The sequence below is a fragment of the Budorcas taxicolor genome, chromosome 7 (assembly GCF_023091745.1).
Source record: "Budorcas taxicolor isolate Tak-1 chromosome 7, Takin1.1, whole genome shotgun sequence".
Lineage (NCBI taxonomy): Eukaryota > Metazoa > Chordata > Mammalia > Artiodactyla > Bovidae > Budorcas > Budorcas taxicolor.
In genome coordinates, this window is record NC_068916.1 from 101,720,674 (window position 1) to 101,792,762 (window position 72,089).

The 72,089-nt window shown below is 38.2% G+C and overlaps 1 protein-coding gene across 1 annotated transcript; it reads right to left on the reverse strand.

The window, feature by feature from the left end:
* Window positions 1-33,050: 33,050 nt before the first annotated feature.
* NUDT12 (nudix hydrolase 12) lies at window positions 33,051-42,799 on the reverse strand. Its single transcript, XM_052644142.1, has 6 exons — window positions 42,594-42,799; window positions 41,461-42,050; window positions 38,220-38,387; window positions 36,439-36,552; window positions 34,106-34,305; window positions 33,051-33,161 (listed from the first exon to the last, which is right to left on the reverse strand). The coding sequence occupies exons 1-6, from the start codon at window positions 42,797-42,799 to the stop codon at window positions 33,051-33,053; spliced, it is 1,389 nt and encodes a 462-aa protein (XP_052500102.1).
* Window positions 42,800-72,089: the final 29,290 nt, after the last annotated feature.

Here is a 72,089-nt window from a genome sequence, read left to right on the forward strand (position 1 = left end):
GGGGGCTCAGCTAGAGGTGTTAGGTGAGTAGGAAATTTGAACCAAAAAATAAGCACCCAATCAAAAATCACAAAGCACTTGGGAAAAGCCAACACTATGAAATATAGATAACAAACTTGGCAAATATGAAATGAGTATGGAGAAAATAGTTGATAGAGAAACTAGGTTAAAACTTTATATAATACATTTAATGTTCTCAGAGGTAAAATTTTAAAAAATAGATCAACAAAAAAGAACCATCTAAATATCCTTTGAACTAAGAAATAAAAACATTTTTAAATGCTGAATGTTGCTGAAGCAAAAATGTTGCTGAAATAAAAAACATTAAAAAAAAAGGCTGAAGAGAAAGAACGATTTGGATGCAGAGTGACGTGTTAAGCTGAAAGACAGGGTTAAGGAATTCTCTCAGAATGCAGTAGAAATTAACAAAGAGATGCAAAGTATGAAAGGTCGGTTAAGACATCTGGAGGACAGATCTAAAAGTTTAAATGACTCTCTAAAAGGGGTCACAGCAGGAGAAAATAGAGAGGAGAGAACTTGTATCTGAGAATTTATGAGACTTGAAGAAAGGCATGAGTCATCAGCATGTGATAGCTTACGGATGCCAAACATGGAAATATGTGCCATGCTGACATGAGTACTAGAACATTTTAGAATACCGAGGATGAAGAGAAAACCCTAAGAGGTAAAATAGACAGAAGTTGGATTAGTGACATAAACTGCGAGCATAAGATTGGATTCAGACTGCTCATCAACACTACTGGTTACTGGAAGATGGTGAACCAGTTTCTTAAATAATCTGAACCTAGAATTGTCTACCAAACTATGTTAAACTGTCATTCAGGAATAAGAAGGAAGTGAATACATTTTCAGATTTATAAAGACTCAGTCTACCTCCCAAAGAAACTCTCTCAAAAAAACTATTAGAGAATAACTATAGTAAGAAGAAGAAACAAATCCCTTTGGAAGTCATTGGTGTAAAAAGCAGTGATAAACATTGATGAACTACATTAAGTGTTGATTATGAAAAGTATTGAGTTTCAAACATCTAAATCAGCTTCTAGACTATATCAATCCAGAAATTGACAAGGGGAAATAGGAGCGGAATAAAATGAACATTATGCAGCAGAAATATTTTATTGGAAGTTCAATAAAAGTATTCCCCAGGGAGGTATTTCAAGGGTCCATGAACAGTAGAGTGATGATAATACAACCCTATACAGTAGTATACATGCAAATAAAAATTTAAGAAGTAAGTCATGCGGAATAAGAAGTACAAAGCTTTAGTTATAAGTAAGTCAGAGGGATGTAATATACAGTATAGGGAATATGGTCATAATACTGCAATGACTTTATATGGGGACAAATGGTTACTTGACTTATGGTAATCCTTTCATAATGTATGCAAATATCAAATAATTATTTAGTACACCTGAAACCAACATAATATGTAGGACATCAATGACATTTCAATAAAAAGCAAAAAAAAAAAAAAAAATCATTGGGGAAAACTGGGCTCTCTCTATTCTTTCTTATAACTGCGTGTGAATCTAGAATTACAGCAGTAAAATTTTGATTAAAAAAACTGTTCTAGCTCTTGAGTCCTTATTGCCACATGGGAAGAAGCAACTGGAGGGATTAGACATGATCAAGAGACAAGAACAAAACCTATCAGGACAAAAAAGAACATTTACATTGCGTTCTTCACTGTTCACGTGACTGTACGAGCGCTGTGGTGGGATGACACAGTATTGTGTTTAATTTAAATAAATTCCTTAAAAGTTTGCCCCACATTTATAGCTACATTCAATCTCTAACCTGTGCCAGCCTCTAACTCACTCTGGATAAGGTATACCACTGTCTTTCTGAACCGTCCCTCGGTCATGCCAACAGCTTTTCCTTGGGACATAACCCAGGACATTCACACAGTCTCTACTGTCTCTCTCATAGGGACACCATTCTCTGGATCACAACTCTTTGGGGTTCCTGGGCTTAATATTACAAGTCTTGTGTGTGTGTTGGGAGGAGTTCTTCAGAAACCACGTGGGTATATACTACAATTCAACTCTATTTTGACACTACCTACTGGGTATGGATTTAAGGATTCAATCTTACAAGAGTGCTTCCCCCAGCCCCCACCCCACCCCCACTTTAGCTGCCAGTCACAAGTCCAGGTTATGTGTACTTCTGACCCACCAACTAGATTCCAAAAACCTCACACTCAGTCGTGTCTGACTCTGCGACCCCATGGACTGCAGCACACTAGGCCTCCCTGTCCATCACCATCTCCCAGACTTTACTCAAACTTACGTCCGTTGAGTCAGTGATGCCATCCAACCATGTCATCCTCTGTCATCCCCTTCTCCTCCCACCTTCAATCTTTCCTAGCATCAGGGTCTTTTCCAATGAGTCAGCTCTTCCCATCAGATGGCCAAAGTATTGGAGCTTCAGCCTTAGCATCAGACCTTCCAATGAATATTCAGGACTGATCTCTTTTAGGATGGACTGGTTGGATCTCCTTGCAGTCCAAGGGACTCTCAAGAGTCTTCTTCAGTACCACAGTTCAAAAGCATCAATTCTTTGGTTCTCAGCTTTCTTTATAGTCCATCTCTCACACCCATACATGACCACTGGAAAAACCATAGCCTTGACTAGATGGACCTTTGTTGGCAAAGTAATGTCTCTGCTTTTTAATATGCTGTCTAGGTTGGTTATAGCTTTCCTTCCAAGGAGCAAGCATCTTTTCATTTCATGGCTGCAGTTACCATCCACAGTGCTTTTGGAACCCAAGAAAATAAAGTCTGTCACTGTTTCCATTGTTTCCCCATCTATTGGCCACGAAGTGATGGGATTGAATGCCATGATCTTCGTTTTCTGAATGTTGAGTTTTAAGCCAACTTTTTCACTCTCCTCTTTCACTTTCATCATTTAGTTCTTCTTCGCTTTCTGCCATAAGGATGGTGTCATCTGCATATCTGAGGTTATTGATATTTCTCCCGGCAACCTTGATTCCAGCTTGTACTTCATCCAGCCCAGCATTTCTCATGATGTACTCTGCATATAAGTTCAATAAGCAGGGTGACAATATACAGCCTTGATGTACCCGTTTCCCAATTTGGAACCAGTCAGTTGTTCCATGTCTGATTCTGACTGTTGCTTCCTGACCTGCATACAGGCTTCTCAGGAGTCAGGTAAGGTTTTCTGGTATTCCCATCTCTTCAGTCTTCTGGGCTACAGTCCTCAGTAAGTTCCCCAAATAACACTGAAACTCACAGCCACAATTTTGTGCATTTTAAAAATTGCAATTGACCTACTAATTGTGGTGTATATTAATACCCCCCTCCATTTTTTAATCCTTATTTCCCTGAAGGGGAAGTTAGATTTCTCACTGATGACTTACTTTCCATCCTCAGTTTGCCATAGGTTGTGGGACTGAGATATAGGGGTTCAGAAGATTCCTCCCCAAGGTGTGCACTTTGGCATGCTGATTTGTTTCAGCTAAAGGCAGGGGAACTCTCTGAGATCAAGAGAATACTGCCCCTCCCATAACTGCCTATAAAAGCTTAAACTGGGGATTTTTCCCAGAGAAAGAGTTATTGCCAGAGATAAGTCTTATCTAAGTGGCCCCCTTTTTTATGGCAGTGCAAATATCTATACCAAACCTCCATTCTTACCATCCCATGAACGACCCTCCTGTCTTTGAAACTACCAAAAACCTATTCCATTTTTTATCTCAGGATGGCATATATACTTCATTTTACATTCCTGGCTTTTTCTTTTTAAAGTATTTATTTTAATTGGAGGATAATTACTTTACAATATTGTGATGGCCTCTACCACACATCAGCACAAATCGGCCATAAGCATACACATGTCCCCAACCTCCTGAAGCCCCCTTACACCTCCCCCCCCCCCCCCGCCCCGCCCATCCTTCCAGGCTGTCACAGAGCACCAGTTTTGGATTCTCTGTGTTGTACACCTAGAGCCTATCATACAGAGTGAAGTAAGTCAGAAAGAGAAAGATGATGTCATATGTTAAAACATATATATGGAATCTAGAAAGATAGTACCAATGATCCTGTGCGCAGGGCAGCAGAGGAGACACAGACGTAAGGAAGAGATGTTGGGACACAGTGGGGCAAGGAGAGGGTAGGATGATTCGAGAGAACAGCATCAAAACAAAAATATTACTATATGTAAGACAGAGAGTCAGTGGGAGTTTGATGCATTTCTGTCTTCAAATCTTTCACATAGGTGTAATCTCTGACCCTCTCATGGATGTGGGGTTCCCACTCCTATAAAATTAAGTTTGACTTTCTCTTGTTAATTTGTCTCATGTCAGTTTAATTCTTAAGCCTGCCAAAAGAACACAGATAGGCTGAGGAAGGTCTTTTTCTCCTTGACAGAAGTATGATACTGACTCAATAGCATCTTTTCAATAGCGAGAGGAATAGTGCTCTCTTACTAAAGTACACGTCTACTTCCTCATTTCAGAGATGTTAAAACAACAAGAAAATGGTTTCTTGTAATAAAACCGATTACTCTTACCTTTTTGCACTATAGGTATTTTTGTAAGCCAACTCAAATTCTTAGAAATAGGATCCATTGCAAAACTATAGTAAAGAACCCTATAGTGAGTTATTTCAGTTTCTGAAGAGAACAGTCGTCTTAGTAGGCAGTTGTGTCTTCAAGGAGGTAATTTACCAAGTTGGGATTCCTTAGTGGGTCGTAAAGAGCTGATTATTCTAACAATATCTTTTCTGTAAAAGCATATAGTGACCACGTTGCCGTGGTCAAACAACAGGGTTTATATTCTGAAAATAAGAAGGAGAGGACAAGGTTAAGCTTCAGGAAGCTGCGGTCTTTGCTCTGGTTCTGGAGAACAAGGCATTGGTCTACTCACCGGATCCTTCGGTGATGTTACTGGCAAACGAACTTCCTCCCGCAGAGCTGGACCTTTTGCCGTCTCGGAACTGCTGTCTCCTCCTGGCCCACTGCTCCGCTGCTTCCTCCTGGGAGCCATCGCTGGCCCTTTTACCTTTTGGAGCCAGGTCCTGGGATAACGTTCGAAGACTGCTGATTCCCAAATTCCCATCTAGATTAAACCACATTAAGTTTGAAAGTGAGACAGCACTTCAAAGTAGAATTTCAAATGTTCTGGTCTTTGAAACAGAACTACTGAAAACTAGAACTAGAATGATTTCATTCAATTCCTTCCTGATGCACTTTCTCAACTTGCACTACTAAAAAAGAGAAAGTGAGAGAGAAAGAGGAGGAGGAAGAAATAGGAGAGTAAGAAGGAGAAAAAAGAGCTGTATAGACTGAAGAGAGATTTATGTAGGAAACAGGGGAATCGTCATGCATTTCCTCAGAAGGATTCAATTCAACAGACATTCCTTGGGCACCAGCAGTATGCCTGACACATTGTATTACTCTGTGTTAGTTTATTAGCTGTTTTGGAGGAGCACGATGTAAATCAATTGTTAATTATGTCTATTGAAATTACTATTCAAGATATTATTATTATTATATGAATTAGTTCAGGTACGGTCTTTGAAAACAAGTTTACTATTGAACTCTCAGTTCAGTTCAGAAGTATACAGATTTTATACTTTTCTTGCTGTATGTGTTGGTTCAAAATGAGAAGAAGGATAAAAGTGAAATTACGTGAAGGCTTTGATATTTTTACGTTTGAATAAATAACAACTTGAAATACTTTATTTACTTCCAAATTCCTGCTTTCTGTCAGCACAAGCTATGAGACTATATGTTAATTAGAAGTAAGAAAATTACAGTTAAACTAATTGCAATACAAGCAAACTTTAAGAAAATAGTTGTCAAAGTGAAAACCAAAACCCATATAGCAGAATACATAATACATTGAAAGTGATTTGAAAGGCTAGAATCGGTTAGGATTTTTCTTTCACTTTTTGATATTATGCAAAAAGAAACCAAATTTTAAACTTTATTCCCAGCAGCAAATGAGTTTTTTGAACTTAATCTTTTTAAATTTAAAATCTAATTTATCAGTATCAAAGTTTGTTCTCAGAACTATTTAAATAATAAATGTGGTATTTCCATAATACATATTCTTCTTTATATTTATATATAGTTACTACTAATCCATTTACACAACAATTTTAACTTGTCAAGGCCAAAGACATGGGAAGAGAGGACAGTCATTATTCAATTCCTCTTCTTTTCCATAATTTTCCTGTTGAGTCCTACCTCTTCCCGAGGGCTTAAGAAGTTGACTCCAAAATGGCATTCATTCTATAATATTTACTGTTCCTTTCTAAACGAATTTCTACTGTACTAGTTACTAGGACTGCAGCTATGAACAAGATGACTCTTGCCCTCTGGGGTTTTACAGAGTGGTGAAACTTAAAAATGCTACAGAGCTGGCCTGTCGCTCTTTCCTTCAACACTCACTCTAGTTCCACAATTTGTTGAGATTGGGAGGCCAGGCTGACTCTGAAGGCATCCCTGAAAAGGAGACTTTTCTCATGTCAAATGTACATTTAAAGCAATTCTTTTCTGAAATTGCTGGGGGGAAAAAAAGTCCTACAAATCTAGGAAAGTATGTGTAAGGGGAATATGACTATGACATGGAGAGATGAGTTTTCCTCTAGAATCTTAAACATTCAAACGAGGACACATCTGTGCCCTCCAGTGTGTTCTGGAGTGTGATTTGACAGCCACCGTGATGCTTGCAGAGAGTAAAGCATCTCCCATTGTTACTGCTTGGTGTTTGTGGAACCTCAGGTTTGCAAACACATAGAAGGTAATTTTGTCTAGCCACCCACTCTATGCTTAAAACAGTTCTGCAAGATGTCTGCCAAGGAATTATTCGGTCTGAGCTTGAACAGTTTTCAGTCTCAAATTTACGACCTGCTTACTACCTGAATCCGCATAATCCTTGAATACTTGAAGCTGATAGAGGGTTTTCACCAGGTGAATTTAACCTCTGTCTCAGTAATCTCTGCTCACATATAAGCCTCTCCCTCATTCTATGACTACCTGATAGATGGTTTATCGAGCCTTTCTAGTAATCAGACGGGGATGAGGACCCTGAAGAATCTTGAAGGACTCAAAACATATACCATCCCTTTGTTAGGGACAACATGTTAGTCCATCAACAAGCGCGCTGGTGTTTTATGAAACGTGACTGCGAAAGTAGAGAGCTAGCACCGTGAAAGCCAGAGAGGGCCTGGGAAGTGAGTTCAGGCCAAGGAGAGGGAAATGCAGCTCTGGGTGAAGCCCTGTTGGCAGAAAGCTGGGCCTTGCAGCTGGCCCCGGGCCTCTGGCCCTGCTCACATGCCGGGAGACACCGAAGTGGCCCTGAGTGTGGACATTCCCCAATGTCGTCAGAAGTCAGTTTGTTGGAAAGTAGCCCAAGAGCTACAATTCTGTTACCAGAAAAGGGATGGCTGTTTTATGCATCTTTGGACCCCTAGTACTTGGTGTAGATCTTAGGACCACAGACTTCGTCCCGGCTACGCTCCTTGGCACCTTCTGCCTGGGCGCAGGCTTTCAGAACCACTCCTTCCTTAGGGGCACGGGGAAATAAATGATCTCACGTGTTACCTGTGAGTTTTGTATCATATTACGTAGAAAGGACTGTTTAATTACAAATATTTCTACACCAGGCAAAGTATCATTTAATCCTTCTCATTACCTGTCATTCTCTCAGAATCACCTAGATTTGGTTCCCTCATTAAAATGCTTTATGATACAGAATTCCCGGTTCTTTGGCAGAGGTCTTAAAGATATATGTCAGGCAACTTGTAGCTTAAGAAAGGAGGCCCTGGGAAACCTCTTTACCTAAGAATATGCGGACTGGGACCCAGAATTTTATTCTTAAGAGGTTCGGACTGGTATGCTTTCCCTTACAGCACTGGCTTTGTAACTCTTGTAGCATGCCCATCCCTACTACCCTGGGTTAATCCAGTTCAGAGGTAGTAGATTGCTCAGCCTTTACTGTGTCTTACATGTCATATAATCTAGAGATTCATATAGATTAAAAAAATCCCAGGTCTCCAGCTCTCTTGAAAAATGAGAAGGCCTGGCCACTCAGGGCCTGAATTCTCATTGCTTCAGGACAGCGGTCCCTCTGGTCCACCCACACTCCATGATTTCTGACATGCAGTCTGCTTTACTCATTTATACTACCTGCCCAGCCCCTCTAGGCTGTGACCTCTAACCTAGTTAATTCTGAAGCATGCACATGGTGGGAGGAACTCCATCAATACAGTCAGCACCCACATCAGGGATTCTTAATCCGAGGTACATGGATAGATGTTGAGAAGCTGGAGGACCCCTCTGCAAATAAAGGCATACATTCATGCCTATATTAAAAAAAAAAATTTCTAGTACAAAGATGTCCCAACTCTTCAAGGCAATCTATACTCTGAAAAAATGACAAAATCCTAGCCTAAAGTAGCAATAGTATAATAACAATGGTATTGAATTAAGTGTTAAAAACGAATAGCTCTAGGAGAGTCAAATCCATCTAAAGACTTACAGATTCAAACAGCTAATATAAACATTTTCACTTCTGAACTGTTTTTCTGTTTATTTGTTTGTTTGTTTGTTTTGTATGTGAACAGAGTTTTCCACCAAGAATAACTTTCCTGAATTCATCCTTTCATTCAACAAACATTCACTGAATACCTACTTTTCAGGCAGGCACTGTTCAGGTGCTCTGGATACAACAAAGATCAAAATAGAAAAAAAAAAAATCCATGCCCTCATGACTGCATTCTAGTGAGAGAAATCAGAAGAAATAAAGTAATTAAATGCACAACACAGTCACAGGGGAAGCTGCTGTGTGTGAAAGCAAGACACGGGAAAGGAATGCAGTATGCCCAGGCTGGAGTGGACAGGGCTCAGCTTGCAGTCTTGAACTGAGTGGCCTGAGGGGGCCTCACAGAGAAGGTGCTAGGTGAACAAAGATTTGAAGAATGAGTGTGAACCATGTGCACATTTGGAGGAAGGGGAGTCCAGGTAGTGGGGGTCGGACTGAGGAGGACCGATGTGGGCTGGAGCCTCCCCATGCAAAGGACTGATGTGGGCACTTTCCTGTCAGATTCCAGCAGCTCGAGAAAGTCAGTGTGGCTGGAACAGAGTGATCTGGGGGAGAGAAGTAAAGAGAGGAAGGAGAGAGTTGTAGGAACAGCCTTTTAACACAGCACAGCGATACCAGGTACTGGTAGCTGGTACTGTGTACCAAATGGGATGATTTCAAAGTCTAAGGAAGCACAGGATCAGCTCTGGGAGGACTCTGACTTGAATTATTGATTTTCTTAAGGAAATAGGCTGTTCTGGGAAAGGCAGTTGAGGGAGGAGCATGTCCATGGGGGAGGAGTCAGCCTGGGAGGAATATTCATCCAGGTGAGCACACACGTGCTCTGGGAGACACCAGTGCTATTACTGCAAATTGGCTTCCTGCAGACTGAAATAATTGTGGACTGAAACAAATGCACGGGTTAATGCCATTGATTCTGGTGTCTAGGGGTGGGCAGGCAACTGGGCAGCCATTGCTGTGACATGGATATTTACCTTAGTGGGTTCATATTAAGCAGATGACTCTATGTGTTGTTTTAGGGCATTTAATTCTCTGCGATGTAAATTTCACATTTCGTGCCAACACTTCTGTTCCTTTGTGTTTTATTTCTACCTCTAAATTTTATTCTATTAAAAACTTAGGGCTAGAACAGCAACGAAGAAAAGGCAGCTTCTTGACTAAGTTTCGTCCTTCCAAATATCATCTGTGGCTGCATTAGGAATGTTACTGGCAGTTTGGAAGGCAGTTTTTACTTTTTCATGGGCTTCCCTTGTGGCTCAGTTGGTAAAGAATCCGCCTGCAATGCGGGAGATCTGGGTTCAATCCTTACTTTTTCAAGATGCATTTAATGTAGAATAATTATACAATGTAGAATAATTATACAATGTAGAATAATGCTGCTGCTGCTAAGTCGCTTCAGTCGTGTCCAACTCTGTGCGACCCCAGAGATGGCAGCCCACCAGGCTCCCCTGTCCCTGGGATTCTCCAGGCAGGAACACTGGAGTGGGTTGCCATTGCCTTCTCCAATGCATGAAAGTGAAAAGCGAAAGTGAAGTCGTTCAGTTGTGTCCGACTCTTCGCGACCTCATGGACTGCAGCCCACCAGGCTCCTCTGTCCGTGGGATTTTCCAGGCAAGAGAATAATGCTAACCTTAAGTATAAAATATTTGGGCTTATTGAAGAAAAACAAGAAGGGCCTCCAACGATATGATGAGGATCCAAGATTAAAAGCAGACAGGCAGTATTATGTATTTAGGAAAGAGCTTCTATCTTAGCCATCTCCAAGAGAGATTCTGGGTTCTATCAGTGGTTTAAAAATGGCCAACGAATCCACAGGGGAGGTCAGAGGTCTGCTTGTGGTCAGAGGTCCCTAGGATGGCTCAATGAGGATTAGCCATGACTGTTTCTGTTTTTTGTCTTTTGCTTTAATTACTATTCCACTTGGCCTCCTGAAACATGTATGCTGTGCTTCTGCAATGACACGGCAAGGTTTAAAAACACATTTTATCACAAACATTTTCTTCCAATTCTACTGAACATGCTTAGCTTGCAAGAAAGAAGAAATGGCAGATTATTTAAGAGTGGCAAAAGGCTAACGTTTCCCACAAAATTGATTTGGCAATACATCAACCTTTTAAAGAGAAATCGATTTTTTTAAACTTTATATTAAACTGCAGTCTTGGTAATTTTGCTATGCACTATTTATGGGTGGGGTAGGTGATAATGGAAAAAGCAGGCTGATATATGCTTGCCTGTATTCATCTAACTCTAAAATACTCAATATATCTTCAGCCATAAAGAAAAAAATCCCAAGCAATAAAAAAAAGACTTCCCAAAGGTCAAACAAGTAAAAACAATGAAAGTTAAAGATTCTATATAGCCCACTGTACCTTTCAGATCTTTCTGCTTCTGAGGGGAGAACGGGATGTCTATTTGGTGATTGTAAGTTTCCTTTGGGTCATTTTTATTTTCTTCAGGGTCTGGCTTTGTTGATGCAGTCCGTTGGCATCCTGCTGGCTCCTGTTTAGAAGTGGTTAGTCCAAAGCTTTGTTCATCCTGGTTACCATATTGGTCCACATCATCGGTCAGGGTTTTCTCAATAAGGAACAGGTTATCTGTAGCACACATTGCACAGCTGAACTCAGCACTGTCTGGAAAATTTGTCTGAAAACAGACTTCATCATGATTCTTCTTTGCTAGGTCTTCAAAATCTCTGTAGCATGTGTTCTTTACTGCAGGCATAATTATGTGGAATTTGTCTTTTTCAACATTTCCCAGAGAGCAGGGAGGCTCTTTAGAAATTTTCATTCCCATGGAATAATTAGAGTAAACAGTGTCTTCTTTATCACCTTGAATAATTAACCTTTGGTCTAACTCATCAGCTATTAATGTCATCACTGGTGCTTTTGTTTTGCTGGGGACCGCTGTGTCTGGATGGCTTGCCTGAGACCTTGTCTGACCCCACTCTGTGGTGATGCAGCTACTACTGTTGAGTGGCTGGCCAGCAGAGAGGTTGCCGGAGGATGCGATGTTGAGAGGTGGATGCGGTGTCCCCTTCACTTCCAGTGGTTGCTGTGCTTTTGTATAAGAGTCACTATGTAAAGTGTTTTCAAAGTCTCTCTCAGTCACATCAATAAGCCCTTGCCCATAGTCTTTCAAAACTTCAGCACAGTGATTAAAGGAAAAGGGATCCCCAGGGGTTTCTTTAGGTTCTGAGTGTCCAGTGGCCCAGGGTGAAGGGCTGAAAGAAGTGGAAGACTTCAGAACATTTTGAATAGAAGGGAAAGATGAAGAATCTGAGTTCTCATAGCAATCTGCAGGTGGAATTTTGCTGCCTTTGCAGTAAATGTTGGATGCCTTTTCTCCCACAAACTGCACGCTCAGAGAAGACGAACCAAAGTCAGAGCCTTTGCCATCTTGAACTGGAAAGATGTCAGTAATGGAACTTGGCAAATAATTTATTCCTTCTGGGCTGCGCTGTGTATCTGGGTCCGATGTGATCTTTTCTGGTTTATCTGAGATGATTTTTCTGTCTCTGTTCACATCTGTAGGGTCCTCAAAAGGTGTTTTACTCAAGTTGGTATCGCTTAAGCTCCTGGTCTTTAAGGTACCACGTGAAGTAGGAAGAATGTTTGTGAGAAGAGTCTCAGCCTCAGAGACACATTTCTTTTGGGGGGTACTCTTACTAATTGCACAGTTCTTTTGCTGAAAGATGGCAGATTCTACTGCACAGTCATCTGAGACTGAGGGTACTGTGTCAGGCTTACTCTTCTCACTGTCAGGGCTTGAGCACAGAGAAACCACAACTGTATCAAAATTCTCCTCCTTCTGGAGAGCAAACACAGTTGGGGGAGAGCTGCGCAAGCAACATGAACTGTGACACTTGTCTTCCAGCTGCCACTTCTCAGGGCACCCAGTATCGGACTGTGCAGAAGACTTGGGCCCTTCTTCAGCTGAGTGGCTGGAGGCAAGGTTTCTGTTTTTTGCTATTTTCCCACTTTTTGGCAGACGAGTTATATTTATTAATACATTCTCTTTCTTACTCACGTATTTGATTTTAATTCCTTTTCCTACGATGCTAACTTTCAGTGAGGGGCTCTCAGTTCTGGCAATTTTTCCTTCAGATTTAGATGACGCTTTGGGTTGTCCTTCTTCGACTGATAGATTCTTGCACTTTGAAGAGCAGCTTCTAGAAGTGTAGCATCTCTGAAAGTGTCTGACAGAGTAACACGGGTGCCATCTTGAACACGTCTTTTTCGTTGGGAGCTGTATTCCTGTTTGACAGAAACAGCTGTTCTTGATTGCTACTTGTACATGGACAACCCCACACTTCATGTCTGTCGTGGTTTTGCCTTTTGATGGTTGAAGGGCCTCTGATGTGTTTGTGAAATTCCGCAGTGCAATTTTTTCTGATAATGGTTCTTCGCAGTCATTGAACGTGTCCGCTGATAAGACTTTGTCTGATTGATCAGAAAGGGATGAAGGAGGCTCATCCTTTTCCTTTTCCTTAATTATTTTGCTTTCAGAGGGGGATTGTTTCTTATCTTCAGGGAGAAAAGGAGACTTCTGCCTTCTGCTGGTAGAAGCAGATGTATGCTCATCTCCACTTTCCTGAGATTTTCCTAATGCCCCAGCCTGATGAAGTAAAGCTCCTGCGGTGTCTCCTTTGACTTCTTTTTCAAGATCTTTTATGTTTTTTTGGCATGCTTGGTCAGCAGCCTGAGGTTCACCTAAAGAAGAAGCAGAAAAAGAAAAGCTTTCTGTGTCCATTTTAGAAAGCAGCTGTTCCAAATTCCAGGATGAAATTCAATGCATATCCTTTGTAAGTATTTTGAGTAGCATTTTCCATTCATTCCTAGTATGTCACGGTATTTTCCACAGACATACATTTCTAATAAATATGTCATTTTAAATCAATTATCTTAGAATGCAAAATATCACTTGGTAGTTTTAGGAAGTAGGAATCTAAGTTAAGTTTTACTCTGAAGCAGAGACTTCCAAGGTGGGTGAAATAAAAATTTCAGAGCAAATTTATGCAAATGAATTTAAAAGACTTCTTGATAATGAGCCAGTTGCCATGGTCAGGTATTTGGCCCCAAAACTGACACCTTGTAACCTTTACTGCTCTGCTTTATAATTTTAGAATATTTTGCTTGACAGATTTGCAAACATGAGCATGAAGTATTGTATCTTGTGTAACAAACAGCAGGCAAAATACAAAGATTTCAACTTATGTTTTAAATGTCTGAAAGAGAGTATTTCAAAGGGGAAAGAAAAGAATGGGTAACAGATAAATAATGATGTCATGGAAATCTATGAACCAGGTGTCCACAAGGATATCTTTATTAAGCTAATTAAGATAAAAATAGGAAAAGTAGTATTTATAATTGTTTTAAACAGTATTTTATATATACTTTAATATTTTAATAAAATTACATAAATACTTATACATGAAGAATAAATAAATAAATTCTCTTCAATCAGATAAAGGAAAATATCCTACCAACATTTTGTTAGTGGTGGCATAGAAGTTTGGGATGCAGAAAAATAATTGCTGGTTCATAATCAAATAAAGACTCATATATTTAGGAATTATTACTTTCCAATTTCAGGAGAGGTGTACAGACTTCTAATTGGACATATAGGTTCTCGAACATACCGAAAGTCCTCGGAGAGTCAAACCATTCCCATTTGTCTATCTGTCTCTCTTTTAGTCTGAGGGAATGGCTTTTCTTATAGCAAGTACTCAGTGGGCCTGATTATAGTCTGAGAGCTGTCACGTGGAAGTTGTATGAGAAATGACACGGAGACACGGCTCTCTGACGCCCATTTACAGCAGGTTACAGACTGGTAGCCTGCCTTCCAGAATTGTAGATTACAATTTTATCTCAAAATAACACTCTCTTGCGAAGAACAGTATATAGCCATTTTCAGTTTGATAATTTTACAGCTTATAGCCGCTTTCAATGGTCTATGCTTCAATTTCTGCAAGTAGGAGATATGTTTGAGACAGTTACATAGATATGCATTGATAACAGAGTCTAAGAATAGGGGCTTTAATAGCCTTTGTTTGAATATGTAAATATTTTTATTTGAATTGTTATCACTTGTAATTCATATAATTGATAATGCAGAAATGTATATATAGTAACAATTGACCAAATTTCTAAATCATTTTATAATATATATGTGCATTTATCTTCCTATTTTCATAGCTATTCCTGTGATAAAGATAAAAATACATAAACCAGGTAGTTCACTTTTTATGTACTTATAAAGCCAATGTATTAGACTTACATACTGTGAGATTCAAGAGTTTCCATTTTTTATAGGCTTTTCTTCTTTTCTTCCTCATTTTAGGGAGCTGAGGGTCTTCAGCTTTCACTGGCCTTTGAAAGTATCAAATTTGAAATTATTTTCCACTTAGAATTTAGGTTTTAGTAAAATTACCAACTAGCTCAATTCATTTGTGAACTTGATAGCATAATGTCATGTTTTTCTCTGAATCATTTTGTTTTCATAATTATATTCTCCTTTCCTGTTTATTTCCATCCCAACTACTTAGTGCGTTATTATATACTATGTGAACACTTAAACATAAATTCTTTTCGTATGCGTAGACATTTAGGATGCAAGTTATAAAGTCATATTCTGTTTAATTTGATCATTTTTATATTTCAGTTATTTTGCCAACAATGCTCCGTCTAGTCAAAGCTATGGTTTTTCCAGTAGTCATGTATGGATGTGAGAGTTGGACTGTAAAGAAAGCTGAGTGCTGAAGAATTGATGCTTTTGAACTGTGGTGTTGGAGAAGACTCGTCAGCTTCCCTTGGACTGCAAGGAGATCCAACCAATCCATCTTAAAGGAGATCAGTCCTGAATATTCATTGGAAGGATTGATGTCGAAGCTGAAGCTCTAATACTTTGGCTACCTGACGCAAAGAACTAACTCATTGGAAAAAACCCTGATGCTGGGAAAGATTGAAGGCGGGAGGAGAAGCGGATGACAGAGGATGAGATGGTTTGATAGCATCACCAACTCAATGGACATGAGTCTGAGTAAACTCTTGGGAGTTGGTGATGGACAGGGAGGCCTGGCAAGCAGCAGTCCATGGGGTTGCAGAGTTGGACACAACTGAGCCACTGAACTGAACTGAACTGATATTCCAATTTTTTCCTAACCTAATAGAAATACCTAATCCTTTTGGCCTAATTCAATATCAGCAAATTTCTAGCTCTGCTATATTAAGTGGGGGTAGAGTGAAAGTGAAAGTGAAGTCGCTCAGTCGTGTCCAACTCTTTGTGACCCCATGGACTGTAGCCTACCAAGCTCCTCTGTCCATGGAATTTTCCAGGCAATAGTACTGGAGTGGATTGTGGGGGTAGAGTAGAGAGGTGCTTTGCTTTCATTACATTATCATATATACTATATATAAAATTTTGTTTTAGTATACAACATGTATTCTTTATAGAAGAATCTACTATTTGTGAAAGATTAAATTCTTTGCCTTTATTATGAGATAAAAGATTATTTTCCCTGCTGATGTCTTAACTAATAGAAAGTATTGGGGAGATATCTAGGGAGAAGGCAGCCTACTAACTAACCAGGGAAAAACCTGCCTGTGCTTAGAACTAAACCCGATTCAATTGCTTCACTTTCAGAGGATTTAACTGTCTGCACAGATACAAAGAAAAATAGCTTCCCATGAAGCAGTTTGTTTTGAGTGTATTTGGGCCGCCTGTGCCTTTGGACATCTCAGCAGAGAAGCTCATCTTTTATCTGTTTTGCCAAATAAAATATGGCTGCTTTGTGGCCAGTTTTGGCAAAAAACTTATTTAAATTCTTCTTAACCCATTTCTGTCCTCAAAATCCCATCATAGTAATGTGTTGATTTCAAATCCCTTTTCTTCCATAAATTCTCAGTCTCATAACTTTATGAAAATTCCTTTTCCTTAGGCTACCTTTCTTATATAGAGCAATTGACACTCATTTCGTATCTGCTAATTAGCCTTTATATTCCCTCCCCAATAGACACAATTAAGTTTCTATGGCTGAGTAAGCAAGTAATAATCCTTTCTTCTTAGCAGGCCAATATGGGGTAGGGTTGGGGAGAGGATTACAAACACATAATTAAAATCTTTTTTTTCTTAACCCCTGTCTGACACATATTGGATTTTCTAATTAAAAAAAAAAAAGCTTCAAAAGCACTTGACTAGGTTATTGATTATTTCTGTATGATGCCATTTAGTTTGAACAGTAAAATGTAGCCTGTTGCACTTTGTTCAGGGGAAGATTTGGGGTGTGTCTTGCCTCTGCTGTTTACTTGGCAGGCCACGTAATCTCTGTGAGGCTGGTCTCCAAAGGAGAAAATGACAATACATTTCACCTTGCAGAGTTATCGTGGAGAAACACAACTGAAAATACATTATGAATGTTTCCAGTAGATGGCATTTATTATCCTTAACCTTGTATTAGAGTATATACACAGGACTATTAGAATGCACACATACTTAAAGTTGAGCAAGGCCTGACGTTGGGCTTTCCTAGTGGCTCAGATGGCAAAGAATCTGCCTGCAGTGCAGGAGACCTGGGTTCAATCCCTAGGTCGGGAAGATCCCCTGGAGGAGGAAATGGCAACCCACTCCAGTATTCTTGCCTGGGAAATCCCAAGGACAAAAGAGCCTGATGGGCTACAGTCAGTGGGGTCACAGCTAAGCACACATACACACACACAATGCTTGACATTGGGAGACAGTCCATTGGATCGAGCTGATCAAACCATAAACTCTCTTAGAGCTAGAAATATTTAGAAGTTTTCAAGATTATCTTATTAAGTTCTAATTTTATAGGAGAAAGACATACCCAGAGAGCCCTTGCTTTCTGCATCACTCAGGACTAGAACCCAGGCTATTAGGAATTAGGCAATTGTTTGAGCAACACTTGGTATAGATGCCCTGGAATTATTTCTGAGCATACAGAGCAAATTTTATCATCAGTTTGCATTTTAGTTCTGAAAGAGCTCAATTTTATTTCAGGGAATTGAAAAACCTGTTGAGTGTGTCAGCCTAGCATAGTGTAGTGAGTACCTAAGAAAAGTACAAGAAGAAATGAACTAGATGGACAGTTTCTAATTAGTCCCTGTATATAATTATGTTTTTAATAACATGCCCCCTTGGGCCTCTCTGGTGGTCTAGTGGCTAAGACTTCAGTGCTCTCAGTGCAGGGGGCATGGGTTCAATCCCTGGTCAGCAAACTAGATCCCACATGCCAAGACGAAGACCGGGCGCAGCCGAATAAATAAATATTAAAAAAAAAATAATGTCACCTCTTGTTTTGCCAACTGTATTCTTCCCCTTTACTCTGCATTAATTTGTTGATAGTTAATAAAGTTATTATTAATATTACTCACATACATATGTATGTATATAAATATATTCAAGATTTAAAGTAAATATATACATTATTAATTATATATAAATATATTTAAAAAAATCTGGACAACTGCAATGGCTTTCTAATTGATTTTTGTCCTTCTATATTTATGTTCTTTGAATTTACATAGCAGCCAGATTTTTAAAATATACAAGTTAAATCATGTCATTTCCCCTGTTTAATACACTCTAATAGTCTCTCATTTCACTTTCAAAAATTCTAGGCACTTTACTGTCTTTTTTTACACAAATGCATTAGCTATAATTTTATCCACAAATAAAGTATATCACCATTAGACTTTAGGATTTACATTATAGTATCCATTCCACTGCAGATTTCCTGGACTTATATTTTTCATAAATGTTTATTTATTTTATGTAGAATTGGCAATAAAGCTCAGGAAAATTACCATGATTACTATTATATATCAGTCAAAACCTATCATATTTTAGACCTTTACATTGGATTTTATAGATTTTTTTTTAAACGGGGCTTTGACTCATTATAATTCAGAGAATAATGAGGAAAAATGTAAACAGGAAATATGAACAATATCTTTCTACTGCAGAATTACAAAGTGACACCATTACTTTCAGAATATTGTTGGATGGCAAAGATTTTTTAAAAGGTATTGTTAGAAAATTTTACTGGTATCACTGTTTTGAAAAATTACTTAAAAATTCTCTATTGTATTGTTGAAGCTGAAGTGTTTTCCTTGTAACATTCACAGGGTATGTTCTGCTGGCAATAAGAAGAGAAAGATTCATTAAAAGGTACAAAATGATAGCTATTAAAATTGCAGCCATGAAATTAAAAGATGCTTACTCCTTGGAAGAAAAGTTATGACCAACCTAGATAGCATATTGAAAAGCAGAGACATTACTTTGCCAACAAAGGTCCATCTAGTCAAGGCTATAGTTTTTCCAGTGGTCATGTATGGATGTGAGAGTTGGACTGTGAAGGCTGAGCACCAAAGAATTGATGCCTTTGAACTGTGGTGTTGGAGAAGACTCTTGAGAGTCCCTTGGACTGCAAGGAGATTGAACTAGTCCATTCTAAAGGAGATCAACCCTGGGTGTTCTTTGGAAGGAATGATGCTAAAGCTGAAACTCCAGTACTTCAGCCATCTCATGTGAAGAGGTGACTCATTGGAAAAGTCTCTGATGCTGGGAGGGATTGGGGGCAGGAGGAAAAGCGGACGACCGATGATGAGATGGCTGGATGGCATCACCGACTCAATGGACGTGAGTTTGAGTGAACTCTGGGAGATGGTGATGGACAGGGAGGCCTGGCGTGCTGTGATTCATAGGGGCACAAAGAGTTGGACATGACTGAGTGACTGAACTGAACTGAAAATTCTATAAAATCATCTCAGAAAGTTAAATGCTTAACTTCCAGTGTAGCATGCTATCAAGGACTTTTTAAAATAACTATTGGCTCTAGTTTCTGGTAGAATTTGCAAGAAATATTAGTGCATTTCTTATAACTTCATTTTCTTGATTTTCACAAATGTTTTAAGGAAATTTATATAGGTAAACCAAATTATGAAAAATTCAAGTTAAAATATTTAAAGAAAATTCTAAAATTTCCGTTTACTTTTGAAAATATATTTAAAGTATGCAATGTTATCTGCTACTCTCATTCCTGATTTTTGAATGGCCTAGAATTTAAACTGTATTCTTTTGTCCTTAAAAGTCTAAAAATTATGTATGAGCATAAGAAGGGTTATACTGGAAAACATCTGTTTCAGCCCATGTATCAGTTGAGACTTGCCCTCATTTCTATGGACCTGAAAGAATGAAATTTTACTCACTTGGTTGCTGGGCAGTAATTCTTAATAACTACTATAAGTTTCCTGCTGCTACTGCTGCTGCTGCTAAGTCACTTCAGTCATGTCCAACTCTGTGCGACCCCATAGACAGCAGCCCACCAGGCTCCGCCATCCCTGGGTTTCTCCAGGCAAGACACTGGAGTGGGTTGCCATTTCCTTCTCCAATGCGTGAAAGTGAAAAGTCAAAGTGAAGTCGCTCAGTGGTGCCCGACTCTTAGCGACCTCATGGACTGCAGCCCACCAGGCTCCTCCGTCCATGGGATTTTCCAGGCGAGAGCACTGGAGTGGGGGGCCGTTGCCTTCTCCGATAAGTTTCCTAGTATCGTGAAACTAAACAGGTTTATTGTTGTTCACTCGCTCAGTCATGTCTGACTCTGAGACCCCACGGACAGTAACCTGCCTGGTTCTTCTCCATGGGATCCTCCAGGCAAGAATACTGGAGTGGTTTGCCATGTCTTCCTCCAGGGGATCGTCCCATCCAGGGATCAAACCCGTGTCTCTTACGTCTCCTGCATTGCAGACAGATTCTTTACCACTGAGCCACCTGGGAAGCCCCTATTTATACTTATATTTATATACATTCATATGAATAAAATATTAGAATCTATTAGGTGAATGGTTTTAAATAAAAACTTTCAAATCTCACATCCAATGAAACAAACTTTTCCTTGCCCTAAGTACCATATTTTGAGTAGGTTGTTAAAGTTTATAGGGAGTATGATGGCTATCTATAAAACAGACTCTTGGTGATCACTGGAGCATAAATCAGTTAAGGTCTTCAGTTCAGAAGAATAGATACAAACAATTTCAATACTAAAATAATTATTTTTAAAAATAAGCTTTGTTGAAATGTCATCACCCTACTTGACCCATAGTTGCTCAAACGTAACTTTAGTGGATGAGGGTAACCCTTGGAGGGCAGCAAGCTCACTCTATAGAAGTTAAATCAGAATTTCGGCAGAAACGAAATGCAGATAGGAAAGAGCATTGTCGAGTGTGAGACTTATTGTTATTATTATTATTAATGTTTTAAAAGTTGGGTAAAGAAAAATTTGTATTAGTAAACCGAAAGAAAATTTAATAAGGTTTGCTATATTAAGTAATACCAGTACAGGAAGGGAAGAATGAACTAAAAATGAAAATCCCTACATTTTCAAAAGTGTCTAGCCTTTGAGGACAGATCGGTGTGAAATCATCTACTCAACATCCTCATTTTTCATCAGAGGAAATAGAGAAGTGCAATGGATTGCTCAAGGAGGCGCAGTGTGGAGATGCTCTTTCTCTTCTTTTTCACCATGGCAATACTCTGAAAAGTGAAGAGCTGTTTTTTTTACCTTAAGATTTTTGAAAGATTTTTATTGATCTATGGTGTTAAATGTGGAGGCTCCTCCTGACATGGTCTAGGAACTCTTTCCTCTCTCACTTCCTTATAGAATGATTCTGGTAAAAGGAGATGGATCATAATTAGGAAAACCCAGTGTGCTTCCTGCAGAGGCAGACTGAAGAATCCCTTTGTGCTATGGGCTCAAGGTTCTGAGTGGGCCTTAATACGAAAATGTAAACATATTCTAAACTTCAGGGAATTTGTGGTTTAACACAAGAATTCTCAAACTTAAGAGGGTTTAAGAAATACAGAGTAACTTGCAAAAAATGTCAATTTGGGGGCCTCTTAAGTGATTTGGATTCTGAGGTGGGGCCTAGAAATATGCATTTTTAATGAGCACTTACCCACCCTCTCAACCTCACAAACATACCAAGCGGTTCTGATTCAGAAACCCCACTGAACCTGATGCAATCAGATGGAACGGAGTCTCATTCAGAAAATCTTTAACAGCCTTAAGATTTTAGACTAGAACAGTCCTGAGGAAACCTGCAATGAATAGAGTTGCATTTCATTCCACCTCATTTTCCTCCTTTCCCAAGTAGTACACACTAAGGCTTAATTTTGAATGTTTTAAATTTTGGTTTAAGCACAGATGCTTTTTCTTTGTTTCTATATCTGCAAGCTTCTAGGAAGAGCTCACTTTTTAGTTTTTCTCAGCCCAGCATAAAGAGGCTCTGCCTCACACTGCATCCTAGATCTATCCTAGGTGTTACAGCCCCAAGATGGTTCTTTCATCCTGTGCTAAAGGTACCTCGTGATAAAAATCTAGCAAGTCAGCTTAGTAGGCCAGGGCTACAGAGTAAGATGTCAAGTTGTGTTTTTAATTGTTTGTCTCCCCGGTGCCCACATGTGGTTTTTCAGAGTCGAAGGTTTCTATCCCTTGGGCTTGACTTTGCCTGTAAGAGCTGACGTGATGGGCAAGGACGGGGGGATTATGGGAAGTGTTCACACGGAGGGCACCCGGCAGGGCAATGAGGTGCCAAGGCCTTGACCTTCCTGTTTGCAACGTGTACTGGAAGCTCATCCTCCTCAGAGGCTCAGGACTGCTGGGGAATGTTTCTTCCTGAAGCGCCACGAGTGAGACTGTCTCCCTGGGGTTCAGTCAATCAGACACCAGGCCGCTCCGTAGCTAACCTGACTGGAGCCACCAGAGCTTCAGAGGAAATTTACTTTGGGATCCAATAAAAGTCGATAAAACACCCCAGTGTAGACAGCCTTAGATTACCCCAGTCTCCCCAGGTTCCACTTAGAGAAGTGAGACAGAATGTAGGATCCACAAGAGCGGCGACTCTTATCTTCCTTAGTGTGCTCCTATTCCACACGTGTGGGAAAAATCTCACAGTTAATCAATCATATTGGATGCAGGAATGAGTACCACTTGCTTTCCTGTTTCCTGCCAGTGATTTGTGTACCGCCTTTAGGAGTTTTACCGTTGCTGTAAAATAGCCGTGCTGTTTGTTTGCTTAGTGATTTTTGATTCACTAAATTTTGAACTTTAGCTTCATGTTAGATAACAAGACATGTGACATTCTGGGTTGTAGCTAATACGTATTAAAACAGAACAAATAACTGATGAAAAGAAAATGGTTTCATCTTGCATCCCCGGAAGCCATTTTGCGTGTCACCAGCGGTGTGCGTTTCTTACTTTAGAAGGTGCAGGCACATCTGTGTGCCCTCATCATGGCGACACTAGACTAGACATCCTTGGAGGTGTAGTTTGCTCTGCCTCAGATCTTCTTTGGCTTTGGAATGACTGTAAGAGTATGCTTACCTAATCCCACATGCAGAATGATGCATGGATTAAATACCACTGCACAAGGAGGAATCGCCCTATTCAATTAGAATTAGAGCCCTACCTACTCTAAAATATTTTTCAGTTGCTAGATCTAAGAAATCTGTAACTGTGGTTTTCCCCTACTCTGGCCTTGGCCAGCATAGAATCTATCTTAAGGGACCCATTTCATGTATTCAGTCTTATGTGACACTTAATATTTCTCTTTGGCCGATTATACTGTCTGCAAACTAGAGAAGAGATGACAGTTTCAACACTTACATATTTCAAATAATAAAAAGTTTACTAAACAGTTGTGTTTCCATTAAGATGAAGAAAAAGGAAAAATAAAGCACATATGTGAAAGTCAGCAAAAGAACAGGCACCTAATATAAACTGAATAAATCTCAGGGACTACTTTTTTCTGTGGACGACCTTCCCTTACCTATTAATTAAATGAGGAATGCGTTTGAGTTTTCTAAAGAGGAATGCTGTCTCCTTTTTCACTTACTGAAGTAGAGCTACACTACTTCAATAACTATGTTCTAGAAGAGCTATGCTTCTCTGAAGGCTTAATAATCACTGAATTACCAACTCCTGATGGGTTTAAGAGACACCCTCTTAATTTTGAAGCATTCAGGCTCACCTCTCTGTTTGGAGTAGTGTTTGAATACTCTGTATCTTGATCTCCATACAGAAAGCTCAGTGTGTAGTTCCCCCCAAACGTAAAATTCCTGTGATTCACTGAGGTCATGTCTTACTCCCCCGGGACAAATCTCATCTAGTCTATGATACTAGAGAGTTTTTGATTGCTCAAAGTAGAAAATGTATAATATCACTCCTTTCCAGCCTAGACTCAATGAAAACACATAAAATCACACTGTTAAATTCTGAAGAGTAATAGTAATTTCAAGTAAACATGTAAGTTAAAAATGGCTGCAGGTTAACTGTACTTCTTCAAGTCACTCAGAAGACGTTAATGAGCAATGTTCTTTCAAATGTTTCATTGGAAATGTTATCATCAGCTACTTATTAATAGCCAACTTTTTATTCTAATAATATTTAGGGTACTTTGGGCAATGTTAAACCTCATTGCTAGCTTAGGATTTATAATTCAGGATAACCTGAATTACCTTGAAATTACTTGTGTCACCTCTGAAAAAATAATTTGATAAGAATATTACTTTACAAGATGTAAGAACTTCATAGAGGCATTATTCAAAATGTTTAAAGGATATGCCTTCTCCACTAATCTTAGAATCAACATTTTGAAACATTTCTATGATCACTTTATTTATTCACTAAAGTAAATACTTTTCTGTAGCTTAATCCAAACTAATGCATGTTTTTGAAAGCAGTAAAATGGCATTTATTTTAAAATGTCTATGCTTGATAGTTCTGCTTTCATTCCTTTTACATAGTTTGATCTACTAAGCTGTAGTTTTGCCCTCTGTTATTAGAAAGTGTATAAACTGCAGTCTGGCCAATGACGAAGGAATGAGAAATTATGTTTAGAATTAGTCTGCCATGTTAATTTGATCACTTTATGATTGAGTTTGTATTTGGGCAGGTAATCAGTGCTAACATTCTATCCCATCTCTCAAATTCACTGAGGTCTCCAGATAAGAGTAACATATCAGTGCATTTTGTGTACTGAGTTTTTATCTTCACAATTCAGATCACATTCAGAATTGTTATTCTGCTTTTCGCAAAAACAATCAGGAACAGTCTTGTGAAAGAGGCATTATAGGTGATGAGACAATTGAGAATTTGATCCATCCCAGTTAAAATTCTGAGTGTCATTTCAGAAACTTATTTGAAAACTTGGTCATTGGATGGTTTTCCCCCTGAAGACAAGATGCTGAGATTATTTTATGAACATTCTATAATTATCACATGGTTACTACAGATTTCTTTGAAAAGTTAAATGACTTCACATAAAATTTAAGAAAAAAATGAATTGCTAGCAACTGAGGGAATAGAATATCTTTCTAAAAAAGTAGACAATAGAGATTTATTTTTCAGTTTACTTTCCAAATAAATAATTTTAGGATACTCAGTCAACATTATGGTAATTTGACACTAGAATAAAAGAACTAATGTTAAAATTCTGGGAGAAGAGAAAGAGATGAAAACCTATCTAATACTTAAATTCTGAGTGAAAGTAAGGAGGTAAGAAGGACTGGGACTGACTGAATCCTTGTTCCAGAGAGGAATTTTTTGATTGTAAATATACATTGCCATCAGAATCTTGGGACATACTATTTAATGAAAATTGAAACTGAGGTTGCAAAAACATTATTTTGCCAAGTTTGATTTGGTATTATTTACACAAAAGGTATCAGTCAGAATATTTTGCCTATGAAATTGGTCTAAATCTCAGAGTAGATGCAATTGTTATTATAGAAAAAAATGTTTAATTCTTAATTTCTCCTTTCTAGAGATCAGATTACAATGTTTTAGGTAATTAATATTTTTCAAAGCAATTGAATGTAAACATTTACACAATAGAAAAAACTGAGTATAAAATTAATCAGGAAAAATTCTTATAACCAAACTGGATGAGGAAATCAAGTTTGGTGATTAGTAAATTTAATGCTGCAAACGAAACAAAGCAGAATATAGGAATTCAAAACAAGGACTGCTGCTTTGAAATTAAACTGACCCTCACTGAACCCAGAAAGAATTTCAACTATGTTGGGCAGCCTAGCTTCTCAATTAAATTTTCCTTGCTTTCCAAATGTACAATTTATTTCAAATAACCAAATTAGGATATAGATGGTGGCTATTCACATGTACATATGATATCTTTCTTTGCATAAATACAAGAAGCCTAAACAAATTGACTATTCAGAATTTTTTTTGGGGGGGTGGCTGGGATATATCCATCCTATTTTGTAACAAAGCAGGTTAAGAACAGCTGTTGGATTTTTTTGTGGCTGGAAAGAAATACATTGTTAAATTATCTTCATATATAACACTCAAACAATTTTCCTTTTGCTAAACAACTAATTTAGGACAGCAAGAATTAAAATAGGGTATAGTTCATTCAAAATGGCATAAAAAAGAAGAAAAAGAAAAAACTAAAAGGAACATATAATCAGCTCACCTGGGTAAAGCCTTCATAAGTTCCTCAGCTCTAAAGGAGACATGGATAAAATGCAAATGTGTGTTTTGAAAGGCAAGAAAATGAAGTAAAGATTTGAGTACCTTGTCTTGTTCTACTTGGGATTTATCTGGGTTGTCTAAATCCAAAATCTGATTAGCATGTTAATCTTATGCAGTGTCAGGAATGATCTACCATCCTTTAATCATTCTATTATTATCTGTCTTAACCATTCCTAATAGTCTGTTTATTTTCAGATATGCTTTTCATAAACAATGCTGCACTGCACGCCTTTGTGGCTTAGGATCTTGGATGGGACATATAAGAAACACAGCTGTGATGTTCATGTGGTCCAGATGGAGTGGAAGAAACCCAAACAAAAAAGGAAACTTAAATGCTCTAGCTGGGCTCTTGGATGGTGATTTATTTATCTTCATGTGGTAGATTCAGAAGCGAAGCAGTATGGTGTATGGTATGGTGGAGGTTGTAGACGTTGATTAATATTATTTAAATTTGAGTCCTGTTTTCATAACCTGTGTTGACCTCAGGGAAGTATCTGATTTCTCCTGGACTCACTGCACTCATCTGTAAAACTAGGATAAATAATAGATAGACCTTGATTTAGAATTTCTGAAATCTTATATCAATGAAAAAACAGTTTAGAATTTTTAAATAAATGAAATATTTCTATTTAAGCTAGTGTTATATGACATTGATCATAATTATTCAGGTGATCCTTAATGAATGTTATTAATGTCAAATAAAAATTTAGAAGATGTGTCTTGTGGCTTTCGTAAGAACATGAATTATGGTATATGAGGGGTTGGAAGAAAGGGAAGTGATGAAAATTTAAATTGCAGAGATTAATTGTTATGCTAAGAAAATAGGACTTTATTCTTTGTCCAGCAGGGTATCTTTTCAAGAACTTCAAGTGAGGGAAAGACTAGAAAAGATTGCCCCTTATCAATATCTCCTTTGACTGTAATGTGAAGAATGGATTGGGAATAAAACCTGAAGTAGTGGGAGAAGTAAAAAGGATAGGGTTTGGAGAGTGTTTGCTGTAGGAAAGGGCAGGGTGAGGGATAAAGTAGGCAAATTAAGGATAACAATACCTAAATTTCCATGTTGAGTCATTGCAAGACATAGAAGCAGGGACATGCTTGAGAGAAAAGATAATTTTATTATTATTTTTTAATTTATTTTTAATTTTTTTAGAAAATATAATTTTAAAACATGTAATATTTAGGAGGCTCTGAGACATCCAAGTAGGTATGTCTGACAGACAGCTGGAGACAGAAATCTGGATACTAAGTGGTGAAGACCTTGCAGAAATATGCAGAGTAACATGAGTAGAAGGCCCAACCTGAAAAATAACTAAACTTTGAAGGACTGAAGGACGAAATCAAGACTGGATGAACTTTTGTGAAGGCAGCATTATTAAGAAAATTTTGTAAGATAGCTCTGGGAAGTGGAAAAATTTTGTAAGATAGCTCTGGTAGAGTGAAATACTTGAATTCAAACGTGGGCTCTCCTATTGATTAACTATGAATGAGAAATTTAATGCCTCTAAGGCAAATGTAAAATGGGGATAATGATATTAATATTCATTTGATAGGGTTAAGGATAAAATGAAATAATTGTTAATATTCTATATGTAAAGCCTATGTAAACATTATTAGTATTAGGAGAGAAGCTAATTAGAGTTGTTTTCTTAGAAGCTTTTTAAAAAAAGGGATCCATAGTAATTCTTAGAAATATATTAGAACAGGAAAAAATAACCTTTACAAAGTCCAGAAAACTAGATTTAAATTGAACTTATAATTTATTAATATTGGAGTTAGATATACTGAACAAAGAGACTTATGTGCCCTTTTAATGGTGTTAAGTGAAGTGAAAGTTGCTCAGTCGTGTCCGACAGTCCATGGACTTCTCTAGGCCAGAATACTGGAGTGGGTAGCCTTTCCCTTCTCCAGGGGATCTTCCTAACCCAGGGATCGAACCCAGGTCTCCCACATTGCAGGTGGGTTCTTTACCAGCCGAGCCAAGAGGGAAGCCCCCAAACAAAACAAAGCATTTATGTGATGAATATATCATCCTAATAGAATGACAAATAGGTGTATTACTCATACGGATGTATAAAACGGCTGGAAAAAGAAAGGAAAATGTCAGTATGACAAACCTGGTAATTTGTACAACATAAGAGTATTTTTCAAAAATAATAATAATTAGATACCTCTACACAGGTCTGTATTTTCTCTTGTTATCCCAGAACACACAGTGTTTCGACTGGCTTCCCACTCCTGGCGAGATTCCCACTGAAGCCCTCACTATGACAATGCAGAGCAGAGCATGGTCTGGACCGACACGGCTCCTGAGATTCGAGTTTGCACATTGTTGGGGCATCTTTTCTTTGGAGTTCCAAATCCTCCATACTATCTGGCACTGGCGTATTTAAGCTTGTTTTATAAACACAAGTAAACCAGGCAAAAAAGTCAAGTAACTTTTAGCAGCAAAGCTGTTGGCATTTTAAATCGTTTTTACCCCGTTGATGGAGATGACTTCAGCTCACTGCTCTCTGAAAGCAGTAATAAATATTTATAAGGTACTCTACCGGGGTGTTCAAAACATCATACTGCTCCAAATAGAGTGTAATTTCAGGCTAGAGTAAAATGGGCAGGATAAAAAGTAACCAAACATAAGCTTCAGACTGGATCACTTGTCTAGTTCTCTGTTCTAAGATAGATATGAGTACTATTTTCCATTTCTACTGCTGGGTCTAACTTCCACATTACTAAAAATGAAACTACTTCCCGAATTAAGTGGTTAGGAGAATGTTCTTAATCCATCAGGGATAAGACAAGGAGTTCCCATGAGCCCAGGAGTGAAAAGTCAGGACATTTTTTCATTCTTTCTGCTGTAATTTGTCTCTTATCAGACTTCCTTAGAAAAATGTTCAGTTCAGTTCAGTTGCTGAGTCGTGTCCGACTCTCTGCGACCCCACGGCCTGCAGCACGCCAGGCCTCCCTGTCCATCACCAACTCCCAGAGTTTACTCAGGCTCATATCCGTTGAGTTGGTGATGCCATCTAACCATCTTATCCTCTGTCGTCTCCTTCTCCTCCTGCCCTCAATCTTTCCCAGCATCAGGGTAAAAAATTTATCCATTAGCAAAAACGTAAGATCTGTTTAAAAACTCCATAGCCACTCCACTATTCTGTAGAGCATCATTATAATGGGGATTTTGAAAAGGAGAAATATTTGTTGTCCAATGTATGATGTTATCTGCTTAGCAGTAAGAGACATGCATTCTTGAAGGAATAAAGACAAGTTACAACTGCTACTTCCACCAATGAGTACAATTATATTAATATGTGGGTATCCTTTAGTGAAAACAGTATTTGCCTGGTACGCCAATCAACATTACCAAGATTTTTACTTTATAGTTGAAAAAACTTTTCCCATATCAAAGAATTCAGGCTGCTGATGACCTGTTTTTCTCATGCCATCTCATTATTCACGTAACTTTCCTTGTGACCATTTCTACGTTGGGCAAATAAATGGAATTACTTGAAAACTCTGTTGCATATAATATAAATTGCACACCACCTTTCAGAAGCTGTTTTGAATTCTACCCAAGTGTCTGGGGAAGAAAAAGGACAAGGTGTAGCGTAGGAAAAAAAATCCTTTTCAGTACTGTTTATTTTCACAAGTAACTCCTTTACAGTTCTCTCCTGCCTGAAGAGATTGTCTTTAAAGATGCAGGCTCTTAGCAACATTATTATTCTGGTCTCCTCAAAGCATATGGTGCCTCTGGGCCTCTCTTCACCCCTGGGGTGTCCAAGCTCCCAAGCTCTTGGTCCCCTTACTGCGCACCCCTCTCATCTGCACTGACTTCAGACTCTTCAGCCCTCCCTTTCCAACCGCTTTGCAAGTACTTCTGGTTTGCCTCAAGATGCAGATCTTTCACATCTGAAGACAGATGCTCCTAATTTTGCCCTTTGGATTACTTTGTCCCAGATAGTTTTTCTGCTAAGAGAAAACTGGCTGTTTTAAGCCCAACACATACATTTTACTTATCACCCCCAGCTTGTGAGCATCAGTTCAGTTCAGTTGAGTTGAGTTGCTCAGCTGTGTCTGACTCTTTGCGACTCCATGGACTGCAGCACGCAAGTTTACTCAAACTCATGTCTATTGAGTCAGTGATGCCATCCAATCATCTCATCCTCTTGTGAGCATGAGCCTGCACAAATATACTGACATGTGTACACACGTACATATTCAGAACCTAGTAGCTGGTTGTCATCCCTAATTAAATTGCATTGTGGGAATTTTATTGTGAATAATTAATAGATTTGTTTCATAGTACAGTCTAACCTAGTATTTTGCTATACACGCATTAGCAACACAGTTCTAGGACTAGCTGTCTACTGTTTATAAGATTTTAATTGAATTTATTTGGCTTATTAAAACTTACACTTTCTCTTTCCATCTCATGGTCTCACCCTCTGTTGCTTCATTCTCTATCTTAATCCATATCCCTAACCTTATTTTTGAAACAGTTACTTAATCATTTTTCCAATCAAATAAAAAATTAAAAATGCAAAGACTGGTAATGTTAGACAAGTAATAAAAATAGACATTAGACTAGATATGTAACTTTAAATCTGAAGATAAAATTTACTGGATGTGTACATGTGTATATGTTAAGTTTCTGTGTGTATATATATATAACATATTACATATGTATACAAATATATGTGACCCCAAGTTGTAAGATTAAAAAGATTAAATACATTTAAATTATAAAAATTAAGCCTTCCAAATATGGCAACTTTGTAAAAGGCTTTTGTATTTTTTGTTTCTACGCTACTAATTTTAAACAGAGGAAGATGACTAAAAGTTGGCTTTTTCCATTTTTCAGAAAACATTTATCAAAACATATTTTAAAAAACCACACATGACACACAAAACAGAAAATAAACAAATATTTTAATGTATTGTTACCTTCCTTTTCATTAGGACACAATCACGGTACTTGAGTCTCTAATATTTCTTTGCTAGTCCTTTTATTTACGTGTAACTATCCACCTCTCAGAGGTTAGCAATTTAAGAAAAATTATTAAAACAATAATTTACTTAGATATTGATTCTCCCTGAGTATAGGATTAAATATCAAAAACTAAACATAAATTTTATTGATATTTCATATTTTACTTGGCTACCCTAACATTATGAAAATCTAGAATTTTATGATGTAATCTTAGAATCTATAAGTATTAAAAGTACATTTGGGATAAAATGGAACTTGGACTCATTATATTTTATAATAATCAAGGCATGCCATTCTCTATATACTTATGTAGTTCAAATCTTATTATGTATCTAAATGTCTTATATAAGTTTGAATTTTGTCTAAAGTCCTAATATCAATATCTTCATCAATTACTAAGAAAATCATTGTTCATTAGTAAAATGAAGTTTTGTTTAGAAAAGCTAACTTATTTAAATGAACTTTAGTGCCTAAAATTTTAATTAACAGTATTTGGTAAATAAATTTAGTCTTATCATTCTCTATTTTATTACATATTTATTTTCAGTAATAGTTTTTACTTCCTATTAGAGAGAGAATACTGCACTGTGCAGTACAGACTGTTGTATCAATAATTAAGTTACTTAATTGTAATTATAATTAATTATACTAACAATAATTAATTGTATTAACAATTATAACTAGTAATTGTGTAACTGTCATCAATTAATTAATCAATTCACTTTTTTTTTAATCAATTCACTTTTAATGGATAAATTAATTAAGTTCACCTTTTAGGATTTCCTTGTCTATAAAAAAAGGGCAGTGAACTACATACATATATTATTTTTAAGTTCTCTTCCAGTTCTACCATAGAATAGTAAAGAGCCAAATTATATAAATTTATACACTTATAAAAGACCCTTTGAAACAATTTCAAAATAACCTTGTGAAATATAACAGTTCTATGTTACAAAATTGTGAACTACTACAATTTACTTTCTCTAAAATTGTACTGATTCAGTTCTAAAATATAGTTATTGTATAAATGCTTCTTAGAATATTGAAATAAGGCTAAAATCAAGATGCTGTATTTGTGTTTAATAAATATTATTAGTAATTATTACATAATTTTCTCCTAGTGAAGATACATTCCCTTATCACAAAATGACACAAGCCATTTTATTTAATAAGTAAATCTATCTGAGATGTTATTTAATATCTGACTTTGGAAAGAATTCCTTTCAAATATGTTTAATTTTAGGGAAAAAAGAAGAGACTTCTAATTTGTCTTAAAAAACAACTTTGAGTATAGTTAACAAATAGATATACTAATTAATTTTATGTTTAAGAAGGGGATCCCAGACACAATGGTATTCTCTCACTTAAATTCTCCTTCCCTGAAGGTGTGGTATACTGATCACTAATAGAGTTGTTAAAATAGGAAATTCTTACCACTGATCAAAATAGATTAGTAGCAACACTATAACAGTGTCACTGACAGAATAATAGAACCAGGAGAAAAAAGTGGATCACAGTGGTAAATTGAGCAAAAATCAACCAATGACAACCAAAAGGACCTTCATAATAATGAAAATATTAAAAAAATTAAGCTTAAAATTCATTACAAATATTTTGTCTCATTTTTCATAAAAGAACTTTAGTGAATGGTGAATGTTTATAAGAGGCAATGAAATTTAAGTTTATTTACATTTTAGAATCTACTTCTTTACAACATGATTTCTCTTATTAGAGATACAGTTTTGTGAGATAAAACTGTTGAGCACAACCCCCTCAAAAAAGTTCAGAGAATGCTGACTCAGATTTAACAAAAGCTGACATTCTAAAGAGCATTAAACATTTCTAATCTCACTTGAGGAATAAGTAGGATTAGAAATCAATTAGACATAGTCAAAGTTTAGTTATTTGATTTAGAGATTGGGGTTCATTCCAATCCAGTGTTTGATTAACTGATGTGCAATAGCTCGGCTCGGTGGAACAAAGAATGCCTGCTGTTTGCCTTTGGTCAGAACGTCCACAACCTAAAATACACCACAGTAAAACGTATTAGGATTTCAAAACTATCATATTTAAATATTATTTCTATTTTTAAAACAATCTAAAATGTAATGACTTTCACAGTGAATAACAAAAGGAGAAAGCAATAACAACCATTTTCAACATGCAAAATTCAGTACAGTGTTTTTAGCTGCTTCATTGAGTTAGTGATTCAATTTTAAAAATATTTCGGAAAGGCATTTTTCCTGATGAAAATAAGGTCATGAAAGAACAAAGTATATGCTACACATATATTTTCAAAGTGAAAATGAACTTTTAGAAAAAATTTCCTTTTATCAAATTCTGAAAAAAATCTAATTTCTACTTTTAGAGGTTGAGCATAAAATAAAATTAATTTTGTGAAGGCAAAGTGATAAAGGATTTCAGGTTATTACTACTGTAGTGTACCCCTGTCTTCTATATAAAGACACTGAGTTATACAAGACACAGACAAGTAATTTATCTTTCATTGTACTACTTAAGGATGAGTTTTAAGAAGTTCTGAGTGTATCTTTGTTAAACAGTTTTGTCAGTCTGGTCAAGTGCATTTAAAATGATCAAGAATTTTTCTAAACTTTTATGCAGTTTTACTGATATTTTTTGTTACTTGTTTCAATACTATAAACTATGTCTAATAATAATATTCCTGCTTCTCATCTGAAATAATGACCACGCATTTTAAGGCCACTGAAAGGATCACTAATCTCAGGGAACAGCATCTGAAATAAGAAACTGGCAGACTCATCATTACTAGAAGTATGTCACAGCAGGAGTAACATAGAGCACATCAATTATGTTGTAATCCATGAATGATGAGGGGGCCATAGCCATTCATTCAACTTGTTGAAAACATGTATCCTTGCTACATGCCCAAACCAATACAGTCAGAGAACAATCAATAGGAGAAGGAAATTAAATTGAACTTTACCTGTTCTCTAGTGAACCAGCGGGCATCCTCTATTTCATTCTTGTCAACTTTAATTTCTGTAGACACTGCCACAGCTAAGCAACCAATCATTAAGGAGGAGGGCATTGGCCACGGTTGACAAGAGACATACTGAACATGGCCAACTTTGACTCCACTTTCCTCTTCTACTTCTCTCCGAACAGCATCTTCTATTGTCTCCCCTAATCAAACGGGGCAAAAGAACAAGTAGCTGATGAACATGCCCTGGACATGTTGTGCTCCAAATGGTTCAAACCTTTGAAAATCACTTTGGACAGAAACCCAGTTCATAGAATCAGGGAGCAGAAGCCTAAAAGTAGATTGGAATTCAAGAAACATTATTTTTTTTAAATATATGACTACATACAGAAGCAAAATGCCAGGAAACTTTTCATTTCTTAAAGGCCTAAATTCGTTATATTTAAAAAATTGTAACAGCTACAAATATCCAGTACCTACTTACTATTGGCTAAACACTATGCAAACATTTTATGTATTATCTTGTTTATGCAGCTAACCTTTTCCTCACTAAAATCTTGAAACATTTTTCTTATGTTGTCAAACAACTATTACAGATAACACTTTTCCAAAGAGTTAAAAACCAAATAACACTAAAAGTTTAAAAACAGCATAAAATGAAACTCATTTTCTCTTTCCAAATAATTATTCTCTAGATAATTACTGACTCAGCTATGGTAAAATAAAGTGATGCCTATAAATGAATTTATATTTCTGATTTATTGAAATTGAGAATTAGAATAAATGGAATAATTTGTAAGTTAAGGTTATCTGAAAGTTTAGAAATATTCTGTTATTTAAATATAGCTTTCTATTTCAAATAGATTAGTAAATTTCCTATATAAAGTTAATTTATATTTATAAAAAATATTGAAAAGATAACTCTTACACTAGCATATCTGCAAGACCAAACCTAAATAAATATTAGCATGCAGTGCATATTAAAAAACCCCTAAAATCAATAAGAAAAAAAGATTAAATAACCAAAACAAAACCAGACAAAGAATATAAAATATAAAATTCAAGGGGAAAGAAACTGCATGCCTAACATACATCTGAAAAAGATGCTTCATCAGCAGGGAAATAAAAGTTAAAACTACAATGACATACCACTTCATATCCATCAGAACAGCAAATAAAAATCCTGATATTCCTAACTCTGTAAAGATGAGGACTAACAGACTTTTTATGTACTTCCAGAGGCAGTGTAAATTGGCAGGGATATTTCAGAAAATAACTTGGCAATATGTGGAAATGATTAAGATGCTCATGGTCTATGAGCTAGCAGCCCTACTCTCGGATATACACCCTATGAAGGCCAAATGTACACAAGGATTCACTGCAGTGTTGCTGTTAATGGTAAAAGCTTATAGCAGAATGGATAAATGAATTGTGGACTATTCATAAATGGGAGGCTACATAACAGTTAAAAAAGTGACCTAGAGCTACTAGAGCAAGCAGAGTAATTAGGAGCATGGACCTAGAGCCACACTGCCCAGGTCTGAATGCCTGTCCTATCACTCACTAGCTCTTTGTTCCTGGGCAAGTTATTCAGCCACTACGGTGAAATAGTATCTACTATGTAAAGTTGTATGAGGATGATATGATTTAATATACAGAAAGCCTTTGGAAAAGTTCATATGTTTAGTACTATTATTATCTATCAGTGTAGATTGATACTGGAAATTGAGATTAAACATGTGCTAATTAGATATATTCATTTATTCCACAAATATTTATTGAATATTTATTGAACTTCTACAACATAGGAGGCATATGCTCCAAGGGTTTGGGATAGAGCATAAATAAAACAAAGTCCTTGCCTTTATGGAACTTACTTTCTTGTATTAGCAAAGAATGAATAAATAAAAAGAAAGGTAGATAAGTAAATATGTACTTACATATATACCCTGTTAGGTGCTGATGAGTGCTCTAGGGAAAAGCCAGACTGGATAACAGGGACTGTGAATGTAGGATATGGGGTTAACTAATTTACTTGGTGCCATCTGGGAAAGTCTCTCTGAAAAGGTGACAACTGAGTCTAGTACAGAAAGAAGTGATGCCTTGGGTAAGAAGAGCAATATATGAAAAAGCAAAGAATTTTTAAAACAGATGAAATTATTCCTCTAGTGACAACAAAAATTATATTATTTAAAACACAGAAAATATTTTAAAATACCCCAGTTTTATAACATGATAGTTTATCAGAGATTACTTTCAAATGCTGTCCAAAATTTTTATTTAGAAATCATACGTTAAATGGCAATTACTACAAAAATTATACAGAAAAGGCGCACCAGGTTCAATAAATCCAGCGAGGCAAGTAAACATGCCTGGAGGAAATCTCTTCTGCCTGCCTAAAAGACATTTGGTCCCATCGGGATGAATAACTTGCATGATTACCACCGGATCTGTTTAAAAAAATCAGATGTATGAATGATAGGAAAAAACAATTTAGACTCACTGTGTAAAGTCACTAATAGGATAATACAAATGTGTACCTCCTGTAAGAACAAGACTCTTTTCTAGTTACAAGAGGTTGTTTCTATCTGCCTAAAGACAGAGTATTTCAGGGAAATTGCATAGAATACTGTCAGGAAGCTAAAGAAAGGCCATTTTTGTCTTCTTTCTCATATCAATAGCATAAAAAAAGCATAAGATAAAAATAAAAAATAAACATTAAAAAAATAAGCCTAGCATACTGTAAGTACACAATAAATGTTGATTTATTATAAGTATTGTATACTTACAGTATGCTAGGCTTATTTTTCTAATTAGAAAGAAGTTTAAATAACTAATACATAGTATGGACAAAATTCAAATTCTACCATAGTAAATGTTTCCCTCCATCCCAATCCTTATTGTTGTTTGTTGTTCAGTCACTAAGTTGTGTCTGACTCTTTGTGACCCCATGGACTGCAGCATGCCAGGCTTCCCTGTCCTTCACTATCTCTCAGAGTTTGTTCAGACTCATGGCCACTGAGTTGGTGATGCTATCCAACCATCTCATTCTGTCGCCCCTTTCTTGTCCTTAACAAAGTGTTTTTTAAAAGCTAATATGACTTGATGGTTAAGTTTAAGCCATTAAAATATTAATTTATTTAAATAATATTCACTGCATTAGTGCCTTTTGGAACGATTTGAGAGGTCACTAATTCAGTGAGTTTACCTCACTAGATTATGACTGAGGATCGGTAATCAAATGTGAAATGCTCTAAGCAGCAAACACCTGTCACTAGGCCATGCACTTTACTCCCAGAAGACCTCCTCAGGTGTGGCTGGGTCTGTCCCTTTTTGCGCAGTTTTAAAGAGCTGGTTTATCAGATTTCCAAGTCCACAGCCAATTCAAAGCAGCGATAGGGAGAGAGAAGGTGGAGGCAGACATCAGCAGTATGGAGAAGCTAGCTCCAGGCTGTTTTGGTGATGCCACAAGCAGGTACTGGACTGTGAGGGTGGTTTTTTTTTTTTCCCCCTCTCTTCACTAAATGGACCCAATGGTGGGCTTTTGAAATCCTGTACCTCAATGCATCAAATTCATGCTGATTAGCCCAACATTAAGAGATGGTCAGTTATGTACAATGTCCTTTACTTAAAAGTCATCAAATTAGGTAATACTTTAATACTTAATACTGTACAGTAATACTTAATACTTTATAGTATATAGTAATACTGTATAGTAATACTTTACCTAATACTATATAGTAATAAATACTTTAATAGTAATAATACTTTAATAGCCCACCAGGGGCTCAGACAGTAAAGAGTCTGCCTGCAGTGTGGGAGACCTGGGTTCGATCCCTGTGTCCAGAAGATCCTCTGGAGAAGGAAATGGCAACCCACTCCAGTATTCTTGCCTGGAGAATCCCACGGTCATGGGATTGCAAAGAGTCGGACACAACTGAGTGACTTCATTTTCACTTTCTTTCACTTTAATACTTATACACTTAATGGTGAAATTAAACATGCTTTTAATAAAAAGGTAAAGCTCCTTAGCAACTCAAAATCTTGTCTTTCCAGAATGTCTTATTCCCTAAGGTTTCCAGATGGCCGAGGTTTCACTGTAAAAGAAAAGGCTTACCAACTCTTGGGTATGATGTATTGTGAACACCACGGAGACTAGGACAGTCTTCTTTTAAGCATACTCTTTTATAGCCACCTTCTTCAATTTTAGTTGCATTTCCACAGGTTGGGCAGAACTTATACCGACTGTGCCAGGCAAGAACAGATCTTGCTTGAGCTACCACCCCTATGACAGGAGCAAAAGAAGCTTTAATTCAATGACAAATGGTAAACAAATTCATACATGAGGAAAGAACATTCTTAGTCATAGTAAAGACATGTACTATATTGTAGGTGTGTGATCAAAGGTTTTATTTTTCTATTTTTGTTATCTGTATATGTCTTTTTAATTAAAAGATTTAAATTCTACAGATGACAAATGAAAATTAGATTCACCTTTAATTTGGACTAGTGAAATAAAACTCTCATATAAGATGGATGTACTAATATCCATATACACTGTATTAGTTTAGGCTTTTACCATAGGTGATTTGCAAATTTTGGATATACATGACTCTAGTGTATACTGACTTTACAATAGTGAAGTTGCTCAGTCGTGTCCAACTCTTGGTGATCCCATAGACTATAGCTTACCAGGCTCCTCCGTCCATGGGATTTTCCAGGCAACAATACTGGAGTGGGTTGCCATTTCCTTCTCCAGGGGATCTTCCTGACCCAGGGACTGAAATCGGGTCTCCCGCATCATAGGCACACTCTTTACCATCTGAGCCACCAGGAAAGTCCAGGGAAGACTTTACAATAGTGACTTACATAAAAATACACTACAAAGACAGTTCCTAACTTAGATTTGGACCATAAATGAAATATTACTAGGAAACTGTAGGAATCCATCTCTACTTTCCTTGGTGCCTAAGACAGTACTGGTGTGTGTCACTGTGGAACATATTCTGTTTATAACTGGAAAGTACATAGAATATTTTTTTTTGACAATTATTTAAGACCTTTATTAACAGGTTTTTAAATATTGTGTTTACAACTCTTATGATTAACTTTGTTTATGACAAAAATGCCTAATGGAATAAATCTTAAGACTATGTACACCCTGTCTACAACCTCTACCCTGATACTTCAAAAAATAATTAATATGGCCTGGCCAAAAATAGTAGAATTGGGGCAATAAGAGTAGAAATGCTACATTTCAAATGCCTGACAAAACTTCTCTCCCCTAAAATAGATTATTTGGTCTAAAGATTTTGAAGTAAAATAACCATAAATAGCAATAATGTTTTAAACTGGGAAAAATGAATAAGCCATAAATTAAAACAAATGGAACAGTGACATTCAATGAACATAGGCAACATTAAATATCTGCCTGCTCTGTTACTCTGTAATATGTAACTTACCTCAAAGTACCTCCATTATTTTACTCTTATTACAATAAGAAAAGCTGACACTTACTGAGTACTTACTGTGTGTCAAGCACCCAGCAAAGATCTTCACATACATCATCTTATTTAATGTTTAGAGCAACACTATAATGTAGGTACCATTATTATCCTCATTTTTGGCAGGAGGAAACTGAGGCACACAAAGGTTATGGAACTATATAAGGTTACACAGCAGCTAAGTAAAAGAGCCTCAGTTTCCTTACTGTTTTTTAAGATCTTGTAATTACATGCTGCTGCTAAGTTGCTTCAGTCGTGTCTGACTCTGTGTGACTCTCTTTGAAGCTGTGCACATATATACATATACAGCTTCAAAGAGAAGAAATTTTAAACTCATAGTGTTTTTTCCACAGATGTAGAGAATAAAACATAACACTCTCCATTTTGAGATCAGTGTCTACGAGGTCTCTGGAAGAGCCTGCCAGGTTACCTAAGGGAAAGTGGACACTGACAAGTGACCCCTTCCTCACCTCCCATTAACTCTTCAGTCTACTGTAGAATACCTTCTACTCCTTCTATTCCATGGACACTCCTCTCGTCAAATTACCAACAGCTTCATGTTACCAAACCAAACACTCTTAAAAAAATTCTTTATCTTCATCTTACTCAAACTCTCTGCAGCATTCAATATATTTGACTAGTAACTCCAAGCAACACTTTGCTCTCTTGGTTTCTATGAGCACATTCTCCTGTTCTTACTTGTAGCCATACTGTCAACATCATCTTTGATGGCTCCTCTCCTATCTGACCTCTAGAACTCAGGGGGATTCAGGCGATTCTCAGGTTCCCTTTCTTGCTTGCTCTCAACTTTTTATGCAACCTCAAAGTAGCCTGGGATTTAAATACCACCATTGTGTTGATGACTCTCATACAGGTATATTCTAGCTCTTTCCTCTTTGTTCCAGATTCTGTTTCCTGTCTCTAAAACTTAACATGCCCAAAGATAAAATCTTCATTTATTTGCTTCAAGTCTGTCCTGTTTCTCTTGCTCTACCCATGATTGTATTATTTTATCAATAAAGCTTATTAGTATCTACCAAATGATTAAAGTTTCAAACTTAGCAGTCCTTTTAATCTTTCACTTCATTATTATATACTCCACACCCACTCCATTAACAAGTACTGCTGATTTTCTCTCCAAAATATACCTTGACTGTATCACTTTTCCTCCATCTCTCCTATTATCATCTTAACAACTCAGGCTGTAGTCTATGTTACCATCACCTCTCTCTCACTTGTAAGTCTCACCCTACTGTTCAAGCCCTATCAGTTCTACCTCTGTAATATCTCATAACTCTCCCTTTCTCTCTGCTCCACTAATCCAAGCCACTGCATTCTCTTACCTGGGCTACTGTAAACTTCAACCTCCTCTTAACAGGATTCCTGACTTCCACACTTAACTATCTACAGTTCATGAGCTACAAAGCAGCTAAAGTGATTTTTTTTTTTTTTAAACACAGGCCAGATTACAACATTTAAATGGAATTTAGGATAAAATCCCTCATTTCTGAGCATGATACATACAACCCCGTGTGAACTGGTATAACAAGCAACAGAAAACAAAGAAAAATAGCCAAGGTCTTTGCCAGCATGTTTAGTGTATAGCAGGCACTCAATAATCATTCACTGAACAATCAAATGAAACCAGTATGCATTAGGGTTAAAACTGCTGTTACCACCCAGAAGAGTAGTCCTCTAGGGTAAGAACATCAGGAAGTTTCTCCTGAAGACAGCCTGATTTCATTGCTTCCTAGAAAAAGTGTGCTTCCTAGAAATTGCAGATACATGCAATTCTAATCCAATACCCAAAATCAGATTATTACCAATACAAGTAAACAAGTGTTCACTTCTTACCAGCTTCTTTTTCTTTCAATTGCAGAAGAGCTGGCATTGGTGGATGAAGAAAATAACAATTTTCATGCCTTTGCTTAAATTCTTCAGCAGCAACAGTATCTATACCTAAAGCAAACCAGGCAACCAACCCATCTTCTTCTTCTTTTGAGACTTCCCCAGCATAATTAAAAAACTCTTTTTTCATTTCAAGTTCTACTCCAAGGAAAATCAAGGTGATCTTCTCAGGCTGAGCCAAATAATCCTTTATATCTGTGTAGTTCAGCTGACAAAGCCTGACTTCTGGCTGTTGAAAACTTTCTTTATTGCCACCTAGAGTAACCAAGGGATTTAGATCTGAGAAAAGGATATAAACTGTGGCTGGATGGCTTTCTTTTGCTAACAGCCAGTCAGAATTATTTCTTTTTTCACTTTTCCGGTCCAGTAGTGTCTTGCTAAAATAATTTTCACATTCTTCCACTTCATTGGTTAGGAACCAAGGCTTCTTCCCCCCTTTAGCATTAGCTAATAAGTTAGCTATATGCTTATAACCCCAAAATTTAGCTATATCCAGTGCAGTCTGCCTTGATTTGTTGACAATGGATCTGTCACACCTGTGGATAGAAGCAAAAAACAAACTAGCAAACATTTTCTTCAGTATTTATTACAATAAAATTTTCTAGATATACATGATAGTCCCTCTATTTAATAATTACATAATTTCATTTTCTTTTAGAACATAATATATTAATGGAAATGTTAAAAAAACAATCATAAATGATTAAAGGTTAGAAACAGTGCATGTTTAAAATTTCTGGGAGATTATTTGTAAAATAAAAAGCATACATTTTATGTGCTGTAAGGAGATATTGAATTTTTACAAGAAGTTTTCAGTAGTCATAGTAGGCAGATTTACATTTTTTATTTCGGAAAAAAATTAGATTAACTCATTAACTGCTTGGCTATTAAGTATGAAAAGTTAATTCCCCAATAAAAAAGTTAAGTTTTAAATTAGAAATTATGCTATTATATAACAAGACTGTTCAATGAGTTATTTACAAGCCCAATATTTTGGCTATATGAAAAATTGAAAAGAAAATACATTATCCATGAATTAAACCAGACACTCTTCAGGTGGCACAGCCTAAAATGTTTACCCTTTCTCAAGTAGAAATTGGACAACATCTGGGTGCCCATTCCTTGCAGCATACATTAAAGCAGTCCAGCCATTTTCAGAAGTTTCATTGAGAAGAGATGGAGAATGACTGAGTATTGCTGTTAACTTGGCAATATCTCCTTCTGCAGCTGAATAGTGAAACTGGGATATTATTTCTTGATTCAGACTTCTTTTTACAGAAGACATTTCTTCCTTAAAACAGGAAAATAGGAAAAAACTCATTTACAATTGCTTTCTTGTATCAGTGATTGAACATTATCAGAGTGTTGATATAATTAGAACACTAGTTATGGTTTCTAAAACGATTTACTCTTAAAAAGGTAACTGTCAAGTGTCATCACAGGATTCACTTAAATACTGTTATCAGTTGAGAATTTTAAATGTAATTCAACATGAAGGATGTATAAAATAATGTATAAAGAACTTGGTGGAAAAGAGTTGAAGGGAGTGACATCAGTGGGAGGGAGGATAAGGTAAAAGATATGACAAACAGGAAAGTGTATTGGAGGCAAACCAGAGGGACTTCAATACAGATCAGGGCATGAGGGGAGTTAAGGCAGATAGAAATAAAGCAGGTGTTTTTAGTAGTATTCTCTTAGACTAAATGATACTAGAAATAGATCTGTCCTCTCAGGGAAATAATGATCCTATTCAAAGAACTAAGTTTCATGTGAAAAAATGTATTACTTTACCTTTCACAGGGATTGATTAATCCATCAGGGATTGATTTTTGCTCATGGTGTGAGGTAAGGGTCATGATACATTTTTATCCCAATAGATAAAATCCATTTGAGTCAGGGTCATTCTCAAATTTATTGTCTTTGTCCCATTATATTGCAGTATTAGACTTGTCATGAATGAGATGACCATGTATTTTTGGATCTATTATTTGTTCTGTTGGTCATTTTGTCTACCCTTGAATCACAGAAGCTTTTAAAATCATTAACTTTGTCTGCTTTGTCACCCTGTTACTTCAGTAAGAAAGAACTGTTCTATGTGCTTGTGCATGTGTGCATGCCAAGTTGCTTGAGTCGTGTCCGACTCTGTTGGACCCCATGGTCTGCCACCCACCAGGCTCCTCTGTCTACAGGATTGTCCAGGCAAGAATAATGGCATGGGTTGCCATGCCCTTCTCCAGGGGATCTTCCTGACCCAGAGATTGAAACTAATTGTTCCATATCCTCTAATAAATGCTTCCTAATTGTGGGCTGAATGTGGTAGGGCACAACTACCACTGAGTTGTGGTAGGGCACAATTTTGGGGGAAATGGTTCATATTTCAGTTGTCTATAAACTCCTCAAAGTACTTTTTTTTAAGGCATGATTTTTTTTTTTCTGTGAAATTCTATTAAGAAAAGATTTGGGATTGTAACTAGGTTTCTACCTTCTGAGAATAACCTACTGAGGCTATAAAGAAAGGTTATATAATCCATAATTTTTGACAGCAGTTGTCTTTAAGGTTCTGACTGCAATTTTGTTTATCAATTGTCTATCAGTAGCAGCATGACAATATTTAAAGAAAAAAAATGGGCTGGAGATTAACTTTCTTATTTTGTGTCTGTTCACCTTACCTGTTTATTATCTTTCTGCTACCTATAAATAGGCTAAAACTATTCACAGGAATAGAGACAAAATACTGAAATTCTGTACATAAATTAGGAGGGGTGACTTCTGGATTAGAAAACAATTCATTTCTTTTGATTTACCCTAGAATTTACTTCACCATTCTCTTCATATTAAGATTTCTAAATGCATTAAAAACATTATGAATAACAGAAGCTACTTTTCAGGATTTTATCTTGCATTTCAGGATTTATTTTTATTTTATTTTTATTTTGCTGTATACTGACTCATGTATGGCTTTCCCTTTGAAGTTGCCTTTTCCTTAAAATCATATCATCCAGGTTCTTCAGTTTGGTTTACTATAGGCAATATTTAAGTCATGGTCACTTCCTCACTTCCTCCACAGTCCACTCACTCCCGGTTGACTGCAAAAGTGGCCTCCAAAAATACAGTACCATTCACTACCCACAGTGCAATGTTTATGCATACGGTATTTTCAGGAGAAAAGAGTAGAAAATGTATACTTTCCCCCCTTATGCTTTCTCGCCAGAAAGGCCATCTAGAAACAGAACCATTACTCATTCCAGAAGAGCCCACAAAGTCTAAAGTCCAGCTTTACTGTTCGATTTACTTTTTCATTTCTCCTCAGGTTCTTCTAAAGACAAGGTGTTTGAAGGCAGGATGAGGTGATTCAGTTAGCCTAATGCTGCCCTTGGTTTCCAAGAATATGGACGATCCTCAGAGACGGTTTTAAAGTATCTTGACTTTAAAGGGTCTCACAACCTTGAACCAAACCAACACCCAGTTTTATGGGTGTGTGGACCAGGGCCCCTGACTGGTCCAAGACCACATGGCTCAAGTGATAAGGCAGACCTCACAAACAACTTTGTCACTGCGGTCACCGACCCGAATTTCTGGGGCATTCCCGAGGGCCAGCTCACCTACCAAACGCCCCCCTCCCCGCCCCATGCACGGTCTCCCCAGCGTCTCCAAGTTCCTTGAACGTCTGTTTCCATGCCAGGACTGTGAGAATTGTTTAAACATAGTGAAGTGAACCCACAGCGAATCCCCACCTCACAGACTGTGCTGAGTCGGCTGCGAGCCCAGCCCCCTCCCGGAAGCCTAGGCTCTTAAGTCCACACCTGCGTCCGCGCCCTAGCGCGAGGCTGCGCCACACCACCCAACAGCGCAGGGCCCGTCAGCGGGGAGCCGGAAAGAGCACAGAGAACTGGTTACCAGCTCCAGAAGGGGCCCTGGGCCCGCCAACTCGTCGCTTCTGCTACTAACCCACAGGTGACCACAGTAAGGACACCGGGGTTTGTCGTCCAAGAGCCGGGGAAACCCCACACTCCGGGCCGGATGGAGCCTCGCGAACTTCCGGTGAAGGGCAGGTATCCGCGCACGGCTTTATGGGAGATGTAGTTCGAAGGTCACACACCGAATATGAGAGAAAGTGGAGGCGTTGGGAAGCCAGGGCTTGAAGTCCAGCGATGAGGACAGGCTTCCTAGCGGTGAGTGAAGGTCTGTTTTGTTTTGTTTTGTTTTCCCCCGTGGGACCGAGGTGTCTAAAGCGACGAAAACCTGTAGGTCTGTGGGAAGTTTTGAGTTCTCCAGAATTTCACACCCAGCCCCCACAAGCTTCTTTCATGTATGTATAGTTCAGTGCGTTGGAGTGTTCAAAGCATTCTTTCGTGTTTAAACAAACTTGGAATATTGGCTGGACCAAGTCGTTCCAGTGTAGAACCTTAAACGAGTTGTTGGCCTCCGACTCTCAGTCTCCTCTTTTGAGAAACGGTCTCATGTATTGATGCCTACCTCATTCAGTAGCCCTCTAAAAAGTTTACGTCAGTCGCCTACACCGCCTCCTTGGGTTGCTATGAAATTGAGGATAAAGTATGCAAAGACCTTAGGACAAGTGCGAGGTCTGCAGCTAGTACACGCAACACAATTATTATCGTTGCTGTTATTATTTAATTTGCTGTGTTGTCATGCTCCAAAACCTACTCAGGTCAAGTGATTTGTGATTTACAAAGCTCGGCATTGTTAGCCTTCTAATTCCCAGATTAGGTGTTTTTTTTCTTTACTAAATTGCCCACTTGGCATTCCGTAACAGATAAGGAGTCTCGAGGTAGACCCTTGCTTCCTGCCCCGATTGTAGGCATTGGAAGTTGCTTTACTCAGTGAAGTTTTTGCGTGCCCACCCACATTGTACTTTCATAACTACTTTTTTTTTTCCTTCTAACTTTGTTGTATGTTTCTTTCTCTGAGCAGTTATCAGTCTTTAATGATTTTAATGATGAGGCAGGATATCAGAAATACTAAATTTAGTCAACTCACTTGGAATAACCAAATCTCTGTATTCATACATATCTTAAGTAAGTTAACAAATGCACCTATATTAATCAACTAGTGTAAATAAGTGCTTTCCTGGTGGCCCAGATGGTGCAGAATCTGCCCGCATCGCAGGAGACACCAGTTGGGTCCCTGGGTCAGAAAGATCCCATGGAGAAGGGAATACCTACCCACAACAGTATTCATGGGGCTTCCCTGGTGGCTCAGACCTTAAAGACTCTGCCTGCAGTGCCAAGAGACCAGGGTTCGATGTTTGGGTAAGGAAGATCCCCTGGTAATGAATACATAGTCTTCCTTCCAGTACTTTGGATTCTTTTAAAATGAATTCCAGACATCATATTATTTTACTGATAAGTATTTAAGGTTAAGCTTTCTGGAATTATGAATATATCTAAATTATAAAAGGGCTTTTAAGAAGAACATTATTGCAAAATGATTAGTACTAAAATGTTAACAGTACTCTTGCCTGGAAAATCCCATGGACGGAGGAGCCTGGTGGGCTGCAGTCCATGGGGTAGCTAAGAGTTGGACACAACTGAGCGATTTCACTTTCATTTTTCACTTTTGTGCACTGGAGAAGGAAATGGCAACCCACTCCAGTGTTCTTGCCTGGAGAATCCCAGGGATGGGGGAGCCTGGTGTGCTGCCGTCTATGGGGTTGCACAGAGTCGGACACGACTGAAGTGACTTAGCAGCAGCAGCAGAGGAACTAACAAAAGCCTCTTGATGAAAGTGAAAGAGGAGAGTGAAAAAGTTGGCTTAAAGCTCAACATTCAGAAAACTGAGATCATGGCATCTGGTCCCATCACTTCATGGGAAATAGATGGGGAAACAGTGGAGACAGTGTCAGACTTTATTTTTCTGGGCTCCAGAATCACTGCAGATGGTGACTGCAGCCGTGAAATTGAAAGACGCTTACTCCGTGAAAGGAAAGTTATGACCAACCTGGATAGCATATTGAAAAGCAGAGACATTACTTTGCCAACAAAGGTCTGTCTCGTCAAGGCTATGGCTTTTCCAGTGGTCATGTATGGATGTGAGAGTTGGACTGTGAAGAAAGCTGAGCACTAAAGAATTGATGCTTTTGAACTGTGGTGTTGGAGAAGACTCTTGAGAGTCCCTTGGACTGCAAGGAGATCCAACCAGTCCATCCTAAAGGAGATCAGTCCTGGGTGTTCATTGGAAGGACTGATGCTAAAGCTGAAACTCCAATACTTTGGCCACCTTATGCGAAGAGTTGACTCGTTGGAAAAGACTCTGATGCTGGGAGGGATTGAGGGCAGAAGAGAAGAGGACGACAGAGGATGAGATGGCTGGATGGCATCACCTACTCGATGGACATGGGTTTGGGTAGACTCCGGGAGTTGGAGATGGACAGAGAAGCCTGGTGTGCTGCGATTCATGGGGTCACAAAGAGTCGGACACGACTGAGCAGCTGAACTGAATAGAATATCATAAAGGAGACACTCAATGTCAAACTTGTCTTAAATTTTATTCTATATTTTACAATTGATTTGCTGAAATCAAGACCTAAACAGTCTCCACATTAGGTTCCCCTTTAATTTTTTCATTGTTGACTATTTGTTAAAAAATAATGATTCTGTAGAATTTCACACATTCTGAATTTTGCAAATTGTATGTATACATATGATGTCCTCTCTCTCTCTCTCTTTTTTTTTGTAAACTGATAGTTAAATCTACAGGGTTATTCAGATTGCAGGATTTTTGTTTTTTCTCTGGAAAAGACTTCATAGGTGTTATTGTTTACTTCCTATTGCATAGCTTTAAGAAGCATTCACTATCTGGTTATCTTTCTGTCATGTTATGATTTGGTTTTTGGGTTCAGATGTTGTCAACTTGATAAAGTTTACAATAAACAACATAAATTTTCTTGTCACCTCTTCAGCTAATAGTTTTAGCAACTGCTGATGATTGCTGTCTATGTCCATTATTTCATTATTGTTGTTGTTCAGTCACTAAGTTGTGTCCAAGTCTTTGTGACCCCATGAACTGTAGCACACCAGCTTCCCTGTCTTTCACTATCTCCTGCAGTTTGTTTGAACTTACCTCCTTTGAATCAGTCATGCCATTCAACCATCTCATCCTCTATCACTCCTTCTCCTCTTGCCCTCAATCTTTCCCAGTTTCAGGGTATTTTCTAATGAGTCGGCTCTTTGCAGCAGGTGGCCAAAATATTGGAGCTTTAGCATCAGTCCTTCCAATGAATATTCAGAGTTGAATTCCTTTAGGATTGATTAGGTTTGATCTCCTTGCTGTCCAAGGACTCTCAAGAGTCTTTTCCACCATCACAGTCCGAAAGCATATGTTCATTTCATTCAGTTCAGTTCAGTCACTCAGTCGTGTCCGACTCATTGCGACCCCATGAACCACAGCAGGCCAGGCCTCCCTGTCCATCACCAACTCCCAGAGTTCACCCAAACTCATGTCCATTGAGTCAGTGATGCCATCCAACCATCTCATCCTCTGTCGTCCCCTTCTCCTCCTGCCCTCAATCTTTCCCAGCATCAGGGTCTTTTCAAATGAGTCAACTCTTTGCATCAGGTGGCCAAAGTATTGAGTTTCAGCTTCACCATCAGTCCTTCCAATGAACACCCAGGACTGATCTCCTTTAGGATGGACTGGTAGGATCTCCTTGCAGTCTAAGGGACTCTCAAGAGTCTTCTCCAACACCATAGTTCAAAAGCATCAATTCTTCGGCCCTCAGCTTTCTTTATAGTCCAACTCTCACATCCGTATGTGACTACTGGAAAAACCATAGCCTTGACTAGATGGACCTTTGTTGAGTTACAAAATGGTAATATTCTAATTTGATCATTAATTCTTCATTTACTAACAGAAATTCTTTTATAATAATAATAATAAACTTTACATCATTAAATATTTGTACAGATTTTTTATAGGAAGAGTAAGGTAAATGGTGATTTTCTCCTGTATTTCCTTGTTTTCAGAATGTGTTAATTCCTTTGTCATTTTCTAGTTTTTAAGTATATTTAGGAACTTATGATGGAGAAGGAAATGACAACCCGCTCCAGTATTCTTTCTTGGAGAATCCCATGGACAGAGGAGCCTGGTGGGCTGCAGTTTAGAGTATTTCAAGTGTCGGACATGATTTAGAAGCCAAACCACCACCAGATGAACTCATGGATGTTAAAATTTTTCATACATTTCTAAAATGTTTATTATTTTTATGCTCAAGTTATTTCTTATTTGTCCAGTGGGTACTGAGTGGGTTCTGAGTTCTTTTGACCAGGCAACTATAGTGCTTAATAGTTTACTTTCTTTCTGGCATAACAAAATGTTTTAGACTATTCTTGTAGATACTCTGTGCAGACTTGGAATCAGCCCTTTCTCCTAGGTGCATTGGTTCCTTTTAGTAAAAAATTGTATTTAGATACCACAGCCTTTGTACTTGGGTGCTTGTTGCTAATGTGGTACTGAACACTTCTCTGCATGTAATGCTTTTTTAGGGAAGGTTATAGATCCTATCCAATGGGCATTTATATTCCAGGGGCAATAATGGTGCCAACACCATTTTTAATGCCATAATGTTTTAATGCCATAATGTTTTCATTTTATTACTTTCTCATTTAGAAACTTAAAGGTTCCTTGATACCTCAGATAAAAAGTTGAAATTCTTTAGCCTAGCATTAGATACCTTCCTTAACATGGGCCCAGTGTGTATATTTAGCTGTATTTTCCCGAGAATATTCTGTATAAACTGTCTCTGATCCTGCCAAACTGACTTATAAGTGACCTTGATACCTCTTACTCTTTCTTACCTCAGTATTTTTGTTCATGCCACTTTTCCTAACTTAAATGTTTTCCCTTAACTAAATCCAACCCATTTCTCAAAGCCTGGCTCAAGTTCCTCTTCTCTTGGTTTTTTAAAAATCATTCTTGGGCATATTTTTATCAGTTCACCATCAACATTCCTTTCTCCTTGCCACTTCAGCATTTGCTAGCCCTTCTTCTAGTTGCCAGCAACTGTATATATATATATATGTTGCCTGAGGGCTTTTTTCCTTGTCACCACTTGTCTTCCTACTCAGTAGATCAGCAATACCAGTTAATTAATATTGCCTGGGAACACCCTTAGCCAATTACTGACATGAGTGAGTGTATAAATTTCTCAGCTTTTCTTACTCTTTCACTACCCTGTTCTAGACTTGCTACCAGATTCCTCCAGTAGTATTAGGCTCTTTTTATCTATAGTGGACACTTGATTAATGACCAGTTCTTTATTACCTACTTTCCCTTCCGTGTCTCACTTTCTCCCTCTCTTACAGTTGTTTCCTCCTTTATAACCAGTTTCATGAATTGGTGAATCTTTGTCTCAGAATTTACTTCTGGGAAAAACTAAACTAAGACAAGATTTTTCTTTTTTGAATTCTTAACCTCTATCATATAGTGGTTAGCTTTCTTTGTATAACTTGAGAGGATCATAAACTATCATTAAATAAATAAATCACTATTACCACTCATTCTGGATCACATTATTTTTTGTTGTATATGTTAGGGTCAGTGTTATTGCATATCCATGCATGAAATTTGGATTGATTGCCTTTGAGTCACATAATTTGGTGTTCAAATTTAAAATCACTCTTTTCTCTCTGTTCATTCATTGTATTACTTTCCAAAATTGTTTATCACTCACTATTACCAGACCTCTAAGACCTCATGGCATTGCTTTTTTTGGGGATTGGAACGAAAACTGACCTTTTCCAGTCCTGTGGCCACTGCTGAGTTTTCCAAATTTGCTGGCATATTGAGTGCAGCACTTTCACAGCATCATCTTTCAGGATTTGAAATAGCTCAACTGGAATTCCATCACCTCCACTAGCTTTGTTCATAGTGATGCTTTCTAAAGCCCACTTGATTTCACATTCCAGGATGTCTGGCTCTAGATGAGTGATCATACCATTGTGATTATCTGGGTTGTGAAGATCTTTTTTGTACAGTTCTTCTGTGTATTCTTGCCACCTCTTCTTAATATCTTCTGCTTCTGTTAGGTCCATGCTATTTCTGTCCTTTATCGAGCCCATCTTTGCATGAAATGTTCCCTTGGTATCTCTTAATTTTCTTGAAGAGATCTCTAGTCTTTCCCATTCTGTTGTTTTCCTCTGTTTCTTTGCATTGATCGCTGAAGAAGGGTTTCTTATCTCTTCTTGCTATTCTTTGGATCTCTGCATTCAGATGCTTATATCTTTCCTTTTCTCCTTTGCTTTTTGCTTCTCTTCTTTTCACAGCTTTTTGTAAGGCCTCCCCAGACAGCCATTTTGCTGTTTTGCTTTTCTCTTCCATGGGGATTGTCTTGATCCCTTTCTCCTGTACAATGTCATGAACCTCAGTCCATAGTTCATCAGGCACTCTGTCTATCAGATCTAGGCCCTTAAATCTATTTCTCACTTCCACTGTATAATCATAAGGGATTTGATTTAGGTCATACCTGAATGGTCTAGTGGTTTTCCCTACTTTCTTCAATTTAAGTCTGAATTTGATAATAAGGAGTTCATGATCTGAGCCACAGTCAGCTCCTGGTCTTGTTTTTGTTGACTGTATAGAGCTTCTCCATCTTTGGCTGCAAAGAATATAATCAATCTGATTTTGGTGTTGACCATATGGTGATGTCCACATGTAGAGTCTTCTCTTGTGTTGTTGGAAGAGGGTGTTGGCTATGACCAGTGCATTTTCTTGGCAAAACTCTATTAGTTTTTGCCCTGCTTCATTCTGCATTCCAAAGCCAAATTTGCCTGTTACTCCAGGTGTTTCTTGGCTTCCTACTTTTGCATTCCAGTCCCCTAGAATGAAAAGGACGTCTTTTTTGGGTGTTAGTTCTAAAAGGTCTTGTAGGTCTTCATAGGACCGTTCAACTTCAGCTTCTTCAGCATTACTGGTTGGGGCATAGACTTGAATTACTGTAATATTGAATGGTTTGCCTTGGAGACGAACAGAGATCATTCTGTCATTTTTGAGATTGCATCCAAGTACTGCATCTGGGACTCTTTTGTTGACTGTGATGGCTACTCCATTTCTTCTGAGGGATTCCTGCCTGCAGTAGTAGATTTAATGGTCATCTGAGTTAAATTCACCCATTCCAGTCCATTTCAGTTTGCTGATTCCTAGAATGTCGACGTTCACCCTTGCCATCTCCTGTTTGTCCACTTCCAATTTGCCTTGATTCATGGACCTGACATTCCAGGTTCCTATGCAATATTGCTCTTTACAGCATCGGACCTTGCTTCTATCACCAGTCACATCCACAGCTGGGTATTGTTTTTGCTTTGGCTCCATCCCTACATTCTTTCTGGAGTTATTTCTCCAGTGATCTCCAGTAGCGTGTTGGGCACCTACTGACCTGGGGAGTTCCTCTTTCTTCATCCTATCATTTTGCCTTTTCATACTATTCATGGGGTTCTCAAGGCAAGAATACTGGAGTGCTTTGCCATTCCCTTCTCCAGTGGACCACATTCTGTCAGTAAAGTAATGCTCAAAATTCTCCAAGCCAGACTTCAGCAATACATGAAGTGTGAACATCCTGATGTTCAAGCTGGTTTTAGAAAAGGCAGAGGAACCAGAGATCAAATTGCCAACCTCTGCTGGATCATGGAAAAAGCAAAAGAGTTCCAGAAAAACATCTATTTCTGCTTTATTGACTATGCCAAAGCCTTAGACTGTGTGGATCACAATAAACTGTGGAAAATTCTGAAAGAGATGGGAATACCAGACCACCTAAGCTGCCTCTTCAGAAATCTGTATGCAGGTCAGGAAGCAACAGTTAGAACTAGACATGGACCAACAGACTGGTTCCAAGTAGGAAAAGGAGTACGTCAAGGCTGTATATTGTCACCCTGCTTATTTAACTTATATGCACAGTACATCATGAGAAATGCTGGACTGGAAGAAACATGAGCTGTAATCAAGATTGCTGGGAGAAATATCAATAACCTGAGATATGCAGATGACACCACCCTTATGGCAGAAAGTGAAGAGGAACTAAAAAGCCCCTTGATGAAAGTGAAAGAGGAGAGTGAAAAAGTTGGCTTAAAGCTCAACATTCAGAAAACGAAGATCATGGCATCTGGTCTCATCACTTCATGGGAAATAGATGGGGAAACAGTGGAAACAATGTCAGACTTTTTTGTTTGGCTCCCAAATCACTGCAGATGGTGACTGCAGCCATGAAACTAAAAGATGCTTATTCCTTGGAAGAAAAGTTATGACCAACCTAGATAGCATATTCAAAAACAGAGACATTACTTTGCTGACTAAGGTCCATCTAGTCAAGGCTATGGTTTTTCCTGTGGTCATGTATGGATGTGAGAGTTGGACTATGAAGAAGACTGAGTGCTGAAGAATTGATGCTTTTGAACTGTGGTGTTGGAGAAGACTCTTGAGAGTTCCTTGGACTGCAAGGAGATCCAACCAGTTCATTCTGAAGGAGATCAGCCCTGGGATTTCTTTGGAAGGAATGATACTAAAGCTGAAACTCCAGTACTTTGGCCACCTCATGCAAAGAGTTGACTCATTAGAAAAGACTTTGATGCTGGGTGGGATTAGAAGCAGGAGGAGAAGGGAACGACAGAGGATGAGATGGCTGGATGGCATCACTGACTTGATGGACCTAAGTCTGATTCAACTCCAGGAGTTGGTGATGGACAGGGAGACCTGGCGTGCTGCGATTCATGGGGTTGCAAAGAGTAGGACACGACTGAGCAACTGAACTGAACTGAACTGAAGACCTCATGGACCCTTTGTTGCACTTTTAGATGTAAGAACCAGTTTTAGCTGCTCTGGAAAGTTACTCTCTACCTTTTTTTTGGTACCCTGCAAGTGAATGTTGTGTGTCATACATAGACTGTTCTTAAGACAGAAATACGTCAACTGATTCCTGCAGATTTAGTGAAAATCTGTCCAGTTTTCTTCCATCTAGGTAGAAACTTATGAACAACATATAAGTAGATGTTTATGTAGATAATCTTACTTGGTGATTAATCTTATATTGCCTGGAGATATGTATCATTTTTGCTACACATTGCTGTTATAATTTTGTATTAGTACTTTATTATATTTGCCTTTTTCTGTAATAGACTGTAAATTTTTAAGTGAAGTCTGATGTTTAAAAAAATTTCTACAGTGATAGCCACTTCCTTTCATGTGTATTGGCACTTAATAAAAGTTGGTGGTTGATAGTGATGAGCTATGCTGGGAATTGTGCTTTAACTCTATATGATTTAGAGGTCAATTCAGTAAAAGTGAAGGTATTTTGAACTCTTGCTAAGGTCTTTAATATAAAATAATGTCACATTTAATTACAGATAGGGATTGATCATACATCATATGTATATTCTACATTCTTGAATACAGCAAGTTCACTCTGGACTTTGGGCTAGTTGTTCCCTCTTTTAAAATTATTCCTCTCATAGATTTTCTAACTGTAGCCTCCTCTTTTGCTATTCAGAGAAGGACATGGCAACCGACTCCAGTACTCCTGCCTGGAAAATCCTGTGGATGGAGAGGCATGGTAGTCTACAGTCTATGGGGTCGCAAGGAGTTGGACACGACTGAGTGACTTCACTTCACATCACTTTTGCTATTCATGGGTTGTTCAAAGGTCACCTTTGTAGAGGACTTCCCTGATGACCTTGTTTATAGTAGCTCTCCTAATGATAAAATATTTTCTTGTTTCTGGCATTCTTGTTTTGGATATTTCTTGTTTCTATTTTTATTTATTGTATATCCTTATTAGAATGTAAACTACTACATGAGAGGATCCTCATTTATCTCATTTATTTCTCTTTCCACAGGGCCTGAAGTTTCAATTGGCATATAGGAGACATTCAGTTAATATTTTTTGATGTTAAATAAATGGTTGCTTTCATATTAAGTCAAATGTGTTTTTGATGTTGCTACCATACCTTGGAAATTCAGTCACTCAGTTGTGTCTGACTCTTTGCGACCCCATGGATGACAGCATGCCAGACCTCCGTGTCCATCACCAACTCCTGAAGCTTATTCAAGCTCATGTCCATCAAGTTGGTGATGCCATCAAACCATCTCATCCTCTGTTGTCCCCTTCTCCTCCCCTCTTCCCTTCCTTCAGTCTTTCTCAGCATCAGGGTCTGTCTTTTCCAATGAGTCAGTTCTTCCTATCAGTTGGCCAATTATTGGAGTTTCTGCTTCAGCATCAGTCCTTCCAGTTGTCAGGAGAGAGTGTAATTTCCTCAGTTCTGTCTTGTCACAACAAAAATTTGAAGCCACAGACCAGCGTTACAGTCCTAGGACAGACCATGTCACAGCTCTCAGACAGATCAGTGTTACAGCTCTGTTTTATTTAGAAAATAAAGGAAATACATCCTCGAGGTTTGAGGGCATGCCGACCCAAAAGACTCGCGTGAAGAGAAGAGAGGGAGCCAGAGAGACCCCTGGCCCTTTGGCTCCTCTTTTTATATGTTTTTCTCCTCCCTCTGGGCTTGCCCTGTGTACATGGGGCTAGCCAGGAGTGCTGTTTGTTCCACCTGAGGTCCTCAGTCTGGTCCTCGGGCCTTCCTCTGTTCTATTTCTCGGGGCTTTTCCCTTGTCTTTTAGCCACCGCCATTCTGGACCCCCTTTTCCTATTCTAACTACCTAACACAATGAATATTCAAGACTGATTTCCTTTAGGATTGACTGGCTGGATCTCCTTGCTGTCCAAGGGACTCAGGAGTCTTCTCCAAATTAGAACTTCTCAGATGACATGCACCTGACTTTCTGTGGTTATGTTTGTGCATTTATGTAATTTACTGGGAAGATAGTATATGGTTGTTCCCTTCAAGGAGTTCATTGCCTGATGAGGTAAAGCAGACAATAAACCTATTACATTTTCCATTATATGACAGAGTGAAGACAAAGCAGAGAGCATGTTGGGTACCCAGTCTACACGTACAGTGCATGGTTAGAAGGGTTACAGTGGACACCCAAAGTTCTTACCCATGTCTCATTCTTCTCTTCTTCCAGATCTTCTGGGAAGAGGATATGACCCCACTTTCCTTAAAGCTCAGCATGACTTCTGGTTAGTTATAGCCAATGCATTTTGGACAGAAGTGGTGATCTCCTAGGACAATGTAGTTATGAGGCCTACGTTGTCTTCCAGATCCTTTTTACCCTACTGTGCTAATCTGCGTGTGGCATGTTAAGGAGATAGGACTGGCCTTTAGCCTAGGGAGGGTGCTGCTTTGGAGAGCCACCAGACTTGCAGTGAACTTTGCATATGTAAATAAAAGGTGTGAACCCCTGCAGCTTCAGCAGCCTTAAGTCACTAGCTTGCCAGAACAAGTCTGCTCTGAGTAATACAGAAAACAATGAGGAGGTGACCTCTGAACTCCATTTTGAAGGGCCAGGAAAAATGAAAGTACAAACTGGATTCTTCCTTTTCTCTTTGCCTGGATAGAAGCTGGAACCTTGAAAAAGGGCGGGAGCAAAATTAATAGATATTGAGTAGGTTAGTAGTCCAGATTTTAAGGAGTTACTAAAGTCCACTAAGGGTCAGAGATATCAGAAAAGCACCCCATAAAATCCTGATAGTCAAGGGCCCCCGTAGGCAGAGTGCGGACAGCGCTCTGTCCACAGTCCCCCGCTTGTCTGATTTAAGGCCTGCTGTGCTCACTCCGCTTCTGCAAATGCATTTCCTCTTACTGAGAATGACAGGATGTAATAGTAGTTGGCAGAGATGACCAAAATGAAGCACTTTACCCTTTTGCGATGTGTACATCCAGAAATGCCTTTAGTCTTTAAATGTGCTCATTTATGATTTTTATGGGTACCAAGTGACTTGTTGAGTTTAATGGTAATTTCATCTGTCTTGTGATTTTCAGAAACAATTTTCAGAGTTTTTCACCATTAGAAGTGTATGGAAATGACAAGTTTTTTTCAAGAAGTGTATGGAAATGACTACTTTTTTTTTACACAAACATCAATTTATGTATTTTATAGAGAATTCTCAAGGAGCAGTTTGTTCTTATTTACAAATTGTCTCTGCCTTTTTGCTGTGTACATTGTGTTTTATGAAGCGACAAGCATGATGTGAGGAGGAGTCTTGTCTGATCAGAGGCAGAATTAACATTGCTTGAAAGAGCAGCCTTCTATCTGTGTACTCAAGTTAATTGATGCAGTAATTTAATCACTGAGCTGCTGCTCACATTTCATGTTTAAGTCTCTTACACTTGATTTTATTTGACTTTTTTGGAATGTCTAGGCTGATGAGGATTTAAATGGGTGTGTAGCATTTAAAAATGTCCTCGAAACTGATTGCAGCATGACATTTGTCAGATTCTGTATTCAGTTTTAGTTATTTTGAAGCTGTCAGATAAAAAACCCTAAACTTAATATTCTGCAACAGATTTTTTTTCCATCATCATACTAAAGCTCAGAGGAGCACAATATATTTTGTCAGTTTTAGTCTTCTATTTTTCCTTAGGATATTTTTGACCCCAGATACTTTTTCCTTTAAATTTGACTGAGCTGTGATCATGGCTCTGACCTCTAGCCTTGAAAGAAGAGGAGTTATGTCTCTCAGGAGCGATGCCTCAGGCAGTTTGCAAATCGGCTGGCAGGGATTATTTCCCAGGCTGTGCAGAGATGACCTTCGGAGGAGAGTGAGTGTCTGCAGTGCACGTAAATTCTTTCAGCCATGATTGAGAGCCTTAGGTTTGTTACCTGCTCTATGAATCAGAGTCCATTCTGTCTCTGTGGATGATGGGTAATATAGTGCTATATTTAAAGCCACATGTTATGTGCTCTCATGTCAGTTAATTTATTGCTGGAGGTGAATATATTCTGTTTTCTTGAGCCCTGTGTAGGGTTAGTTCAGGAGTAAATCTGGAATTTTGGCATGAAAAACTGGGATGACTTTACTATGATTAGAGGGCACCTATCCTGTTATTGCTAAACAAATTGCCCCTGCAGTGTGCCCTGTCAGCTGTCTCCAGCTTGTCTGAGTTCAGTCTCCAGAAGAGGATTTCTGTCACCTCCTAAGCTATCATTACAACAATAATATAATGCTGATTGCTTCAATATTCTCAGAATACATTAAAAAGAGGAGTGAAATTTAAATTGATTAATAAATACTTTTTCAATCTGTGGGATGGCATTTTGTTTTTATTCTCTGATCGGAACTGTCAGTCTCAATCCAGTAAACTTGCAGAGTTTTTATTCCAAAAAGTACTTGCATATTTTTAGGATGGAAAACCTACTTTCAGTATTAAATTAGTGGCTTTGACATTCGTGCTTCACACATTAATGTTAAAAATAATTTCTAATATTTGAAGTTCTTGTGAAAAATCCTTGCAAATTTATCTATTGCCATTATACTGTCTAGTCAGTTCCAAAATAAATATGACCAATAAAACTATGGGAAAACTATAAAGTGCTTTGAAAAGCTATGCCACTGAAAGTGAAAGTGAAGTTGCTTAGTCATGTCCGACTCTTTGCAACCCCATGGATGCCAGGCTCCTCTGTCCATCAGATTTTCTAGGCAAGAGTACTGGAGTGGGTTGCCATTTCCTTCTCCAGGGAATCTTCCTGACCCAGGGATCGAACCCAGGTCTCCCACATTGTAGACAGACGCTTTACCATCTGAGCCACCAGGGAAGTCCCAAGGCATATGAAATACTTACAAAGCAGAATAAGAAATTATTACAAAATGCAACTAGGGATAGCTCTTATAATATTCCACATTGTCCTAGTTAAAAAGTTACATGCTGTGAGTGAAAACATCTTCAGTTTATCACAAGGAACTTTACTGGCAACCGGATCATCAGTATGATACATTTTAGGTAAGATCAGGCACTTTGATCTGTAATAAAATTTAAACATTAATTCATTCATTCAAAAAATAAGGAGTTCTTAAAATGTCGATGGAGATTAATATTATACTTCAGTTATGCAAAATGTCCAACTTTAGACCCCAATGAATAAAACTTAAACCTAGCTGTGGGGTTCCCTGGTGGCTTAGCAGTAAACAATTTACCTGCTAAGCAGGAGACGTGGTTTCAATCCCTGGGTCAGGAAGATGCCCTGGAGGAAGGCATGGCAATCCACTCCAGTATTCTTGCCCGGGAAATCCCATGGACAGAGGAGCCCGGCAGGCTAGAGAGAGTAGCCCTCATGGGGTCACAGAGTCAGACACAACTTAGCGACTGAACAACGGTAACTGCCTAAGTTATAGGTCATCATTCATCCTCTTTTGTATGGTTTCTGTTTTACTTAGCTAACAAAATCTGTGATATATTTGGAGGCAGATTTATTTAAAAGTTCCTGGCCTATGGAACCTGGTAAAGCAGAAAGAGAACAACAGAAACACAATGCTGTCTTTGTTCCATCACTGATGGGAAGGCAGGGCATAATTGGATTCTGGTCTTAGCATCTTACTTTAATATCAACCAATATATTTCACCCTCACCTTTGCCAACCCTCTCCTTCCTTCTTTTTCTCCCATATTCAGTGATCAAGATTTTAATTTACCATATATGAGAAAAACTGGAATGATATAGCTATAACATTGATCATATTGCTTTTCAAGAATTGGTCCTACTCCTGAAATCAGAATATAATTTCATCTTTGAGTTTCAATGACCTCAAATAGATAATAGTACCTTATAACTTGATATGTAAGCCTGCTTTTGGAAGAATGTATAAATTGTGTTTATGGAATTGTGTTGCACCAAAATCTAATGAATGACGTAAGTCAATCTGATTTACACTTGATAATCTTTTTTCCTTATAAGCAATTCTGACTCCTCTTTGGCATTCACACTGTGACACCATCGTTGTTTAAGACCTTCTTGCTGGGATAACTGCAGAGGCTTCACTACTACTTTTCTTGTCTCAGATCTCTTCTTCTAATTTATCTCCTAGGTTACAGGTAAAGAGTGGTCTTTTAAAATCCAGTTGTTCATTTGCTTTAAGTACTTTATTACTATACATCACTTTCAAGACAATGTAGAATATGAGTTCTTTCTTTTTATTAATCGCAATACCATCAATTGCATTTTGAAGGATATATATCTAGAATATATTTATTTATTTGTAAATTATATACATGTACAATGGTTAGCATTCTAAAATATTGTATACAGTATATCATATGTAGAAAAAGATAATTTTGGGAAAAGGAGGTGGTAAGAATAATTGTAACAAAAGTTCTAATTTTTTCTTCCTGGACTCTTGTATTTGTCTTACGTATACAACTTTGGGGAGCTCCCCTACTCTCATTTTCCACGTGTATATGTGTGTGTGTGTGTGTATGTGTGTGTTAAGTTGCTTCAGTCATGTGCCCTCCTCCAGGGGATCTTCCTGACCCAGGGATCAAACCTGTGTCTCTTGTCTCCTGCATCGGCAGGCAGGTTCTTCACCACGAGTGCCACCAGTTATTACAGACACTGTGGCATGTCAGCTCCTTCTATTTCTTCTCCTAGAAACACCTTCCTCACTCTTCCTTTTCACTCATACAGCCTGTTCTTGAGTAATTCTTACTTGACTTTCAGAACTAAGTTCTTGTGTCACCATCCCATGGCCCTCAAATTATATTCGCTTGGCTGGTTCCAGAGCACTCCAAATAAACCTTTCTCATAATAATTTATAGTATAGGCATTTCTCTTTTTCTGACACTCAAAAGATTAGGAGCTCCTTTGGGGAACAACTCTCCTGTCCATCTTTTCATCCTTTTCAGCCATAATGCCTGGCATGTGTTATACTCTTAGTAGAAGTTAGATTCGTGAACGACCCAAGAAGAGAGAAAAGAAAGAAGGAAGAGAGCGGAGAAGGCGATGGCACCCCAATCCAGTACTCTTGCCTGGAAAACCCCATGGACGGAGGAGCCTGGTAGGCTGCAGTCCATGGGGTCGCTAAGAGTTGGAAACGATTGAGCGACTTCACTTTCACTTTTCACTTTCATGCATTGGAGAAGGAAATGGCAACCCACTCCAGTGTTCTTGCCTGGAGAATCCCAGGGACGGCAGATCCTCGTAGGCTGACGTCTATGGGGTTGCACAGAGTCAGACACGACTGAAGCGACTTAGCAGTAGCAGCAAGAGAGGGAGAGGGCAGGAGGGAGGGAAGGTGTGTTCAAGATAAAGCAATCTGTTACTTGGAAAAGAATTTTAACCTACTCTCTCATGGTTTCCTGGTGGTTAGTTGGTAAATAATTCAAGTAATTTTCTATTATTTAAGTGAGAAATTCTTATTTATTATATGTTTTCAAATGTAAATATTGCTGTATGAATGTTCTCATTTTTCTCCAGGTCTGAAATAGTCACCTGGTAACTTTTTTCTGTAGCAAGCTTCATTTTTATCCTTTGGCGGGGGCCGGGGGTTGGGGGAAGTCCTGTTTTATATAATGCCATAGGACTAGCGCAGGTATGTAAAATATTGAAGTGCTTAAACTTACTTTTGAAATGAGTGTGGAGATAGAGCGAATCATAGGAAGCAGGTTATGGATAAGGATAATGTATTTTGATGATATTCAAATTCATTCAGCGAAGCCCAAATTAGTCAGAGCAGATTTGCTGGTTCATCAGCTGTGCTGCTTCTGCATCCTTATTAGTAAACGGTAACACATTTTACAAAGACCCATCATTTCCCGCAGGGCGCAGCTCTAGGTTAAGCCTAAAAAGCAACTTTCATTACAGATAGTTCATTGAAGGCAGAGTGAAGCAATTACAGTACCTCTTTGAAGAGGTGTACTGGCCAAAGACTGTTTTGGATAGTGAATTATACTCGAATAGTTACTTAATACTTTGACTATTATTGAAACTTGGAAATGTGTATGGATGCCTTCTTGGGCTTATTGCTATTATTAGAAAAGCAACAGATATATTTTGGAAAAAGAAAGTATGTGATCCTGATCAGCCTCCTCGAAAGCTAAGATGTAGTGATATCTCAGTTGCTGTTTGTTTTATGTAGTTTACAGTACCAAGGAAAGTTGTTTTGAGAAATCATTTTCCTGTGATATACTGATAAAAACAAATTCTATTCTGTTGACAATTTGAGCAAATTTAGATGTAAAAATATAGAGATTCTTTTATATTTAATCTGTGTGAATTTTCTCATTTGAAAAATTGGAACAAAATGCATAAGATCTTTTTCATAATGGACCAGTCATAAAAACCCTGGCTCAATTCTGGGAAATTAGATCTTCTAAAGAGTCAAATAGTCTCCTTGGAAATGGTTGACTCTTTTCTCCTGAAAGTAATGGATTTTTGTCACCTTTCTCTGATATTGGGGGCACGCTTTGTGTGTGTGTTTCTTGAAATTTAAAAGTTCTGAGTTATTTGAATATATCAAATGTAAGTTATTCAAATTAAACCGAATCTTGTGGTTTTTTTTTTTCTTGAAGGTTTTGAATATAATTTAAATTTGGAAAAATGTATATTTTTGCAGCTAGTGAATGTTTTCTCAAATCAAAAGTTCAAATTTCTCTGTTTCAATGGCATATCTTCTTGTATAAAGTGATAGCTGGCAAGAAATTGTCATTAGCATTCAGCTCTCAACCTAAGGTGTGTTTCCTTCACTGGTATTTGCAGAGTTGTTATTCATTTACATAGATTATTCCATGGGACTTTTTCTTTTTTAAATTTATTTATTTTTAGTTGAAGGATAGTTGCTTTATAACATTATATTGGTTTTTACCATCACATCAACATGGATCAGACATAGGTACACATATGTCCTCTCCCTCTTGAACCTCCCTCCTACCTCCCACCCCAACCCATCCCTCAAGGTTGTCACAGAGCCCCGGTTTGAGTTCCCTGAGTCATGCAGCAAATTCCCACTGGCTGTCTGTTTTACATATGTTTCCATGTTGTCTCTCCGTTCGTCTCACCCTCACCTTTCCCCAACCCCCCTGTCTCCATAAGTCTGTTCTCTATGTCTGTGTCTCCACTGCTGCTCTATGAACAGGATAATCAGTACCATCTCTCTAGATTCCATGTGTATGCATTAAGATAGAATATTTATTTTTCTCTTTCTGAATTACTTCACTTGGTATAATAGACTATAGGTTCATCCACGTCATTAACACTGAGTGAAATGCATTCCTTTACATGGCTGAATAATGTTCCATTATTATATTCCACAGCTCCTTTATCCATTCATCTTTCAATGGACATCTACTTTGCTTCCACATCTGAGCTATTTTAATACTGCTGCAATGAACACTGGGGTACAGGTGTCTTTTTCAGTTATGGTTTTCTCAGGGTATATGCCCATGTGGTCCACTGGAGAAGGGAATGGCAAACCACTTCAGTATTCTTGCCCAGAGAAGCCCATGAACATACGAAAAGGCAAAATCATAGGATACTGAAAGAGGAACTCCCCAGGTCAGTAGGTGCCTAACACGCTACTGAAGATCAGTGGAGAAATAACTCCAGAAAGAATGTAGGGATGGAGCCAAAGCAAAAACAATTCCCAGCTATGAATGTTACTGGTGATAGAAGCAGGTCTGATGCTGTAAAGAGCAATATTGCATAGGAACCTGGAATGTCAGGTCGATGAATCAAGGCAAATTGGAAGTGGTCAAACAAGAGATGGCAAGAGTGAACGTCGACATTCTAGGAATCAGCGAACTAAAACGGACTGGAATGGGTGAATTTAACTCAGATGACCATTATATAACGCACAATTGCACTCATCTCATGCTAGTAAAGTAATGCTCAAAATTCTCCAAGCCAGACTTCAGCAATACGTGAACCGTGAACTCCCTGATGTTCAAGCTGGTTTTAGAAAAGGCAGAGGAACCAGAAATCAAATTGCCAACCTACGCTGGATCATGGAAAAAGCAAGAGAGTTCCAGAAAAACATCTATTTCTGCTTTATTGACTATGCCAAAGCCTTTGACTGTGTGGATCACAATAAACTGTGGAAAATTCTGAGAGAGATGGGAATACCAGACCACCTGACCTGCCTCTTGAGAAATCTGTATGCAGGTCAGGAAGCAACAGTTGGAACTGCACATGGAACAACAGACAGGTTACAAATAGGAAAAGGAGTACGTCAAGGCTGTATATTGTCACCCTGCTTATTTAACTTCTATTCAGAGTACATCATGAGAAACACTGGACTGGAAGAAGCACAACCTGGAATCAAGATTGCCGGGAGAAATATCAATCACCTCAGATATGCAGATGACACCACCCTTATGGCAGAAAGTGAAGAGGAACTAAAAAGCCTCTTGATGAGAGTGAAAGAGGACAGTGAAAAAGTTGGCTTAAAGCTCAACATTCAGAAAACGAAGATCATGGCATCTGGTCCCATTACTTCATGGGAAATAGATGGGGAAACAGTGGAAACAGTGTCAGACTTTATTTTTTTGGGCTCCAAAATCACTGCAGATGGTGACTGCAGCCATGAAATTAAAAGATGATTACTCCTTGGAAGAAAAGTTATGACCAACCGAGATAGCATATTGAACAGCAGAGACATTACTTTGCCGACTAAGGTCCATCTAGTCAAGGCTATGGTTTTTCCTGTGGTCATGTATGGATGTGAGCGTTGGACTGTGAAGAAGGCTGAGTGCCGAAGAATTGATGCGTTTGAACTGTGGTGTTGGAGAAGACTGTTGAGAGTCCCTTGAACTGCAAGGAGATCCAACCAGTCCATTCTGAAGGAGATCAGCCCTGGGATTTCTTTGGAAGGAATGATGCTAAAGTGGAAACTCCAGTACTTTGGCCACCTCATGGGGAGAGTTGACTCATTGGAAAAGACTCTGATGCTGGGAGGGATTGGGGGCAGGAGGAGAAGGGGACGACCCAGGATGGGATGGCTGGATGGCATCACGGACTCGATGGACGTGAGTCTGAGTGAACTCCGGGAGATGGTGCTGGACAGAGAGGACTGTCGTGCTGTGATTTATGGGGTCGCAAAGAGTCGGACAGGACTGAGTGACTGAACTGAACTGAACTGACCATTATATCTACTACTGTGGGCAGGAATCCCTCAGAAGAAATGGAGTAGCCATCATGGTCAACAAAAGAGTCCCAGATGCAGTACTTGGATGCAATCTCAAAAATGACAGAATGATCTCTGTTTGTCTCCAAGGCAAACCATTCAATATCACAATAATCCGTCTATGCCCCAACCAGTAATGCTGAAGAAGCTGAAGTTGAAAGGTTCTATGAAGACCTACAAGACCTTTTAGAACTAACACCCAAAAAAGATGTCCTTTTCATTATAGGGGACTGGAATGCAAAAGTAGGAAGCCAAGAAACACCTGGAGTAACAGGCAAATTTGGCCTTGGAATGCAGAATGAAGCAGGGCAAAAACTAATAGAGTTTTGCCAAGAAAATGCACTGGTCATAGCCAACACCCTCTTCCAATAACACAAGAGAAGACTCTACACATGAACGTCACCAGATGGTCAACACCAAAATCAGATTGATTATATTCTTTGCAGCCAAAGATGGAGAAGCTCTATACAGTCAACAAAAACAAGACCAGGAGCTGACTGTGGCTCAGATCATGAACTCCTTATTACCAAATTCAGACTCAAATTGAAGAAAGTAGGGAAAACCGCTAGACCATTCAAGTATGACCTAAGTCAAATTGCTTATGCTTATACGGTGGAAGTGAGAAATAGATTTAAGGGCCTAGATCTATCTAGATAGATAGAGTGCCTGATGAACTATGGACTGAGGTTCGTGACATTGTACAGGAGACAGGGATCAAGACGATCCCCATGGGAAAGAAATGCAAAAAACAAAATGGCTGTCTGAGGAGGCCTTACAAATAGCTGTGAAAAGAAGAGAAGCAAAAAGCAAAGGAGAAAAGGAAAGATATAAGCATCTGAATGCAGAGATCCAAAGAAAAGCAAGAAGAGATAAGAAAGCCTTCTTCAGCGATCAGTGCAAAAGAATAGAGGAAAACAACAGAATGGGAAAGACTAGAGATCTCTTCAAGAAAATTAGAGATCTCTTCAAGAAAATTAGAGATACCAAGGAAACATTTTATGCAAAGATGGGCTCGATAAAGGACAAAAACTGTAAGGACCTAACAGAAGCAGAAGATATTAAGAAGAGGAGGCAAGAATACACAGAAGAACTGTACAAAAAAAATCTTCATGACCCAGATAATCACGATTGTATGATCACTTATGTAGAGCCAGAAATCCTGGAATGTGAAGTCAAGTGGGCCTTAGAAAGCATCAGTACGAATAAAGCTAGTGGAGGTGATGGCATTCCAGTCGAGCTATTTCAAATCCTGAAAGATGATGCTGTGAAAGTGCTGCACTCAATATGCCAGCAAATTTGGAAAACTCAGCAGTGGCCACAGGACTGGAAGAGGTCAGTTTTCATTCCAATCCAAAGAAAGGCAATGCCAAGGAATGCACAAACTGCCACACAATTGCACTCATCTCACATGCCTGTAAAGTAATGCTCAAAATTCTCCAGGCCAGGCTTCAGCAATACGTGAACCGTGAACTTCCTGATGTTCATGCTGGTTTTAGAAAAGGCAGAGAAACCAGAGATCAAATTGCCAGCATCTGCTGGATCATGGAAAAAGCAAGAGAGTTCCAGAAAAACATCTATTTCTGCTTTATTGACTATGCCAAAGCCTTTGACTGTGTGGAACACAATAAACTGTGGAAAATTCTGAGAGAGATGGGAATACCGCACCACCTGACCTGCCTCTTGAGAAATCTGTATGCAGGTCAGGAAGCAACAGTTAGAACTGGACATGGAACAACAGACTGGTTCCAAATAGGAAAAGGAGTACGTCAAGGCTGTATATTGTCACCCTGCTTATTTAACTTATATGCACAGTACATCATGAGAAATGCTGGACTGGAAGAAACATGAGCTGGAATCAAGATGGCTGGGAGAAATATCAATAACCTCAGATATGCAGATGGCACCACCCTTATGGCAGAAAGTGAAGAGGAACTAAAAAGCCTCTTGATGAAAGTAAAACAGGAGAGTGAAAAAGTTGGCTTAAAGCTCAACATTCAGAAAATGAAGATCATGGCATCTGGTCCCATCACTTCATGGGAAATAGATGGGGAAACAATGGAAACAGTGTCAGACTTTATTTTTTTGGGCTCCAAAATCACTGCAGATGGTGACTGTAGCCATGAAATTAAAAGACGCTTACTCCTTGGAAGAAAAGTTATGACCAACCTAGATAGCATATTCAAAAGTAGAGACATTACCTTGCTGACTAAGGTCCGTCTAGTCAAGGCTATGGTTTTTCCAGTAGTCATATATGGATGTGAAAGCTGGACTGTGAAGGCTGAGCGCCAAAGAGTTGATGCTTTTGAACTGTGGTGTTGGTGACGACTCTTGAGGGTCCCTTGGACTGCAAGGATATCAGCCCTGGGATTTCTTTGGAAGGAATGATGCTAAAGTTGAAACTCCAGTACTTTGGCCGCCTCATGTGAAGTGTTGACTCACTGGAAAAGACTTTGATACTGGGAGGGATTGGGGGCAAGAGGAAAAGGGGACGACAGAGGATGAGATGGCTGGATGGCATCACTGACTTGATGGACGTGAGTCTGAGTGTACTCCGGGAGTTGGTGATGGACGGACAGGGAGGCCTGGCGTGCTGCGATTTATGGGGTCGCAAAGAGTCGGACACGACTTAGCGACTGAACTGAACTGAACTGAAGTGATTCCGATTTTTTTTTAAGAAATCTCCATACCGTTCTCCGTAGTGGCTGTATCAGTTTACATTTCTAGCAACAGTGCAAGAGGTTTCCCTTTTTTTCACACCCTCTCCATTTTTATTGTTTGTAGGTTTTTTTGATGATGGTCATTCCCACTGGTGTGAGGTGATATCTCATTGTAGTTTTGATTTGATTTGTCATTTCTTTAATAATGAGTGATGTTGAGCATCTTTTCATGTGTTTGTTAGCCATCTGGAGAATTTTTGAGAAATGTCTGTTTAGGTTTTTTGCTCACTTTTTTTGCTGGGTGGTTTGTTTTTCTGACATTGAGTTGCATGAGCTGCTTGTATATCTTGAAAATTAACCCTCTGTCAGTTGTTTCATTTCCTATTCTGTTTTCCCATTCTGTGTGTTGCTTTTTCACCTTGATTTTAGTTTCCTTTGCTGCACATAACCTTTTGAGTTTAATTGGGTTCCACTTGTTTATTTTTGTTTTTATTTCCATTACTCAAGGAGGTGAGTCATGGAGGATCTTGCTGTGATTTATGTTATGAAGAGTTCTGCCTGTGTTTTCCTCAAAGACTTTTACAGTTTCTGGTCTTATATTTAAGTCTTTAGTCCATTTTGAGTTTATCTTTGTGTATAGTGTTAGCAAGTGTTCATGCTTTTACACATAGCTGTTTAGTGTCCCAGCACCACTTATTGAAGAGGCTGTCTTTTTCCCATTGTATGTACTTGCCTTGTTTGTGAAAGATAAGCTGCCTGTAGGTGCGTGGGTTTATCTCTGGGCTTTGTATCTTGTTCCATTGGTCTGTATTCCTGCTCTTGTGCCAGTACCATACGATCTTCATGGCTGTAGCTTTATAGTGTAGTCTGAGTCAGGAATGTGGATTCCTTCAGCTCCATTCTTCTTTCTCAGGATTGCTTTGACTATTTGGGATCTTTTGTGTTTCCCTACAAATTGTGAAGTTCTTTGCTCTAGTTCTGTGAAAAATGCTGTTGGAAATTTGACAGGGATTGCATTGAATCTGTAGATTGCATTTGGTAGTATAGTCATTTTCACAGTGTTGATACTTCTGGGGCTATTTGTTTACATTGTCGTTTTTACAGCTTCATTCTCCAAAAGATACAATAAATGTATGCTATATATACAATTTGGGGTGTCTTCTTGCAGACTTCTGTGCTGTATCACAGATCTGTTCTAGGTGCAATAGCTGTTATTTTTAATGTTACAACTACTATATGTTTATTTGTTCTTGATCTTAACCTTTCCAACTTTACCTTTTCATTACCAAGGACACAATGTAGTTCACAGGTTAAAATTTCTCAGCCCCAGTAAAGAAACAAAATGGATTTTTCCAAGGTGATTCATCGGTAGTGATGAAAGAAATAAATTGTAGCAATGGAAGTTATGCATTTAGGTGAACAACATTTATATTAGTTGATGAATGACATGAGTCTACCAATATGGAATTTCAATAATTCAAGTGAATGTTATTGATCAAAAGACATTCTTAATGTGAACTAATGAAATAATAGCTTATTATTTTATTGGCACTACTACATTTCATTTATTTCCCAAATTCTTTTTGCTTCACTTATGGAAGTATGATAATATTTGGTTGACATGGAGGTTAATCTAATACTGCTGAACCTGCCTGGTTCAAAACCTGACTCTTGTTACTTTGAACTGTGAGTTTGAGCCAGTAATTTAATCTGTGCTTCAGTTATTTTATCTGGATAATGGATTGATTAATAGTATCTTCCTTATAAAATTGTTATAAGGATTAGATGAGTAAATGACAAAAAGTTTAACAAATACTGGCATATGTAACTTAAAACATTTTGGGGTTAGTCCTTAATCTCTTTTTCTTTAAGACATTATTTTGCACTTGAAATGGAGAGTGTTTATCAAATTATCACCTAGAATAAAAAGGTGAATTGTATGAGAAATTTCTCTCATTAATACAGTTATTGTGGTTAAATGGTGGGATTAGTGGAGAAGTAGAAGGATGTCCCACACTACTTGATTCTTCAACAATTTATTCTTCATACTAAAGTTTATGAAAACTGTATGTAACTATTCTGCTTCTTTTATTGTGACCATGTGGCCTTTCTTTTAGGTTGAGCAAGGATTTATAGCATCATTGATTCCTACTCTGTGCAGTTGGCAGAGATCATTCTCCTTGTTTTTCTTAGCCTTTCTGCTCGCTTGTATGCTTAGTTGCTTAGTCGTGTCCAACTAGAGAAGCTGAATGACTTCCCTAAGGCCATGCAACTAATCTTAGTGGCAGGATATATAGAATTAGTTTCATATTTAATTTTATAATTATTTGATAACATTTTCCAGTTATCAAAATATTAAATAAGGCATATTTTTTCAGAAAAAGATACTTAAAGCAGAATTAATGTCTAGATCATGTAAGTCTTCAGATATTATAAAATGACCAATAAAATAAGAGTGGTATTAACAGTTGCTTTTGGTTTATACTATTTGGGAGAAATCCTTGGAATCAGATTTTCATAATTATAGAAGGAGAAAATAAAATTTTGTTAAAACTTTTTCTCAACTGATACATTGTTTTAAAATGTCAAAAAAATTTTACTCAGTATTTAGTATACATGTTAAAATTAGATATCTCTGAAATATATATTAAGAAAAAATATATCTTTTTGATAAATCTGTTGGCAATTTTTAGAAACATGGATAACGTAATAAATCTATTCCTTGGTAAGTATTCTGTATGTGTCTGTGTGTGCAGTTATTTCTAACCCTTTGTGACCTCATGGACCTGCTAGGCTCCCTGGGATTTTCCAGGCAAGAATGCTGGAGCGGGTTGCCATTTCCTACTCCAAGGGATATTCCTGATCCAAGGACTGAACCCACGTCTCTTGGGTCCCCTGCTGCATGAGAAGGCAGATTCCTTACCACTGTGCCACCTGGGAAGCCCCAAGTATTCTATATAAAAAGCCTTAAACTCATTCAACACTGTGATAACTTGAGACCTAAAACGGCATTTCACAGGTGACCTTTTAGCAATATTTAAATGAACTTCAGAAGCTCAGTTGGTAAAGAATCCGCCTGCAATGCAGGAGGCCCCAGTTTGATTCCTGGGTCAGGAAGGTCCACTGGAGAAGGGATAGGCTACCCACTCCAGTAATCTTGGGCTTCCCTGTGGTTCAGCTGGTAAAGAATCTGCCTGCAATGCGGGAGACCTGGGTTCAATCCCTGGGTTGGGAAGCTCCCCTGGAGAAGGAAAAGACCACCCACTCCAGTATTCTGGCCTGGAGAATTCCATGGACTATATAGTCCGTGGGGTCGCAAAGAGTTGGACACGACTGCGTGACTCTCACTCACTCATTCAGAATTAAATATTTGCTTTGTCAGCCATTGGCTTTATTTATAATGAGAATCTGTTTGAGACCTGCGCCTGCAGCTTTTGCCAGGTTATATTGTGGTACCAAACAACTCCTAAATTTCTGTGACTTACAACAGTATAGGTTTATTTCTCGTTCATGTAACACCTCTGTTGCAGATTGACATGTAACACATCCTGACATATTATTGTAATACAACCTCACATTGTTGGTTTTTCCGGTTTGTTCAGAGAGAAAGGAAAGCTCGGTGAAACCGCACCATGGCATTCAAGTATCTGCTTGACAATGGCACAGGTTCCTTGGGCTTACTTTGGATTGGCCAAAGCAAGTTCCATGGTCAAGCCTGAGATTGTGGTGGCAGGAATTATATTTTTTATGTAAGTCAAGTCATCACAGAAGGAACTTATAAGGAGTGAATATTTTGAATAAATAATACCATCTACCACAGAAACCATTGAAATTCCGATGTGTGGACTCTCCTCTAGGTCAGTACTACAAGTTTTTTAATGGATAGTATTTGTCTCTAAAATTGTA

Excerpts from the sequence above, each read along its gene's own strand:
- NUDT12 (XM_052644142.1), bottom strand. The coding sequence starts at position 42,799 with ATGTCTTCTGTAAAAAGAAGTCTGAATCAAGAAATAATATCCCAGTTT. Across the intron at positions 36,553-38,219 it reads TACATCATACCCAAGAGTTG|ATCCGGTGGTAATCATGCAA; the intron begins GTAAGCCTTTTC and ends TTTTTTAAACAG. Across the intron at positions 34,306-36,438 it reads CGCTGGATTTATTGAACCTG|GGGAGACAATAGAAGATGCT; the intron begins GTGCGCCTTTTC and ends CCGTTTGATTAG.